Source organism: Pleurodeles waltl, chromosome 8, assembly GCF_031143425.1.
Source record: "Pleurodeles waltl isolate 20211129_DDA chromosome 8, aPleWal1.hap1.20221129, whole genome shotgun sequence".
NCBI classification, from domain to species: Eukaryota; Metazoa; Chordata; class Amphibia; order Caudata; family Salamandridae; genus Pleurodeles; species Pleurodeles waltl.
In genome coordinates, this window is record NC_090447.1 from 1,448,257,765 (window position 1) to 1,448,329,853 (window position 72,089).

Genomic DNA, 72,089 nt, shown 5'->3' on the forward strand with positions numbered 1-72,089 from the left:
CCATCAGTTTAGACTGTAAACTTCTTGAAGTAGTTTGGGCTTTTTAGGACAGGTGCAGTACACATAGCCTGCTTTAGCTCCTCAAAAGCTTTCTGACAGCTAGCTATCCACAATACCCTTTTAGGCATCCTATTTGAGTTGAGGTCATTAAGAGGGGCAACAATGGAGCCATAGTTCTTAATGAACCTCCTGTAATACCCAGTGAGACCAGGAAAGGCTCTGACCTGGGTCTGTGTTGTAGGGGTAGACCAGTCTGAAATAGTGTAGATCTTCCTCTGTAGTGGTTCAATCTGTTCTCCACCTACCAGGTGTCCCAGATAAACCACCTTCCCCTGCCCTATCTGGCACTTGAAAACCTTGATAGTGAGGCCTACCTTTTGCAGGGCCTCCAAAACTTTCCACAGGTAGACCAGGTGGTCGTCCCAGGTGGAGATGAAGACAGCAATATCATCTAGATGTGTTGCACTAAAAGCTTCCAGACCTTGGAAGACTGTGTTCACCAACCTCTGAAAAGCGGCAGGTGCATTCTTCAAACCAAAGGGCTTAACAGTAAACTGATAATGGCCTCCAATGGTAGAAAAAGCTGTTTTGTGTTTAGCATCTTCTGATAGTCTGATCTGCCAAAACCCTGCAGTCAAATCAAAAGTGCTGAGATACTTGCCAGATGCCAGTGTATCAATAAGCTCATCTGCCCTGGGTATAGGGTAAGCATCAGTCTTGATGATTGTATTGAACCCTCTGTAATCTACACAGAACCTCATCTCTCTTTTTCCATCCTGAGAATGAGGTTTGGGTAAAAGCACCACTGGGCTGGCCTAGGGGCTTTCAGAGTGCTTAATCACTCCTAGGTCAAGCATTTTCTGAACCTCCGATTTAATGCAGTTTCTGACATGGTCAGGTTGTCTATAAATCTTACATTTGAAAGGTAATCTGTATCTATGGTGTGTTTACACCAAGTGGTCTGACCAGGTGTCAGAGAAAAGAGGTCTGAAAATTGACCTAAGAGATTCCTGCAGTCCTCTTTCTGCTCTTCAGAAAGACAGTTTGCAAGAATAACTCCTTCCACTGAGCCATCAGCTGCAGTGTGGGAGAGGGTCACTCTCATCTTCCTGTCCCCTCATCAGTGGCCATGAGCAGGGTTAAGTCAGCCCTCTCATAATAGGGCTTCGGACAGTTCACATGAAGTACTCTAAGAGGACTTCTAGGAGTTCCTAGGTCCACTAAATAAGTGACCTCGCCCTTTTTTTCCACTATTATGTGTGGTCCACTCAATTTGTCCTGGAGTGCTCTGGGTGCCACAGGCTCTAATACCCATACCTTCTGTCCTAGTTGGTACACTGTCAGGACAGCCTTCTAATCATGCCATTGTTTCTGTAACTCCCGACTTGCCTGAAGGTTTTTAGTGGCCTTTTCCATGTATCACCCATTCTTGATCTTAAGCCAAGCACATAGTCCACTATATCTTGTTTAGGGGGCTTCAAGGGTTGCTCCCACCCCTCTTTCACAAGAGCTAATGGAACCCTAACAGGGTGATGAAAAAGGAGCTCAAAGGGGCTATAGCGCACTCCTTTCTGTGACCTCCCTGTAGGCAAAAAGGAGGCATGCTAACAGGACATCCCATCTCCTTCTGAGCTTTTCAGAGAGTCTCATAATCATATCTTTGAGAGTTTTATTAAAACCTCACAACCAACCCATTTGTTTGGGGATGATAAGGTGTGGTGAACTTGTAGGTTACACCACACTCTTTCCACATTGCTTTTAGGTATGCAGACATGAAGTTACTACCTCTGTCTGACACCACCTCTTTTGGAAAACCCACCCTGGAAAAGATTCCCAGGAGGCGTTTGCCACTGCAAGAGCTCTAGTGGTCCTCAGAGGTATTGCTTCTGGGTATCTTGTGGCATGGTCCACTACCACTTAAATGAACCTATTGCCAGAAGCAATGGGAAGGTCAAGGGGGCCAACTATGCCAACCTCTACCCTTTCAAAGGACACCTCAACCACTGGCAATGGGATCAAGGGGGCCTTTGGGGTGCCACCAGTCTTACCACTGGCTTGGCAAGTGACACATGAGCGACAAAACTCCTTTGTGTCCTCTAACATGTGAGGTACGTGAAAGTGAGGAACAAGTCTTTCCCAGATCTTGCTTTGCCCTGGATGTCCAGCAAGGGGAATGTCATGAGCTAAGGTCAAAAGAAACTCACTATACTGCAAGGGAATGACCAGTCTCCTGGTGGCACCATGTTTTGGGTCCCTTGCCTCTGTGTATAGGAGATTATTTTCACAATACACTCTATGGGTGTCACTGTCATCTCTTGTATCTTATTTGACAGCTTGCTGTCTTAAACCCTCAGAAGTGAGACATGTTTGCTGAGCCACACTTAAGTCCTTCCTGGCAGGCCCCCCCTGCACCCATGAGTTCAGCTTTGTCAGCCTGAAGCTCCTCTGGTGTAGGTTCTGCACAGGGAGTAGACTCCTCCTCCTTAAAAGGGGAATCTTCAGTGGAGGGATAGTGGATAACTTTTTACCTTTTCTACCCCTGCTTTTGTGAAGCCCTTGGTCCATTGTTCCAGGATCCAAGTTTCCCTGTCCTCTTTGCTTCTTGGCCTGAGTCCTTGTCAAAGCAAAGATATGCCCAGGAATGCCCAGCATTGCTGTGTGGCCTCCAACTCCACCTCAGCCCAAGCTGAAGTCTCCAAGGCATTGCCTAGTAGATACTCTACAGGTAGGTCTGTGGATACCACAACTCTCTTTGGACCAGTAACTCCCCTCCAGTGGAGATCAACAACAGCCTTGGGGTGGCTAACAGTGTTGTTATGGGCGTTTGTCACTTGGTACTGATGACCAAGTGGGTGTTGCTCAAGGGGCCACCAGTTTTTCAGTCGCCATTGTGACACTGGCACTTGTGTCCCTGTAGGCCTCAACCTGAACACCATTTATTAGGGGTTGTTGCTTGTACTTATCCATATTAAGGGGGCAAGCAACAAGGGTGGCAAGGTCAATGCCACCATCAGAGACTAAAACAGCCTCAGTGGGTTCCCTAACTAAGCCAACTCCCACTACATTTCCTTGAGTGAGCCCTGCTACACCCTTAGATTGGCTATTTGTAGTATTATTTTTTCCATCACCACTGCTATTACTAGGGGCACTAGTTGAAGCAGCGGGGGTTGTGGTGGTGGGTGCATGGTTTTTTTTCTTTGGACAAGTACTGTCACTTGGCCAATGGCCTTTGTTTTTACACATATAACACAAGGCTTTTTATTCTGATGGTTAGAGGAGGATTTATACCCACCCTAGAGGATTTTTGTGGGTCTGATGAAGACTCTTTGTTTTTATCTTTGTCCTCACCTTTGTCATTAGACTTACCACCCTTCTTCTTGTCTTTGTCACCCCCTATATGAGCTTTCCTGCTCACCCTTGTTCTGGCCCATTTGTCTGTCTTCTTTCCCAATTCTTGGGGAGAGCTCAGATCTGATTCTACCAAGTATTGGTGTAACAAATCAGACACACAGTTATTCAAAATATGCTCTCTCAGGATAAGATTGTACAGCCCCTGATAGTTTGACACTTTGTTGCCATGTAACCAGACTCCTAAAGCCTTAATAGAACAGTCCACAAAGTCTATCCAATCCTGTGAGGTCTCTTTTCTGGTCTCTCTGAAATTAATTCTGTATTGTTCCGTGGTTAAGCCAAATCCATCAAAGAGTGCAGTTTTAAGAATACCATGGTTGTCTGAATCTTCTTCTCTGACAGTGAGAAATCCATCCCACTCCTTGTCAGAAAAGGACAACTACAGAATAGCAGCCCACTGCCTTTGAGGGCCCAGGTGAACTTTTCAGGCCCTCTCAAGTGCAGCAAACCACTTGTAGATATTATCTCCCACCTAAATCCATAACTCCTGAAACTGCTGCTGCCACCATGGGGATCTAACCCCAACCCCTGCCTTTCCCTTTCCACACCGAAGGCCTCTAGGGCTAGCTGTTGCTGCTGCAGTCTCAGCCTGACCTCCTCCAGTCTCAGTTTCCTGAGCTCCCTATCTATGGAGTCATCACCTGGAGTTGAACCATGAGATCCCTCAGAAACTGAGGTGATATGGGAATGGGTAGAGGTAGATCTTTCCCAAGTGACCTGACCTCTAGGTGTGAAGGCAGCCCTACCTGAGTGACTACCCCACCCACTCCCCACTGCCAGCTCCACTAGTAGGTTTGCTAGGTAGAAGATCTTTGGAAGAGCCCTCCCCTGAATCTGAAGGACGATTCCCTGACTCTAAGGGTGCAGAATCTTCCTCCTCCTCCTCCTGGCCATCAGTATGTTCCTGGTCATCCTGAAGAAGGAGGCTCAGAAGAAAATTCTTGTTGGGGTTCTTCCCTACATCTAAGCTTCTCTCTGAGCAAAGCCCTTTCAATTCTTTGATGGTCATTCCCTCAGAGGGAGTACCCATGATCTCATAGCTAGGCCCACCAGTAGACATGATGTAGCGTGCGTGTCAGTGTAGAGTAAGGAAAACCTAACCTACCTAACCTCTAGTCTCTTGGAAATGAAGGTAAGAGACTAGAAGCCTGTACTAGATATATATATATATATATATATATCAATAAATATATATATATATATATATATATGTATAGCTCTAGGTATAGAGTATTCTTTCCTGTGGAAAGCACCAGTGACAGAGTGATAAGGCAATTGCAAGTACTTATCCCACCTCTGCACCACCAATGTAGGAGGATGGCCTGGTTTGTAGTGGGTACCTAGGTACTTAAACCTTACACCTGGTCCAGTTATCCCTTATTAGTGAAATCTAGACTGTGTCTAGAAGCCAGGCTCTCTAGAGGTAGTGTGGATGAGCAGCAAAGGTCTAACTAGGAGACATGCAAAGCGCATGAAATACAACTGTAGTCAGAGAGTAGTCACACACATGAAAGAAAATACTCAGTGTTACAAAAATAAAGGTACTTTATTTTGGTGACACAAATGCCAAAAATACCATAGAGACTATACTCCCATAGGAGGTAAGTTATACACAAATTATATACACTAGTATGCAGAAATAGTTGTAAAAACAGTTAAAAAACAACAGTGCAAATAGTGAAAATCACAATAGTTAGAAATGGGCCTGGGGGGACAAAAACCATATACTAAGAAAGTTGAATGTGAAATTCAGTTTCCCACCTAGGCAAGTGTAGTCTGTACAGGGGCACTGGGAGTATAAAAAAACACCAAAGGTAAGTAATAGAACCCACCCCAGAGCCCAAGAAAGCGGGAGTAAGGGCCAGATGTAGCAAGCCGTTTGCATGGTGCAAACTGCGAAAATCGCAGTTTGCGCCATGCAAACAGCCTAACGCGATGCTCATTCACAAATTACGAGTCGGTACCGACTCGCAATTTGTGAATGCGACTCGCAAATAGGAAGGGGTGTTCCCTTCCTATTTGCGACTCGCATCGCAATTCAGAATTGCTTTGTGACCGCGAATGCGGTCGCAAAGCAACTCGCACTCATTCGCAAAAGGGAAGGGGTCCCTATGGGACCCCTTCCCCTTTGTGAATGTCGCCCAAAAATTTTTTTCAGAGCAGGCAGTGGTCCTATGGACCACTGCCTACTCTGAAAAAACGAAACCAAATGGTTTCGGAAGTTTTTTAATTTTGCAACTTGTTTTCCTTTAAGGAAAACAGGCTGCAAAATGAAAAAAAAAAAAAACTGCTTTATTTAAAAAGCAGTCACAGACATGGAGGTCTGCTGACTTCAGCAGGCCACCATCCCTGTGAGTGCAGGGACTCACTATGGGGTCGCAAAATGCGACCCACCTCATTAATATTGATGAGGTGAGTCTTTGCGACCCCATAGCGAGTCGCAGACGGTGTCTGAGACACCGTTCTGTATCCGATATTGTGACTCGGAAATTGCGAGTCGAACCGACTCGCAATTTCCAAGTCGCAATATCGGACTTTGCTACATGTGGCCCTAAATCACAGTAACTTTTCTAGAACACACAAGAACATGAGAAAGAAGATTATGCAAGAACCAGAAGAGACTGCAAGCCATCAACGATGGATTCCTGGATGTGAAGACCTGTGGAAGAAGGGGACCAATTCCAAGAAGCACTGAAGAGTCCAGGGAGAACAAGAGCCCCTGCTAACCCGGATGAAAGCGCAAAAGAGGAACCACCGGTGAGGAACAACAGTCAGTGTTGCACCTAAGAAGACAGATGCCGGTTCCTGGTTGGTGCAGAAGATGTCCCACACCAGATGGATGAATGCAGTCTGATTTTTGTTGCTGGATTCCGCCAACAAGACTTGGCACACACAAAACATGCTTTTATGGGAAAATGGCACTGCCTGGGACCTGGAGGGACCTGGTGGACTCTACCCAGGAAGGGGAATCAGAGGGGGCTCTCAGCAACTCAAAGAGCCCTCACAAGACCAGGCAGCATGCACTGGAGTCCCACAACATGGGCCAAAGGAGGTGCAAAAGGAGGCCCACATAGCACTAAACAAAGGGATCCCATGCCGCCGGAGAACCACTCTGGAAGGAGTGCTGGGGGCCGGAGCTGCATGGTACATGAAGAACGTTGTGGAAGGATGCCAACAGGCCTTGGCAACTGCAAAATATGCAGTGCACGGGTACTGTCTTGCATGAGGAGGCAAGCTCTTAACTCCACCAAAGTTGGACAGTTTGACCTCAGGACCGTCGGGACCACATCAGTCCACCACCCGTGTTGCTGGATCCACGCACTTCATCAGGAGAGGGGAACCACGGCAACAGTCGTCGCTCGGGGGGGTTCCTGCTGAAGCAGGGAGGGGACTCCTTCACTTCAAGGGAGATTCCTTCATTTTTCAGGTGCATATTGCAGAAGTCATCTTTGCTTCTTTGTTGCAGTTTGTAGAGTTCCTGGAGGGTCCAGCTGCGGTTTCTTCAGTAAGAAGGTGAAGTAAAGGATGCAGAGGATTCCTGCTGGAGTCTTGCAATCAGAATCTGTGGAACCACCCAAGAGAGAGACCCTAAATAGCCCTGAACGGGGGATTGGTCAGCTAAACAGGTGAGCACCTTTCAGGGGAGGGCTCTGACGTCACCTGCTGGCCCTGGCCACTCAGATGCTCCCGGTGTGCCCTGCCAACTTGGAATCCTAGATGGCCAAACCCAGGGACCCTCTGGAGGAGCTCTGAGCACCACCCTGGGGTTGTGATGAACAGGAGAGTGGTCACTTCCCTTTCATGTGTCCAGTTTCACACCAGAGCAGGGGCTGGGGGGTCCCTGAACCGGTGTAGACTGGATTACACAAGGAGGGCACCATCTGTGCCCTTCAAAGTATTTCCAGAGGCTCTGGGAGGCTACCCTCCCAAGCCTGTAACACCTATTTCCAAAGGGAGAGGGTGTCACACCCCTCTCCCAAAGGAAATCCTTTGTTCTGCCTTCCTGGGCTCGATCTGTTTGAGCAAAAGGAGGGCAGAAACCTGTCTGAGAGGTGGCAGCAGCTGGGGCTGCCTGGAAAACCTCAGAAGGCTGTAATTACAGTACTAGGGCTCCTCTAAGGAGCCCCAGAGTGCACGGAATCATACAACCAATGCTTGCAAAAGCAGTGGGGTATGATTCCAACATGTTTGATACGAAACCTGGCCATATTCGGAGTTACCATTGTGGAGTTGGACATATGTAGTGACCTATGTCCAGTGCACGCGTAAAGTGGCGTCCCCACATTCACGAATTGTGGGAAAATGGTCCTGGAGGTCATGGGGGCATCTCTGCTATTTCAGGGGTGCCCTCACACACAGGTACTCTGCACCCTGCCTTCAGGGCTGGAAGGCCTGAAATAGGGGTGACTTATAAGTGACCTGGTGTAGTGTATATGGCAGTGAAAGGGTGCATGCACCTTTTCACACAGACTGCAAAGGCAAACCTGTAGAAACCATTGCATGGGCTCACTATGGGTGACAAAAGAAAAGCTGCAGCCCATAGGGATCCCCTGGAACCCCAATGTCCTGAATACCTAGGTACAATGTACTAGGGACTTATAAGGGGGGACCAGTAAGCCAATTTTGGGTGAAACACTGGGTTACCAGTATGCAGTGACAAAATCTAGAGGAGAGAGAGAGCATAATAACTGGGATTCTGGTTAGCAGGATCCCAGTGAACACAGTCAAAAACACTGACATCAGGCAGAAATTGGGGGTAACATGCCAAAAAGAGGGTACTTTCCTACAATAATGATTATTAGTTGGGGATGATGGTAGTCATACACAAGTAATAATGCCAACATTCCTATTAGGTACAGTAGAACAGCAAACAACAACAAAATGATGAAAATCCAATAAGAGGAACCCGGAGAAATGAATATGTGAAGTTTTAAATGTAAATAGAACCAAAACCTACAAAGCACCAACAGCGGGCAACTAGCTGTGCTTGACAAGAACAAGGGTAATGTTTGAGGCCAACCACAAAGGAACGTGGGCTGGATTTGAGGAGTTACATTCGGAATTAGAACATTTCAGAAAAGGAAGAGTCCTCTGTGGGGCCAGGCTGCAGGCTTGATCCGAAGACTGGCTCATCAATGATGGGTTGGCAAAGTACGACGTCTTGGTGAAGCAGTTAATGAAGGTCGGAATAGCTTGCTCAGAAAAATGTCAGAGTTCATACCCAGGAACCTGTTGATGCTCGGCGTCGAGCCCATTGAAGATTTCTACCTTCAGACTTAGGGGCAGATTTATGGAAAGTGCCGCTGCACCGAGTGCAGCGCCACTTTCCCTGCACCCCTTAGCACCCCCTACCATCACCATGTGTGCTGTACTTAAAATACGGTGCACCATGGTCCAGGGTAGAAGGCAATAGAGTCGTATTTAGTGACTCTATTGATCTACCCTGCAGGAGTAGCGCAAAATTGTTAGCGCTACTCCTGCAGAGTACATAGGGGCCCATTCTAAAGAATGGAAGCCCACTTTTAATGCCTGACTGGCGTTAAAAGTGCCATAACAAATGGTGCAAGAAAATCCCATAGATTTCCTTGCACCATTTTACCGGCTCCCCTAAAGAGGGAACGCCCCTTTTGCATACATTCTGGCAGGTGCAGGCATAATGTAGCGCAAAAGGGTTACAGGGTGGCGCAATGCATGCATTGCACCAATCTGTAAATACGGCGCGTGGATTTTGGCCTTGTTGGGCCACATTAACATCAAAATAAATTACGTTAATGTGGCGCAAGGTGGCACGAGGGACCTATAAATGTGCCCTTTATATTCTTTTCTGGAAGTCGGGTTTTCTCAGTGGGGCAGGCAATGACCAAAGAGGGCTCAATGTTATTGGATGTCTGTCAGCACTGGGCGTGCTGAATCATATTTGCTGCTGTGGAGAACAATATAGCCGGGGATGTGACAAAACTAGGCACACCAGCAGTGCACTGTCAGTGGATCAGCTTGACAGGTTGATACCAGTCTTCTGTTACTTCTCCAGGCAAAAACCCTTAAAAAGTTCCCAAGTCCCAGGTTTTTAGTGTTAGGCAGAAGGAGTGCACTCCAATACCAGCCAAGGGTTCCAGGACCTCTGAACAACACTTGGCAGTTAGGACTCACACCCCAAAATCCACCAGCAGGGTCCAGTGCAGGTCCAATTGAAACTAGACAGCTGAGCTCTCTCATGAATGTGGGTTCTTGCAAGTTTTGTGTCTGTGTAGGTAGCTGAACAGGAGGTCAGCTAACTGGCCTTTGGAGTTTTCTACTTTGGAGTATACTTCTTTGTCCTTTGCCCTTCTTTGTTACTTGTACCAGGTCCCTAGGATTCTGCTCACAGGTTTCAAGAGCAGGTGCAGTCCTTCTTCTGTCTTCCACAGGTACAGTAATGTTCTGAAGAAGGTACCAAGGGGTGCCACATTTATGTCTGGCACTAGTTGGTGCATGTGGGTGTCTCCTGGCCCCTCCCTTACCAATAGGAAAATAGTTCCTAGAGGCAACTATGCCCGCTTTTGCAGCAGTACTTGTTTGCCTGGTAGCAAATGATCCAACACTGTATTTTCTACTCAAAGTCAATATTGCATAACCTTTCTTCCTCTGTGTAGAGTCCCCTGTGACCACCCAGATGTGTGGCTATGGAAATGGGTAAACTGTTACTTCCGATCACTCTAAACAGTTTAGTGGCAGCTTTCCCTTCCTCTGGGTTCTAACCAGTATGACTATGAAAACAAAATATGTCAATTAGGTTCATGCCAGTCCAACATGTTTTTAGAAATCACAGCAGATGTCCTGGGCATTGGGCAGCAATGTGCTAGCGTGCTAGGTCCAAATACCTGCTGATAAATCCTAAAAATAAATGGGAATTACCATGCAAATAGGGGTATTTTCTTACATGTGTATCTCATTTTAATCATATGCACTAATCTACTAACCATCAACCAAGAAGCCCTCATTGTTCCTTTTCCACAATGTGGCAGACATTCTGGTTAGAAACTAAATTATCTAGAAAATATTGATGCCAAACAAAAAGTATATGTCCAACGCAAAAAATAAATTGAGTAATGAATGCTTGCTCAAGCTTTCTTTTTGTATTATTTGCTAGTGAATTACAGACAGCAGGGGGAATTTTGCATGACCTTGTTACTGAAAGTTTAATGCATGATCAAGTATTGATAGACATTACCAGGCTTGAATTAGATACAAATGGGTGAGAAAATGAATTTTGTTTTCGAATAGGGCTCCCCAAAATATGTTGTGCCATGGGGCCCAAACATCCTTAAAACAGGACTGTCCCCTTCTATTAAAATGAATATCGATCCTGCAATGGGAGCATAACTCTAGTTATTGCAGCTGGAACTCTAGCGTTAGGCACCAGGGTTGCCAATGGCCCAGTTTGACCCAGCCGTGGATGACTTTTATTACACAACTGAGTTTGAAGTGGAGCCAGTGTTATAGCTTACTGCTTTTATGAAATATCCTATCCCATACCCAGGGATAAAACCATGGTACAGTGCGAAGCCTGACGTATGCCTTACTGCCATACTGATTTTGAATTTCAGGCAGTGTGGTAGGCTCTTATCTCCAAGGCAGTTTCTGCTGGCCCTGAGTGGGTGTAGGGAGAAGGTGTGCTTCAAGAAAAAAAAATTAGTGATGAAAATTTCACCACATCTACCCAGCCTTGTGGATTTAGTATAACAAATGATAGAACGGGAAATATATAAATAAAGTGGAATTGTGTGCTCACATTTGAAATGTCCCTGTATTGTTGGCAGTTTTCTCCAATCTGACCTAAGTACCTCATTTTGTTTCAATGGTGGCAATTCCAATGGTGTAATTCCTGCATTATGGTATTCTCAGTGGTGAAGCCTGTATTCTAATCAGTGCAGGGGTAGATGTGCCGAAGGGACATTCAACATATTTTAGCACATGTCCTGTTACTGCCAACCTTTGAATCTGACACTAGGGCCCAGAATTACCAAACTGTCACACAATGCAGCACAGCAACCAAAGTTTCTGTGCTGCACTGCATGATAGGGAGAGAGCAAGGAAGTGCTATATTTACAGAGATATGGCAGTATCCTTCTCTCTCCCTAGCACTGGAGCACAATGAGGCTGCCAAGCACCATGCACACACCTTTGCACCATAGTGCAAAAGTATCTGAGTGAGCCTAGCTTAGGTTTTGTAGCAGAAGAGTGCTCTTCCAACACAAAATACTATGCTTAGAGTAACTTTTAAAAAACTCTCTTCAGATATGTGTTGTACAGTGCAGCACACATGCAAAATGGGAAAAGGTAGGACAAATAAAAAAATGTCACCTTTTTAACACCTGTTTTAGAGTGTCATTACTTTGTGGGTGCAAAATTCTGTGTTCTACTGTTAGTAGCTAGGGTTTCATATAAGGAAGCACCGGTGGTTAGATAGGAGCACCCATATGCCATCCATGGAATGCTCTCTTGAGTCAAAGTGATGCAACACAGCATTTTGCACTGATTTGCGTTCCTTTCAGGAAACTTTCCAGCGCAGAACATGTTTTGCGTTGGAAAGTAAATCCAACAAAAAACACTATGTGCAATTTTGCATCCCATTTGTGATACAAGCCTAGAGCAAAATGTTTTTTATTCTGACCCTAAATTGTCTTTCCTTTAAATGAACCTTGACGAGATATGCCTTTAGTTCAGTTTGGATGTCAGTGGCATAGCAAGTGTGCAAATGTGCAATGACCCTCCTTTCCACAGTATATTACTGAAAGATCCAGAGGGCCCTTCACATCCCTGGGTCCTGGTGCCACTGCACCTGCTGCACCATTTGTAGCTATGCCCCTGGGGTTGTGTGTGTGTCTACCGTGCCCCTTTCTATATTATTCTTCTGTACATGTATGTGTCACATCATTTTACTGCTTGCAAAAATCATGAATGTCCAGAAAGCAAGGAAATAATTTTTTCAAGATTTGCAGCTTTTATGTCTTTAAAATTTTGTTGGACTCTGTCAACAGACCACCTGACAATGTCATGCTGCCTCTCTAGGATGTCAGAAACTATCTACCCTCAAACCATTCTAAAATGTAAATACTCTTTATTCCTTTTGCAAATGCCTACATCTGGCTACTAGCGGTGTTGCCACTTAGGGGCCCTAATGCAAGTTGGTATTCGGGCCATTTAACTCAGTATAGTATAATAAAAATACCTAAAATTGTGGTGAATAGGGTCACTCGCAGTGGTGTGGGGAAATCTAAAGAAGTAAATACCCCAAAACGGATGTAAAGCAGGTGTTTAAAAGTATTATTAGCCTTCTAAGCTTGTCTATGCTCACACCATGTACTTGAGAGCATTCCCAAACTCGACCTGATGCTTTCTCACCATGGGAATGTTCAGAAATGTTTTCCACCAAGGGCTGTAGTAACTTTCCTTCCGGGATGGAAAGTGGAATATATAATCTACAGTTTTGGTGGGGTTTAGGGGAAGATTTTCTCCATTAAGAAACATTTATTTTCCTGCGCAGAGGGAAAAAAAAAGAGGAAAATTTGCATCCAACAAAGGCCCCCATTCTCCCATGCTTACATTTAAACTATGTAGAGATTCACACGGGTGGAATAGGAGCGTATATGCTATGTACATAGCATTCCCAGAAGTACGCAGGGAGACATTCAACATTCCATGTCTCATTCACTGGGGATGTTTGTGAATTGCAAAAAAAAAAAAAAACAGGAAATAAATCTTCATTTTGCTTGTACTTCTGTGTTTTATGTTTGAATCAGGCCCGAGTGTTTTGAGTGTTTTGATTAGGGATGACTTTTAATTATGCCAGCATAGTCCGGCAAGTTTAGGCATTTCTGAAATTTGTGGAAAAGTACCAAGATCCCATAGCGTGCCGATGCAGGAGTAAGTTTTACTTACACCGCTACCAATAGCATAGACAGACATCACTCTGCAAGGTGGTGAATCACAGCTGCTCGGCCCATGGGATTTAAACAGGTTCCTGTAGCCCCCGCGGTGCGAGGCCCACTGGGCCCAGGGACTATGAATGTAACATTTTCGGCAGGGGCATAATTTTCCATTACACCACTGATTTGGCCCTGTCAATCTCTCCTTTCCGAGAGCCCAAAAGTCTCACCGCTTGAATTCACGGCCTTAGCAGTCTGTTGTCAAAAGGTCTACTGTGAGCTGTACCAAAATTTACAGTGAGCTTTTAGTCAGCCATTGCTTATTATCGATTGGCTTTCTTGTGAATCTAAGGGGCATATTTATACTTGCTTTGCGCTGAACTTGTGTCATTTTTTTTACGCACATTCAGTGCAAACCTAACTCCATATTTATACTTTGGCTCTAAACCTGTCTAGCACCAAAGTTATGGAGATAAAGTCATTTTTTGGACATGGAAACCTACCTTGCGTCAATGAGATGCAAGGTAGGCGTTCCTGTGCAGAAAATGACTCTATGGCCTTAGCGCCATATTTATCCCCCTACGCACTGGGGTAGGAGGGGTCAAATAATGATGCAAAGCTTGCTTTGCACCATTATTTTAACGCCTGGGTCAGGGCAGGCATTAGGGGACCTGTGGGTCTATTTCCATGGTGGAACACAATGGAATAAGTCCACAGGTGCCCGCCCAGGGACACCCACACCAGAAGGTCAGCGGAGGATGGGGGGCCCATCCGAGGTAAGTGTAGCTAAGTACAGGTAAGTATTTAATTTTATTTTTTAAAGTGCCATTGGGGGCCTGAAATGGGCCCCCTACATGGCACTGGGAGCTATGATCATGCCCTGGGGACACTAGTCCCCTGTGCTGGGCATTGGGGTGGTAAGCATGACTCCTGTCTTTCCTAATACAGGAGTCATGTGGTATGGATGATTTTGTGTCAGAAAATGACACTAGCCTGGTTAGAGTCTAACTCTAACCTGCTTTAATGTCATTTTTCGGTGCAAAACCCCCTTCTCCCCTTCTCTCATACCACCTGCCCCCACCTGGCTGACGTAATTTTTTTTTACGCTAGCCCACCCTTTGCGCCGGCTTGCACCATTTCATAAATATGATGCCCGGCTGGCGCTCAGGAATGGTGCAAGCCAGTACAAAACTTTCTGATGCAAAACTGCGTTAGTGCAGTTTTGCACCAAAAAGTATAAATATGCCCCTTGATTTCTTGCTTCTTTATCAATGGCTGTTAGACCAGGCATACTTGATGTAGTTTTCCCCCAACTTTTTGCCTTTAGACCTCCAGTTTTTGCTGACTGCGGGACTTACTTAAAAGCCCTGTGTGCTGCTGATGCGTCACTTTTTTTAACTGCACTGTGTTGCCTTATACTGCATTAGGGAGGCGTACCATGGGCGTTGGATGTTCCCACACAACACCCATGGGGTATGACGCATTCCAGATTTACAGCAATCTGTAAACCTGGGGATATGTCATAACTGTACACCTGCCTAGGGCACATGCAATGAGGAAAAACATCCTTATTTCTCCTCGTTGTTTCCTCTTTTTATGTGTGCTGCATTCTGCAGTACACATACAGGGGGAAAAATGCCTCTCTGGATTGTTTTTCTACAAGTAGGTGTCCTGTTTACATTGTCTGTTTGATTCCACCTGGTAGCAGAGGTGTGAGCATTGATCTAAGTATTGGACCTGGAGACTGGATTGGCTTTGTGCGGAGCTGGCAAGGTAAAGCCCGCTTTCAAGAAATGTGGCCCTTCATTGTGGGCCCATGTTGCAAATAAGTGTTTGGTTGGTAGTGAACGGATTACTGGTGGTAGGACTCCATGTGGCCTGTTGTTGTCAAGTGTGCGCATTTCTCTTGTGCGAGCACCGACTGCACGCTCATTGCATGCACTGTTCGTGTCACTAGTTGCGACCTGTGGAGGTGGGGGCATACCCGGAGCAGTGCTGCATTCTACCTCGCTTGTGCCGCTGAACTGGCATCTCTGTGTGTGACTGGATTTGTCTGGTGTGACTCAAGTCACTGTGGACCAGACATTGTCCCTCAATCCCGAGAGGAATGGAACGGGAACTGATTGTGTGGTCAGAAGTGTCTGGTGCGACTCAAGTCATCGTGCACCAAGTGGGGTGTCTCATCCCTGGGAGATGCTACAATGGTAACTTTGTGTGCAGCACAATTGTCTGGTGCGACTCAAGTCATCACGTGCCAGACGTTGTGCCTCGTTCTAGGGACTCCCAGCAGTGGTAACTTTTGGTGTGCAGCGGGATTGCCTGGTGCAGCTCAAGTCATCGCATGCCAGACGTGGTGTCTCATTTTCAGAGTGGCACTACATTAGTATGCTGTCATGTGCAAGCTGAATTGTCTGGTGCAATTCAAGTCATCATGCACCAGCCATTGGGCCTCACCCTAGGGAGGTCTGGAATTGAGCACTTTGTGCTGGTGTTCGGAAGTGTCTGGTGTGACTCAGGTGATCGTGCACCAGATCTGGTGCCCATACCAGGAGGACACAGAACTTGGTAAACTCTTTGGGTGCAACTGGAATGCCTGGGGCCAAGTGATCGGGTCCCAGCCATGGTGCCTCCTGTCCTGGTAGGTGCCTGATTGGTAACTATCTTCAAAGTTGTGTGTCTGGCTTGGCTGGATACCAGTGGGAACAGTATGTCCCAAGGCTACCCTCCCCCTGTGCTTTGCAGACCGGGCCCAGCACCAGACGTTCAGTGTGGAGACCCCTGAGTGAACTTTTTCGAATAGGAACCAAAACCACCATTTGCCGACTGTTGACTGTTTAGCCAATCTCTTCTTCTTCCCACTTACCTTTCCTCCGGGATCTTGTTTAAGTTTAATCACCATCCGCTAGCAACCTAGTATCCAGGGAAAGGTTGCTGCATTTCTAACTCTGAGGGGAGGGGCAGAAAGTGGTAGGAGGGTGGAGGTGGGTTTGGGTCTAGGAGGGATCTGCAACTCACCTGCCAGTTGTCAGAGCACCCCATTAGGGTGCTGGAAGCGAGTGTATGCCAATGCGTTTAGACGAGCATGGCTGCCATCCATGGCACCGCATAGAGGTGCAGAGTGAGTGAGTGGGAGCTGATATCTGTGGTTGATTTCTTCGCACAGCCGCATAGCTGTGCACGTTCTTTACTACTGTGGTTGGCATTGGCGTTTAACCGTGCTATAGTTTTCTGGATGTATACATTGCTGCTATCATTGGGAACCGGGATGCATCCTCCAAAGTTTTTAGATTTAATTGGGGTCATTGTTGGGGTGTGTCTCATGCTCTCAATGCAGTACCACAGCATGTGGGTGCGGGGAGGCAAAGTATTTGTCTTCTCATGTGTACATGATGTTGATTTTGTATTAACACTGTTGGGCCTCAAACTATTAGTGATATTTCGAATGTGATTTATGCCCAGATTTACATGACCTTTATGTAGTGTTAACTTGATTAAATACACCTTGTGTGAAGTCTTGTTTGAGAGGTTCAGTGTACTTATTGAGTGGACACTCTATGCTTTACACATTGCCTTTGTGATAAGTCTGACTGATCTGTGCCAGGCTACCCAAGGGTGAGCACAGTTTATACAACGAGTGAAATCACCCACCCCTGGCACTAGTGGTAGGTTCTGCCTGGCGAGGGCCTTGCCTCTGCCAACCAGAATGTGCCACCTCCAACATTTGGTGGTTAAGTGGTGGGACAGGACTTGCATCTGCACAGCATCATGCAGTAACTGACTACAGGACAAATTTCACATTTACATAAGTGTTCACTTCTCCCTGAGGTGTGCCCAAAACAGACAGTTAGGTGGCTGGGGAGGGGTGACCTATTTTTCCTCCTAGATCTTGATTTTGACTTCTCCTAATCTATTAACACGCCTGAAGGCCTACCGGAGGTAGAATTTGACCTTGCTGACCTGGGCACCTACACTGTGACATAGCTCAAGGAGGTCTGCCAGGCAAGTGGGGTGGCTTGCAGGGGAAGAGCCAAAAAGGTAGAATTGTGGGAAGCCTTGAGGGCGTGGGCAGAGGGCCATCCCAACGGGGAAGCAGAGGAGGGGGAAGAACGGGAGCATCGGAAAGAGTCTGAGCAAGGCCTGGGGAGCCTTGATGGACAGCTTATGGAGAGGGAGGATCCTCTTTTCCCTGACCCAGGAGGCGCCTCTAGAACCAGCAGCAGTGCATCTTCAAGGAGCCTGTCCCCAGAGGAAATGAAGGACAGAAGGGAAGATAGAACACTAAAGTAGGAGTGGCAAGGACTGCCAAGGAGCAGAACGTAGCCCATGCCAAATTAAAAAAGGAGAAAGCCCTGGCCAGGCTAGACAAATAGCAAGCTCTAGCTGGGAGGAGACTAGCCATGGGGGAGAAAAAGATGGCCATTGTTAGACTTGGCATCCTTGGCATGGTCTCCCCTAACTTTTTGCCTCTGTTTCCCAAGTTGTTGATGTGTGTTGGACTCTGTTTTTGCTCTTTTTTGATACTCTGGGCACTTTACCACTGCTATCCAGTACTAAAGTGCTAGTGCTTCTATGTAAAATGTATGTGTAATTAGTTTTCCATGATTGGCATATTTGATTTACTAGTAAGTACCTAGTACACTGCACTAGAGGTGCCCAGGGCCTGTAAATCAAATGTTACTAGTGGGCCTGCAGCACTGGCTGTGCCACCCATATAGGTAGCCCTGTAAACATGGCTCAGACCTGCCACTGCAGTGTCTACAGTTTTAAACTGCCAATTCGACTTGGCAAGTGCACCCACTTGCCAGGCATAAACCTTCCCTTTTTATACATGTAAGGCACCCCTAAGGTAGGCCCTATGTAGCCCCATGGGCAGGGTGCAGTTAATGTTAAAGGTGGGACATGTACTTATGTGTTTTACCTGTCCTGACAGTGAAATATTGCCAAATTCGGTTTTCACTGTTGCAAGGCGTATCTCTCTCATAGGTTAACATGGGGGCTGCCTTTAAATTTGATTAAAGAGCGGATTCCCTTTGGGAGCAGATAGAAATCTGGTGTTTAGGGTCTCTGAACTCACAATTTAAGAATACATACTTTAGTGAAGCTGGTTTTTAGATTGTGTGTTTGAAAATGCCACTGTCATTTGTGTTTGTTTGCTTTTGTTGCCATGAGTGCGCCGGGTATGCCCAGACGTGGGCCTCGGGCTCACTGTGCCACTGGATTCAAGCTAGCCTGGCTGATGAAGGGTGATACCCTGAAACCAGCCCCAGGATACTTGTTTCCGGTCCAGGGAGGACCTGGCCTGACAGTTCAGGCTTGACTGTTCCCATAGGGAACAGGGTCAAGACTGATTTTTATATGGCTGGGTCCAAACAGGTGTGGCATGGTGAGCAAAAGAATTGATGGATTAAACCCATATCTGTGACTGGGGGTAAATGTTTGATTGGTTCCACATTCCTTCCATCATTTGTGCTTGTTTGCTTTTGTTGCCATAATTGCACCGGGGATGACTGGACGTGGGACCCGGGCTCACTGTGCCACTGAATTCAAGCTAGCCTGGCCGATGATGGGTGATACCCTGAAACCGGTCCCAGGATGCTTGTTTCAGGTCCAGGGAGGACCTGCCCTGGCAGTTCGGGCTGGACTGTTCCCATAGGGAACAGGATCAAGACTGATTTGAATATGGCTGGGTCCAAACTGGGGTGGCATGGTGGGCAAAAGAATTGATGGAATAAGCCCAGATCAGTGACTGGGGTAAATGTTTGATTAGTTCCACATTCTGTCCGTCATTTGTGTTTGTTTGCTTTTGTTGCCATAAGTGCACTGGTGATGAATAAACGTGGGTCCCGGGCTCACTGTGCCACTGGATTCAAGCTAGCCTGGCTGATGAAGGGTGATACCCTAAAACCGGTCCCAGGATGCTTGTTTCTGGGCCAGGGAGGACCTGGCCTGGCAGTTCGGGCTGGACTGTTCCCATAGGGTCAATTTGATAGTTAGGCTGTTTGCACCTTTCTCTACACAGTGACACAAAGGGAGCTGGGGTGTAGCCTGCATATCCTGATGAACCATCTGTGCTGGGAGGGAGGTGAGGAGTGGTCACTTACAGCTGAAAGGGCTGTGCCTGCCCTCAAACAATGCAGAGTCCAACCCCATTGTGTGTGTCTGAGGCCTGAGACATCTCTTTGAAGTAGGCCTACTTAAATTAGTGTAAGAAGACCCCCCAAAACCTCTGAAAATTAGATCACTTCTGGAATCAAGAGGAACCTCTGCCAAGGAGAAGAGCTGAAGTACTGAGGAGAAGTATTGCCCCTGCCTGTGACTGTGCTTTGGTGCGCTATCCTGCAGTTGCTGCTTCAACTTGTGAAAGGGGACAAAGACTGTACTTAGTTGTGCATTCCTGCTTGAGAAGAATCTCCAAGAGCTTGAACTGAGCTTGCCTCCTGTTGTTGAAGTCTCAGGGCCATCAAAGACTTCCACTGCCGGCACTTGCAGTCTCTGCTGAGACTCCTGCCCTGCCAAGTGGTGCCCTGTCCAGGTCCTGGGCCCTTGAAAGGTAAAGTTGGCAGACAAGGAATGAAAATCCACGCACAGACCGCTGTGCGGGGAAAGTTTCAACGCACCTTCCATGACGCAGCTGATAAACGAAGCGCCGCCAGCTTTGCGGCTGAAATCAATGCTCCACCTGCATCACAACTGGAAGATCGACGCAATGCAGCTGGAGAAACGACGCGCAACACCCGCTAACAGAGGCTGATAACAACGCAAACCCCATGCAGCGTGGTTTTGTGATACCGTGCAATCAGATTTTCGACGCAACATGGCTGGGTGCAGAAAATCAACGCAAAGCCTGCCTGGACCCAAGATGCCCGTCCGGATTGACGCATCGCTCTCTTGCGGGAGAGAAGAAATGATGCACGCCACCCCGACCGGAGGAGGAATGAAGCACATTCTCGCTTGTGGGTGAGAAATCGATCCATCACCCGTGCGGCTTTATTTTGGCTCTACCCAGGTACTTTTGTGAAATAACAGCATTCTCACTGTTTTCTAAGAAATAACAGTCCTATTCTTTTGAAAATTCATAACTTGACGTGTGTATGTTAGATTTTTGTCATTTTGGTTTTGTTTTGTTTAGATAAATATTACCTATTTTTCTAAACCTGTGTTGTGTCATGTTGTAGTGTTTTCCCTGAGTTACTGTGTGTGTTGGTACAAATACTTTACCCATTGCTTCTGAAGTTAAGCCTGCCTGCTCGTGCCAAGCTACCAAGGGGGTGAGCGGGGGTTAACTGAGGGTGATTCTCCTTTACCCTGACTAGAGTGAGGGTCCTTGCTTGGATAAGGGGTAACCTGACTGCCAACCAAAGACCCCATTTCTAACACCCATGAGCTTGGCCTCAGAGAGTTGGACATAACAGACCAAAAGCTGTGATGGTGGCAGTGCCCCTGCAGTGTCTAACAGTGAGAGTAGAGGCCTAATTCCCAAGAATACGGTACAGGATTACCAGATGGGGGTGACATCAATAAATGGTTGTCAGACTATGATGTGGCATTGAAGGTACACAGGGTTCCTAAAGAGAGCTGGGGAGGTAGCTTGTAGCAGTACATGCCCCCAGTGATGAGGGACACTCTCCTTACTAGATGAAGTAGGATACCAGACAAACTACCCTGCCCTGCGAACTGGCTACACAAAATTGAGCTGACTTCATGGACTATGCAAGTAAGCCACTGAAGGGTTCGATGTTGGTCAGTAAGATAAAGGATTATGAACGATTGTACAACTTATTCTTGAAGGAGCACTTCCTTGATACTTGGTCTACCGATCTATGCCAACACCTGGTAGACAGCAAGCTGATGGAGAAAGCGGACCTCTGGCCCAGTACCCAGGCATCCAAAAAGATTGCTAGGGGACTCCCAAAAGGGGTGCCTGGGTCTCCCCAAAAGAAAGAGTTGGTGGCTAAAAGAAGGAGACCTTGAGCAGTGCCCAAAAGTATCCACCGGGGAAAGGGCCTCACCTGAAATCCTAACCTGGTGCCCCAAAGATAACTTCTCATGACAAAAGCCTACCCCTACGGACCCCTAGGTGATACAAGTGTCACTGGTATGGACACTACAAGTGAGTGTCCCAAACAAGTGCCTCCTCCCACTGGAGGGAAGGCTCCAGGGGTGATGAACGTAGTAATGGGGGAAGAGGAAGACCCTATAATGAAGAGGGGGTTATGGGTGTTTCCCTAGTGTCCCTGGGTGACAGTGAGATGATGCCCAGGATCCAAGTGCCTGCTAACACAGCAAAATATAGGCAGAGGGTCACTGTCAATGGGCAGGGGTTAGAGAGTCTGCGGGATACAGTGGCCAGTGTGACTACAGCAAGGAGGCAACTGGTCTCCCCTGAGCAGGTCATCCCCCAAGCCACTTACCTAGTGGTGGATGTTGACAGCAGAAAGAGTTGCTTCGCAATAGCCCAGGTGCCATTTGAATGAGGAGGGGACTAAGGTCTGTTGAAGGTTGTCGTGAGCCCCACCATGTCAGTGGCTTGTCTGTTGGGTAATGACCTGGAGCACACTATATGGAGACAAGTGGAGTTCCAGGCTCATGTAGAGATTTTGGGGTTACCCAACTGGATCCAAACTACCACACGATCCATGGCTACCCGAGCAGGAAGCCAGAAGATGATGGAGTCTGGAACAAAGGCCCAGCTCACAGTTATGAGGGTGAGAGGACGAGGATGGGGGAAACCCACTTTGGAATGTACCTCCGGTGAGATTGAAGGGGTACTGACGGGGCTGCTCCTGCATCAACTGAAGAGGACCTTACTCCTCCAGGCACTTGGCCTGTGATTGCCATATAGCAAACACAAGGGGGTCTCAACAGGGAAGAGTCCAGTAGGGCACTGAGAGAGTGCCCACTCTATGGGGCCTGAGGTGGCAAGCTGAAGCCCAAACAGCCGGTGATGATGCCAGAACTCATCACCTGTACTTGGAGGACCATCTCCTGTACAGTGAGCCTAGGGCTCTTGGCTAGAGGGCCCAAAGTGCCCCAGTGGTCTCCCAGTGTTGTTGGGCCATCCTACTGAAAATGGTCTGTGACATCTTTCTGGCATGACAATCGGGCTGGGGCAAGACCTATTGGAGACTCACTCCTCTCTTCAATTGTCCGAGACTCAGGTTTTCCTGAGATGCAGGCTGTAGGACCTGGATGACCTGCCAGACGAAGGGAGGTATGGAGCTGAAGCTTAAAGCTCTTCTTTAACCCTTGTCTGTAGTTGACACCACCTTTGAAAGGGTGGGCATTGAGTTAGGAGGGCCTAGAAATCCCCAGACGGCTGCTGGGCCCAGGTTCATCCTGGCACTGGTGGATCATGCCACGTGGTACCCGGAGGCGACCCCTCTGAGGACCACGATTCCACAGGTGGTGGCTATGGCTCTGAGGGGGACTTTTGCTTAAGCGGAATTCCCCCAGGAGGTGGTGTCTGACAGATGCACTAACTTCAAGTCTGCTTGCCTGCAAGTCATTTGGAAGGAGTGTGGAGGGGCCTATAAGTTATCTGCCACCCTCAACCTAGGGGTCTTGGGAGAGACCCCCCCAAGACCTCAACAGGCATGATCAGAGGCCTACCAGAGGCCCATAGATAAAAAATGGATATCCTCTTACCATGCCTAATGGCCTACCTGGAGGTCCCTCAGAAGGGATTGGTTTTCATCCCCCCGAGCTTCTATTTGGGCACCCGGTCAGAGGACCTCTGACTTTGGTCAAGAAGGGCTGGGAGCAACCTCCTCAGAGGACTTCCAGAGATGTAGTAAGCTACATGCTGTCCTTCCAGAGTCAAGGGGCCAAGTTGGGGAAACCAGCCTCCCACAACTTTGAGCCCAGTCAGGATATCATGCCAGGGTGGTACGATGAGCATGCCCCTCTGGGGGAGTTGACACTTGGACAACATGTGCCCCCTCCAACACAAAGGTACATAACATGTGATTTGCATGTTCCTTCAAAGTTTTTGAAAGTATAGAGCTCCCAATTCATATCAGGACCAGAATGTCCCTTCTTGAGGGGTGACGGGAACCAAAACAAAAAAAAGGAAAAAAGGCAAAAAATAATGTAACAGAACCGTAATATATGACAAACGCATACTAGTAGAATTTCTGGTGGATACCAATATAATGTTCTGTGTTCATTACCATCAGCGTTGCACATTCAGAACTCCATGCTCAGAGAGTGCCGGCTGAGTGCAGTGCCATCCATGCAGAACTGCCTATATTGACACGTACTTCTGTGCTCACTACTCTAAAATCAGAATCTGCTAATCCATGTGCACCACACCTGCGAAATGTGAAAAAGAGAGCGACAAGACCCAGAATAGATGCTTGCAATTAGACCAAACTGTCTGATAAGCCAGCTGCTCAAAGGTGCTTGAAGTTCTGCCTAGGCAGTCACAATGGTGACCCCTTCATTGTTAATTGGCGTTTAAAAAACTAAGGTTTACAAACAAACACATAGCAGAAAGTAAAGTGGGTATTAATATTCCAGAAAATGAAGCCTTGATGTAACAGACATTTGAGCTGTAAATGCTGCACAGCACAAACCAGATAGTGAAGTCATCTGTTGTGTAGGGCAGTTCGGGAATTATAGTGACAGCACTGCAAAATAATCAGACTCACAGACAGTCACTTTCCGGCCATGAGTTGTAGGTTCCCAGGCCCTTTATTAACTACCCCACCGATGTCATGGTCATTACTATCATGTTCAGGCAAGGCAGAGCACACTGCAACAATCCCCCTGCCGTGGAGCGCCAGGTCGTCTAACCCATATCAAACATAATTTTTCTCCTATATCCATGAGAAAACTGAAACACAATGACACAGTTCTGTATGCCCCCCATGTAGACACATAGGAGGATCTCAAGGGAGAGCCTCCAAGTGCAAAATAAGAAGTAGCAGAGTCTTAGAATTGTTTCTCTTCATAAATTAAGCTTATATAATTTCAGGTTAGTACAAATTCCTTGAGTCTGATAGATGTCGCTGGTAGAGGACACCGGTTGTATCACTCCATGCCTTGTCTTGGATGCTTTGGGTTACCTTTTGCTGCTCCGCTCCCTTCTTGGACCATGGTATCCTGTTGCTCACTCCTTGTAGGTTCAGAGTCTGCCCCCGACTGGGACTGGTCAACAACTTCATCCTGTGACTAATAGAGTGCATAGAGATCCTGTCAGGCTGGTCTTCAGTTCAGTCACTGTCACTTGCTACCAAACTATCTCTTGTGACATCTTCAGTGTTCCTTATTTCGGACTCAGGCTGTCAGTACAGTTTGAAGAACGAGATGTTTCTCATGATTAATTATTTGCCCTTCTGGGCCGTGATCATTGTATCTTTGATAGCACACACTGTCCATGGTTCTTTTTCAAAGGGCAGCAAGAATTTCCTCCCCAAATGTCAATTCTTTATCAGGACTAGATCGCCTACTTGGACCTCCTGCTGTTTTGCACTTCTTCTCTTTGATATGCAGTCATGCAGGCCTCCTCGCCTTGGTAATGCCTTAGCTGCTTGATCTGCAAATCTGGAAGATTCTCTCACATGAAGGATCGTGTCTCCCACCATTCTGTTCATGCATAAGGTGCTTAACGGTATGCTGGTGGAGGCATGAGGAGTCAGGTGGCATTCACATAGAAAACCATTGATTGCACACTCCACACCCTGATTGCTAGCCACAACAATCCTTAGGACTTTGTTTAGGGCTCTCATGAAATGTTCTGCTTCGCTATTTGCCTGGGGCCAGCAAGGAGTGATCTTCCTGTGAGTGACACCTCGCACTGTAGATATTCAGCGAACTCTTGGCTGGAGAAAGGGGTTCTGAGTTCGTTTAGTAGCCCGTGGCGGTGATAGAGTTTATGATCTCCACTTCCAGATACTTTGAAAAGTCAATGATCACTACAAGCATATGTAGACCATCTGGCAAACTCCCAAAATCTGCATTGGCTCTAAACCAGGATATTGAAAGGATCAGCTCAGGCACATTAAGCACTGCTGCATGGCACATTCAACTTGGTCATCCAGTCCGGGGAACCCCACTTTACTTCTGAGCCTGGACTTTGTATTTACCACTGCTTGGTGTGATGAATGGACCAAATCCACAACCCGCTTCTGTAGTGATGTCGGAATGACTAATCGTGGGCCTCTTAGAATGCATTCCTCTGGAGAGATGGCTAACTCATGTCGGAATTTAAGCAATGAAGATAATGTCAACCATGCTTCTTCAGTCTTTCGAGCCACATTGTGGAGGAGTAGGTGCCAGTTACCTGAGGCAATAGCGGAGACGGCTAACTGAAGACACTCATCAGCCGAGGTCGCTGCTTTGATGTAATCTACTGAGAGTTCTTGATGGCTCCACCTCCAGGCGCACATCCTCTTCCACTTCTTCTGCATCAGAAGCTTCGCGAGGAGTGGCAGGTCTCACGTGTCAGGATAAGTAGACAGTTGGATTCTGGGACCCTGGTCAATACACTACTGAGAAACAATAGTCCTGAAGTTGTAAGATCCACTTCTCGATCCTGGGAAGTGGCTTAGATGAGGAGCCATTACAGAGGGACATGAGTGGCTTGTGTTCCGTGCAAACATCGAGTGACTGGCCATAGAGGTATAAATGGAAATGGCAACTGCCCCAATGTATAGCAATGGCTTCCTTTTCGATATGGGAGTATTGCTGGTCTGTGTTGGTTAGTGCCTGGTTTACATAGGCTACCGGGGCCCACTCCCCATCATCCTGCTTCTGAGATAGGACAGCTCCTAGGCCAGTGGGACTGGCATCTACTGACAGTTCTGATTCATTGTTTGGGTCAAAGTAGACCAGATTGGTGTTTTTGGATAATGCCATCTTGGTGGCTTGGAACGAAGCATCCTGATCAGGGCCCCATTCCCACATGGAATTGGCTTTTGTTAGTTCTCCCAATGGGGTGGTCAGAGTGGTGAGATTCCGGATAAAATACCCCCAGTAGGTTACCATCCCTAGGAAGCTACAGACACCTGATACGTTGGTAGGTGGTGAAGCTGATTGACTGTCCTGCACTTTTGCTGGGTCAGGAATGACCCCTTCTCTTGGGAATCGATAGGGAAAGAAAGCAACGTCTGTTTGTGAGATCGCATACTTTTCTCTGTGCAGAGTGAGCCTACTCTCTTGTGGTCACTTGAAGGTTGCTCTCAGCCAATCAAGGTGTAACTCAATGGTAGGTGCATGTACCGGGATGTTATCACTGACATTGATGACCCCTTGTAGTCCAACCAGCGCCCCACAAATGGTGTCCTGGAATATTTTTGCTGCACTTGATATACCAAAGCTGAGGTATTTTTATCTCCACAGGCTGACTTGAGTGGAAAAAGTTGTGATGGCCCTGGCACTAACAGCAGCTGATTATACCCAGCTCGCAGATCGATCTTAGAGAGCCATCTTGATCCGCTTACATCAGCAAGGATGTCATCCGCCGTGGGTGTTAGGTGTTGCTCTAGTTATATTGCTAGGTTGGGCTACCGCATGTCAACACATATCCTGACTTCAGCCTGTAGTTTTGGTTTGCAAGCAATGACGATTGGGGATACCCACAGTGTCGAGCCCTCCACCCGTTCAAAAATGTCGGCTTGCTCCAGCTTCCTCAATTCAGCTTCTACTTTTGGGCGTAAGGGAAATGCCACACAACAATGGATTGACTCATCGATGTGTAGATGTATTAGGCAATCCCTTAAATAGCTGATACCCTCAAACAGTAGTGAGAATTCAGCTAGTAGGTCATCTACGCTACCAAGGTGGACACTGAACAAAAAGGAAATGAGATTGAGTTTCTCCACCATCTTCCATGTCGGCAGCATCCCTGACCCTGTCTTGGTCACATACACTTTAGTGCATGTCGATTGTTCCTCATGAGTGATTTCGGTTGTGAACATTCCTGCCAAAGGCAATGGCGTGGATGATCCAAAAACAGACACCTCATTATCCATGTCATCCTCCTCTCTCATGCCCACTGGTGGTTGTACTAGATTAACTGGCTCGCGTTTCTGTTGTTTTTGACATGCCGGCAACCAGCACCCTTCGGCAAAATGGTTCAGTTTATTGCAATGAGAGCACTTTTTGCCTTGGGCAGGGCACGGCCCATGATGACGGCATAGTCCTGCAAACATGTAGCTTGTCTTGGTGCTTGCAGTGGGCTTTTGACGAGTCTTTTTCCTTTTCTGCAGCTGCACACAACACTGCATTCACTGGCTCCGGTTTGATCTGACTCTGTAGGACTGTTTCCATGTGCACAGTATGCGCTTTTGAGTGGTCTTTTGATCACCCCATCATAAGAATGTTGGCCATGGACATCCCTGGCACCTGCAGGTTGTTTTCTCTCAGCTTGACTGATGCACATCCTTATATAAACTGCGCACAAATTGTATCATCAACATCTGGCAATGTATATGTGCTGGTGTTGGACTTGGCTTTTTGACAGGGACATCCCCAAACTTTTTGCCTCCTTCCTCCTATTTTTTCTGACCTGTTGGTGTTGGCTTTTGACCTCTGGGCACTTTACCACTGCTAACCAGTGCTAAAGTGCATATGCTCTCTGTGTAAATTGTACTACTGATTGGTTTATCCATGATTGACTATTTAATGTACTTGTAAGTCCCTGGTAGAGTGCACTACATGTGCCTAGGGCAGGTAGATTAAATGCTACTAGTGGGCCTGCAGCACTGGTTGTGCCACCCACCTCAGTAGCCCCTTAACCTTGTCTCAGGCCTGCCATTGCAAGGCCTGTGTGTGCAGTTTCACTGCCACTTCGACTTGGCATCTAAAGGTATTTGCCAAGCCTAGAACTCCCCTTTTTTCTATACAGAAGTCACCCCTAATGTGTGCCCTAGGTAACCCCTAGAGCAGGGTGCTGTGTGGGTAAAAGGCAGGACATGTACTTGTGTGGTTATATGTCCTGGTAGTGTAAAACTCCTAAATTCGTTTTCACACTACTGTGAGGCCTGCTCCCTTCATAGGCTAACATTGGGGCTGCTCTCATACATTGTTGAAGTGGCAGCTGCTGATCTGAAAGGAGCAGGAAGGTCATATTTAGTATGGCCAGAATGGTAATATAAAATCCTGCTGAATGGTGAAGTCGGATTTAATATTACTATTCTAGAAATGCCACTTTTAGACAATGAGCATTTCTTTGCACTAAAATCTTGTTGTGCCCTTCAATCCACGTCTGGCTAGGTTTAGTTGACAGTTCCTTGTGCATTCACTCAGACACACCCCAAACACAGGGTACTCAGCCTCACTTGCATACATCTGCATTTTGAATGGGTCTTCCTGGGCTGGGAGGGTGGAGGGCCTGCCCTCACACAAAAGACTGCCACACCCCCTACTGGGACTCTGGCAGACAGGATTGAGCTGAAAGGGGGCTTGGTGCATTTCTTAGAGACTCTTTGAAGTCACCCCCACTTCAAAGGCACAACTTAGTATAAAACAGGGCCTCTGCCCTACCTCATCAGACACTTGCTGGAGAAGAAACCTGAACCAGAAACTACATCCTGCCAAGAAGAACTGCCTGGCTGCTCAAAGGACTCACCTGTCTGCTTTCTACAAAGGACTGCTGCCTTGCTGTTGCCCTGCTGCCTTGCTGAACTCTTGTCTGGCTGTGAAAGTGCTCTCCAAGGGCTTGGATAGAGCTTCCCTCCTGTTCCTTAGAAGTCTCAGGACCAAATAGACTTCTCTCTTCCTCTTGGACGCTCCGTGTGCCGAATTTTTCGACGCACAGCTTGTTCCGCGGCAAGAAAAACGGCGCACACCGACGCTGATCAACGCGACGTCTTCGGGACAACCGAAACTTTGACGCACGGCCTCGCAAGGACAACGCCGCCCGACTTCCCGGGAGAAATCGACCCGACGCCTGCCGTGAGATCAAAACTTTTACGCACGGCCTCGCAAGGACAACGCCGACCGACTTCGCAGGAGAAATTGACGCGACGCCTGCCGTGAGATCGAAACTTTGACGCACGGCCTCGCAAGGACAACGCCGCCCGACTCCGCAGGAGAAATGGACGCAATGCCTGCCGTGAGATCGAAACTTTGACGCACGGGCTCGCAAGGACAACGCCGCCCGACTTTCCAGGAGAATTCGTCGCAACGCCTGCCGTGAGATCAAAACTTTGACGCGCAGCCCCGCAGAACGACGCGCAGCAGGAAAACAAGCAGGAACATCCACGCACAGACCCGGGACATCTGGTACTCCCCGCAAACCCCAGTAAGAGACTGTCCGCGCGCTGGAAAACGACGCCCGACTCCCGGCGTGGAAAATAACGACGCAAGTCTGTGTGTGCTGAGGTGAACTCAACGCACACACCAGTTTTCCACGCACCTCTTCTCCTGTGGCCCTCTGAGGAGATTTTCCACCAGAAACCAGGTACTTTGTGTTTGAAAGAGACTTTGTTTACTTTCTAAAGACTTAAGACACTTTCTATCACTTCTCAGTGATAACCTTACAAATTCGTATTGCAACTTTGATCGTTTTGACCTGAAGATACCCAGATAAATATGATATATTTTTCTAAATACTGTGTGGTGTATTTTTGTGGTGTTATGCTATGGTGTTGTTTGATTTATTGCACAAATGCTTTACACATTGCCTTCTAAGTTAAGCCTAACTGCTCGTGCCAAGCTACCGGAGGGTGAGCACAGGCTGATTTTGGATTGTGTGTGACTTACCCTGACTAGAGTGAGGGTTCTTGCTTGGACAGAGGGCAACCTGACTGCCAACCAAAAACCCCATTTCTAACAGCTGGCAAGTTTGTTCAGCTGTGCATAAAAAGTGTCTATGGACTCTTTAGGGAGCTGCCTGGCTTGCCTTAGGAAGAACCTTTTGTATTTCGGGTTTGTGAGCAGTTTGAAGTGCGCTGTTAGGGAACTGGTATGTGAAAGGGGGGGCCTTCCTCTGCCACTGACTTTGCTAACTTATGAATGGTAGTAACCCCTAGGTGGAAGAGCATGGGACGACATCTATCATTGCCCAATGCCACTGCTCCACCCACTCTTTCCATCGAACCGTCTGTGCTGCTAGGGGACCCTCTACAACGAAGGGCTCAAGGGCGGAAATGCATGGTGGCTGCTGCTCAAATGTGGTGGTAACTGGTCTTCCCTTCGCACTGCCAGGGTGTCCTAGTAGAATGAACTTGGCGATGTCAGCACACATGTGCTGAGGATGGTGACAGGGTGACTTTAAAGAGTACTTGACATGTGAAAATGGTAGGGTTAACACATGTGGCCTACCGTGGTTTACTCCCCTTTTGTATATGTGGATTGTCTTTGCCTCAGTATCTGTGAAATACAGGTGCTACAGGTTTGTAGGGTTGGTGACATGTAGGATTTTACTTGTGTAAGCTACTGCTGCTTACATGCTTAAAGGCCCATGATGCCTCACCTCTTCGGTGGAGCCACTTGTCTGAGATGTCACCTTTGAGCCGGGGACTCGTCGTGTTTGTTGTGGTGCACAGATCAGAAATTATAGTGGCAGTGCTGCGCAATAATCAGACATGTAGATAGGTAGGTATTTTCTGGCCATGAGCCACAGGTCCCCAGGCCCTTTATGTACTACCACGCCTACATCCTAGTCATTACCATCATGTCCAGGTGAGGCAGGGCACACTGCAACATCTGCCCTGCCGTGGAGTGCCAGGTGTGATAACCCATATCAAACATAACAGTCATCCAAGACGCACTGAAGTAGCCAAGTGCAAAAAAGTGAAAAAAACTGAACAACGAAAACATGCAAGAATTCTTCACCCATATTTAACAGCAGGAGAGAACCTGCAGGGGAAAGATTGCCCTGGTAAATTACTCTTCCCAAACTGAAGCTGGGTACTGAGAAAACATCCTAACTGTGATCCAAACAAACATATGTGAACATCCTACATGTTCCAATAAATAAGCTACCCTGAATATACCCAAAGCTAGTATGCACCCGAATCATACCAGTAATTCAAAACTGAAGATCAAACATACTCGGTTTTTATTTTGGCCCAACAGGACAGGGACAACTGCTAGAGAAATTCATATGATATGAGATGCCGCTCCATGCTCACTTATCCTATTCAAAATCTGCTTGAATACTGGTGGAAAAACCAAAACTTACCACCACACACGCAACCGAGCTCGAGAGCCGATCAATAGCATTCTAATGGAGCCACCTCACAAACGAGCTACAGGTGCGTCCTTTTATGAACCGCTGAAACCTGATCCAGGCCACTACATGAACACGAATAGGAAAATGTAATTAAACATAAAAAGAAGATGTGAAGTGCAATAAGTGAGGAGTGAAACCACCCAAAAAAAACATAATTCTGAACACCTCAATAAAAAGATATTGAACCGATGAATTAAGAAAAGAAAAAATATTTGTGCACAGTAATCTAATCCCATTTATTGAGTCCACTATAAAATATCATCCAGGTGCCCTTATGTGCAGATCTTGAACATGTGCTCAAAAGAAATACAACGCTAATGACTGAAACAATCCCGGAAGGACAGGAAACGGAACCTGAGCTACAAACAAGTAAAACGAAAAATAACAAATATATCATAAAGGAACAATTGCATGCAACTATGAAGGAACAGACAAATCATGTTATATAGCTTTGTGTTTGTATCAATTTGACATGAATTGTGATGTTCTTGGAAATTTTATGTTGGCACTTTGGTATTGATGATCATTGTTTTGAGAAGTCGAAAACATGTTTGAAATATTATTTTACATTTTAGCATTTGTTAAATTTGGAGAAAATGCATTTACAGCTGTGCACACTGTATCCAAGTCACCGTTGTGGATTGGTTAGTTTTCATATTGGTTGTTGTGGGGTTGGCAGAGCACACTACAGTGCGGTAGGCAATATTTTGTGAATTGAGTTGTAGCATGATAAAAAGTTGTGATTGTTGATACTGGTGTACATTATACATTCATTTAAAATAAATAAACCTATTGCCAGGCCTAAACCTCTCTTTTTAGTACATATAAGTCACCCCTAGGTGAGGCCCCCCTGGACAGTGCAGAGGGCAAGGTGCAATGTATTAAAAAAGTATGACATGTATTTTTGAGTTTCACAGGCCCTGGTATTGAAAAGATTTTCAATTCGTTTTTTTACCACTGCAAGGACTATCTCTCCCTGAGGTTAACATTGGAATTGTCTTATTAAACTTTATGCGTGTATGCTCCAAATGTGAAGAGATCACCCTTTCAGGTTTGGTGTCTCTAGAATCACAATTTCAAATTCTAACTTATGTGAAGTTGGATTTTAAATTGCAATTCTGAAAATGCCACATTTAAAAATTGTTTTGCCTTAGCCATTTGGTGCCCGCAGCCTCTCTCTGGTCACATGACTGAGTGTAGTTGGCAGTTGTTCTTGTGTATTCCTCCTAGACAGCCATAAAAAATGGGAGCTTAGGTGTGACTTGATGGGCCACCCTGGACAGGGTGGGAGGGAGGAGCTGGACACAGCCTCACTTACATCTGAATAAGCTGTATCTTGTTCCCACTCAAAGGGCAGCACACCCCCTGTAGTTAGTCTGGAGCCAGGGCAAGAAGGACAGGAGATCTGTGCACTTAAAAGGCATCTCTTTGAAGCATCCCCCACATCAAAGGCACCACTGGGTATAAGAACTGGATCTCAGATACCACCACTTCAGTAAACGTCTAGACCTGTGGTACTCTGCCAGGAAGAAGGACTGCTGTGCTGCTGAAGGACTGCTACTCTGCTGGACTGCACTCTGCTGGACTCCTACTTTGCTGTGCTGACCTGTTGCCTGCTGCCTCTTGCCTGGGAGTGAGAAGGACTGGACCTGCATCTTTCAACCCAGAGTGAGTCCATGGGTTAGTTGGCTGGCCTCCAGATCTGAAGTCTGAGGGGTACAGAAGACTTCCAACTACTCTGCTTCTGCACCTGGACTCCATCATCTGTGAGTCTACTCTGTCAAGTGGTGCCACCCCAGTCCTGGAACCTTGGAAGTGGGCCTGAGAGGCTTCCCAGTGGAACAGACACATCCTCTCTGCTGAGCGGCACGTCCTCGAGTAGAACCAACGCATCTCCTAAGCGGAACAATGCATCCTCTAGAGAACTGATGCTTCACTGCCGCATGGATTGGAACTGACACAAATGACTTGCAAAGCCGCTGCATGCTGCATCTTGGGGTCAATCCATTTTCTTCACAACATCGGGTGCACGGGGATTCCCCAGAGTAGGCTCTCGTGTCTCTTCTGGACGGCAGCTTCGTTGACGACACTGAAGTGCAGCATCGCCGCCTCATCGCTCATAAGGCCGAACGCATTGCCTCGGCTGCGCAACACATCCCCAGCACCCGCCTTCACATTGCAAGCACCATTGAAGGGATCCTTGACATCAACACAACAGGACTTCCCACTGCAGCCTTGCCACGTCTCGAAACCGATGCATCACCTCAGCTGTTTGATACATCTTTAACTTTGATCCATGCAACGCTCCGTACCAAGGATTTAAGATACTTTGTTCCGCAAGCGTAACTGGGTTTCTGTAGCCGGCCTGTGCTCCATTGGTTTGGCCTAAACCTTTGACTTTATACCAGTCTGGTGCAACCAGATATGCCCAGCTGACACTTTTTGCTTTTAGGCAGATTTCCACAGTTTATTCATTACTAATTCATAACTCAAGTCCTACTGATTGAATTTTTGTTGTTTTGGTCTTGTTTGATTTATTAAATTAGGTTCTATTGTTCTAAACTTATGTGGGATCCTTTTTGTATAATGTTTTCACTGTGCCACTGTTTAAAGTGTTGCACAAACAGGGGAGGCTCCTCCACTAGGGCAGAGAGGTGTCTCGCCCCACCATAAGCAGCTGCTGCAAACCCTTTAATACAAAATAATAATAAACTTATTTTGTATTAAAAGGGGAGGGGCGGGGTGACGGACTATGACGAGCAGTGAGTGGAGTGTACTGTGCACTCCCCTCAGGACGCATGTGTGTTTGGCCAGTCGTCTCGGGCTGGCCAAACACACATGCGCAGTGTGCTCTCTCCAGGCACAGGCTCCCAGTCTGCCTGGGAGCACCTTGGCTAGGCGCTCGCAGCCAGTCCTAATGCTGCTCTGAGCAGCGTCACGATTGGCTGCAGAGCAGGCTGGGAGCCTGTGCCTGCACTCGATTCAAGGACGGAGGAGTGAGCAGTGAGCAGTGCGGCATTAAGGTAAGTTTTAAAAATTATTTATATTTTAGTTTATTTTTCCCCTGCCACGCGCTGCCCCACCCCTTTTCCATCCCACAAACCTCCACTGTGCACAAATACTTTACACATTACCTTCAAGTTAAGGCCTGAATCTACCCAAGGGTGAGCACAGGTTAATTTGGAGTTTGCTTGTGCCTTACCCTGACAAGAATTGTGGTTGCTGCTTAACCAGGGCTCACACCACAGTCAACCAACAACCCAATTTCTCACACCCTGTTTGCTCTTGTGTTTGTCCCTCACCTGAAGCATGGCTTCTTTGCCATCCATTTGATAGGGTGACTATCATTTCACTGCTTACATTCAGGAAACTACTTTTTTCTTTTGCTGTTAGCACTAATGGAAGTGCCTGGGTATTCTTATTCTCTCCTCTATCCACTCTGTGTTGTTTCCGCCTTCAGATTCTTCCTTCCGTTTTCCATTTTCCTATCCTATGCATCAGCTCACCCTGTCATGTTCAGCTTTTTTACTTATTACCTTCCCACCCCACAGGTTTGAATTTTTTTTCTCCCTGCACCTCCGTTAATCCACTGTCTCTCACTGTCCTATTTTTCTTTTACTTTTTTAGGAGGGCCCATCCGACGCAATTTGCTACTGGGATGCCCTTTCTGTAAATGTGCTTTTTGCTCTCTTTTTATAAATTTACTGTTCCAAGATGTGCATGTGGCATCTTGGAGCAGTAAGTAAAACAAAAGCCAAAACAGCCATTCATAAAGCATATTCATAAAGTTTGCACACACACACAATAGCATTTTAGTTTTGTTCTAAATTGTTTTTGAGTGTGTTCAGGCAAGTGGATAACTTTGCATTAGCTGGCAATTTGCTGGAACACTGCTTGTAGCTGGCATATATGTGTGCATATATATATTTATATATATATTCAATGAAAAATCCAACAGTTACAGGGATGGTATAGTTAGGTTGAATTATTACCCATACAAGAACATGGAAATTCAGCATTTATAGCTATACTTATAGGTATACTTTATGTTAAGAAACTATAACTTGTTCCCCAAAGTTACTTTCTGGCACAAGTTATAGTTTTTTTTAGATAAGTATAACTAGAACTCCTGAATTTCTATGGTTTTGTATGGGTAAAACGTCATCCTAACTATAGCGTCCCTGTAAACTTTGTTTTTTTCAGTGAATTTCTATGGTTTTTTTAACACACATTTTAATATTTCTGTCCTGCAACAGTTGCAGCCAGCCAATCAGGGCCTTGATGTTTTTCCAGATACAAGGAGGATTCGAGGAGGATCGTCAAATCCACAGATCAGATGGAAAAAAAGCATTTTTTTGCCCATGAGGGCTCCCTAAGGGACCCCTCCATCTGCCCTATGGGGTCAGGATAGCTGTATCCTGACCTCTTTTATGTTTTTACACAGCATTTTTCCCACCTCCCCAGGCAATGCGAGAAACAAACTGGCAGCTGCAACTTTTCTGTCAGCTTACGGCCAGCCAGTCAGGGCCTTGCTTTTCCTCTGAATCCGAGAAGGATCCCCGTCCCTATATATACAAATCTGGTTTTCATTTAATAACTGGAAAACTACTGAATGGATTTACACCAAATCATGAAAAGGGCACTTTCTAGACCAAGAGCTAGCTTTTGGACAAATTTGGTGTAACTCCGTCCAGCAGATCGGGCTGTAGTTGTGTTCAAAGTCCCTATGGAAATTAACATGGGGAAAACGCGTTTTGGGATGCCCCCTTTTTTTCAGCCCCCACTTGACGGATCACCCCAAAACTTTCCAGACAGCAGCTGAAATGAACATCATATTTTATTTAGGAAAGTTTGTGAAGATTTATCAACTGGTACCAAAGATATAGGCAAGTTAAAAAATGCTTTTTCAATAGAATCTAGGTCCTAACTATACCTACAGGTAACCGCCAGTAGGAAATAATGCAGCAACGTGAATGCTTTGTACACCACAATTGACTTTGAACCAAGGCCAAAAAATACAGCATGATCCAGTATCCTCATTATATAGCAAAAAGATTTGCCTGTTTGTTGTTTGTTTATGTATCATGTAACTGCTGACTTGTTTTATTAAATTATGTGGCTCACGCGAAAGAGACGCTACTTATGCACAGAAAATAAACTATATAGCAAACAGATCTGAGGATATAAAGGTGGCATAAACTTCTCAAACAGCAATCCATATTCTGAATTTGACCAAACAGATTGAATTCAGGCTACACTAAACCATGGCTCACAAGATGATCCATGTTCTTGCCCTGGCCCTTATTATAGGAGTCATCATGACTAATGTACAAGCTGCTGAGGGTAATGTATGATTCCTTTATCCATTTTCTATGGATCAGCTAACTTTGAAATCGATTAACTGAGCTGACAAACGTTTTGAAAATCAAGGTTGATTGATGTGGTTTTTGAATACCACTACATAATATTTTGTTTTTATTTTCACATACCTTTCAGAAAAGATATTGTCTTACATTATTATGTTGTGGTCTAAAGGAATCTTTTCATATATATTTGTAAACGCTCAGAACGCTGAAGACCCACTTACTTTTAGGTTGTAGTTTTTCAAGATAGGAGAGTGAAGGGATGTATTTGGCTTAAAATGTCACTGAAAGACAAAACAACATCTGAAATAAATATTAATGTCATGTTTTGAAACAATACAAACACATACGAATATTCGAATAAATGGTTTACCCCTAAAAGTTCTGTTATGTTCCAAAAGTGAAATCTATATCATAACTGTATAAACGTTTCATGGATTGAGATCAAAATACCTAAGTATGAATTTCACAATAGGCACTTGTGGTGACACAACAGATGCATGCCCACAAGTGTGATGAGATATGCGCTTGAATTTGTGCAGGCAGTGATCTGACTGCAGAGTAGAGTAGACAAATAGAAATAAATCTATATGTTAAACAGGAGCAGTTTGCTCCTGTTCTTTCCACGTAACCGGCATGCGTATTATTAATGATAAAATGTGTTAATTCAGGACTATTAAGTGAAACTCCATATCCAGTACAGAAAATCCTAGTTTTTCTTGTTATGTAGAAATGGTTGCAACAAATATCCACATTTTAAGCCCTTTTATACTCAGGGAAGCACTACAGCTTTGTTTGTACTTTTTTAGATGTGAGTATATCCGCTGGTCGTACATTGTACAAAATATTTATTTTCGACTTTCTCTGAATGACAGCCTTAATGTTCAAAGTAGTTGTACACTTCTTAAAAATATCTTGAACTTTCTCCTTTGTATGTTTACAATGGAACTATGTTTAATTCATCATTCACACTTTGAAGCTGAATGTCTTCTAGAACAGGAGATTAGGATGTTCTCTACTTGCTGCTTTCTTTCTTTCTTTCTTTCAGAATGCAAGGCTGAGACGAAAAACCGAATTCAATGCGGAAGTAGCCAAGATCTCAGTGAAGAGGACTGCTTGAGTGAAGATTGTTGCTATGATGAAAGCATTCCTGATGCAATTTCTTGCTTTAAAAAAACTGGTAATATATTCGGCCTTCCCACGTCTATGTCATCGTCTCAGACCGCAGTGTTTTGGGGAATGTTACAAAAAAATCTGGCTTTAAAGGTCACATAATAGACATGTACTTTTCGGATACTTTCATGAATGTGTTCCTCAAATGCGGTCATTCATACTAACTGTGGTGTTATTTCACAATACAGTTTGCATACCTAAATCCAAGTGAAGTTTGCTAAAACGCTATCTACAAGAGTAAAAAAAAAATCCTGCAACCCTATGTTCTATGCATATTTGTGGTCACAAGTTGCTATTCAAATGATTATAGGTGTTACAACTCCAGATATGCAAGTTGCAATGCACAAATGGCACAATGTGAGTTGGAAATCACTTTCCAACTCACCAAATGCCCTTTGCACTGATTGCAATTAGGTAAGGGGAAGGGGGGTGGTGAAAAGGACATGTCACACATACTGAACTGCAATGGAACGCATAAATGATTCACAACCACAATATGAACCTTATACCAACTGCATAAAGGAGAAGGTGCCCCACTCATAAAGTGGAAGCTATAAATGTGCACGGTTGCCACTTATAAAAGCATACAGTGCAAAAGGGAACAACAGTTTCTCGCCAGTGCCATTCACTAAATGCCACCTTTTATTTTTGAAAGCCATTCCTTTCCCTTTAAGTAGCCCCAAGGGCTATTTAAAAAACAAGCCTGTGTAATTCCATTGGTTCTGGCTTTAATGTAGTATCATATGCAAACCCAAGCGTGCACAAATGCTATTTAAAGGCATTACTATATTAAAGCTATTCTTAATGGCTTTGCTAATGCTAGGTCTCTGAGAGTGACAAGGATTTTCAGTGTCAAAATCTAAATTATATTCTGAATTCTAAGTCACCCCATTCCACTAGCAGCAAGGTCTTTTAGGGCTTTGCTGCAGTATGGCACCATCTTTGGGCCCTTGGTTGTGGAACCAGTAAATACCTGCCTGCAATATCCTGAATACGGCACCAGTCCTGCCTGGCTCTTTTCAGATTCAGTGCAGGCCAGAACTCCCTTAAGGGAAAAATTCACATGCATCAGAATTAGTAGGTGTATGTGTGGCCACAACAACCTTCGAGGATCACACACATTTTGGAGCCTCATATAAGCACAAGCCATCTGCCCACCAGAAGGGTTCCGTATTGTTTTACTTTCATTAATACGTTGGACTATTGTGATGGAAATGTCTATTTGGGTGTGGAGTGTCTGTGTTGATTGTAACCTTGTGATTCACATGTGCTATTACTTGCACTCTGGTTGTGCTATACAGTATGTGTTTTGTGTTTGCATGTATGTGAGGTTGTGTGTGTGTGTGTGTGTGTGTGAACGACACCTACAATGCTGTTGCATGCACTGTACTAATGCTGTCCCAAATAAGGAAACCCTTCTGTATGCAATGAATATATGAAATTAAGTTCTTGGGGTGTGATATACAACGTGACAGGCCATAAACATTGTTTGCAAATTGTGCGACTATTTGTGACCTGTTCCTTATTTTATGATACAACGTATGTTCTAATATGTCGTATTGCAAAATCTACAGTTGTTGGGGGTCACAAAAGGACATGCGTAATGAATATTAATCAGGCAGGTTGCTGTTATCAACACCCTGTGATTTTCTATAAACACAGTGATAATAACCTGCAAGGAACAATAGACCACCATCCCGGTGTTTGAATTCTCAAATAGGATTTTTTTTTTTAAAGCAGCCTGTTTTCATTCAAGGTGCTGCTTTAAAAAAAGTTTCCTGTTTGGGAAAACATTAAGAAAGGGTCAGGTGATCGTATATGTGTTGGTAAACCCAAATGAGTTTCTGACACACTAAAAAGCCACATTAAGGCCAGCCCAGACCAAGCTGCCACAGAATTATGAGGCCAACAATGTGCACCACACACATATTGCAACCCTTATGTTCAGCTTTATCATTTCAACTTCTAACTCTTGCCTTTGATTATTTATCAGGGTCTGGGATCAAAAATGTAAAAATATATAAAGCTGAAATACTCCTTTATTTTCCTGCAAGCTACAAATCCTAAAGCTAAAGGGCTGGAAAGCCAAAAGGAAATGAAGAAGAGTTTACTCAAACTTAGATAACGAGGCATATCACCAGTGGTGGCTGCCGTGGATATCGCAAGACGGGTGGCCAAATGGACATGCACATTTTAAACATAGTGCACAGCTCCCTGCTGCCACTCAGCCAAAATTGCCCTGCCCCGTCATGACACTCGGTTCAGGAAAGGTTGCTGACGGGTTGCTCAAAAATAAAATACATTTTATTGCCATTTTATTTTTCAGCTGCTCTGAGGCATTTTTTCAGCGGAGTGACGCCACTCCTGCATATCAGTGTGTAATGCTGTCATTCAAGGAAAATGTTAAAGCTGAGAAAATGTCCTCTTGGCTGAAAGAATTCGTAATTCCACCAAGCTTGTGAACATTCTGCTGTAGTGCATTTTCAACTTTAATATCACGGGCCATAAATTCATAACACCATCATCACAAGTCTATTAGTGACCCAATTCTTATGCCCAGCTCATCACTGAAATCTATCTTTGAAAGAGTCACCATGGCTCCCTCCCACACATTAAACAGGAGGAATACTTGCAGACCATACCTAACAGCCACCCAACAGGTTTGCCAAATGATCCTATTCCAACATGACACTTAGATCCATTCCTTGTAGCCACACATGATATCCTCTTGACTCCTTTTAACATTTCCATAAAGAATGGCATTTTCCATAACTCTGGAATGCAGCCATTGTGATGCGTCTGCTAAGGAAGCCCGCCCTGGGAGTCAGCATTAACAATCTTAGACCCATGTCATTCCACCTGTACATTGGCATGCTTCTAGAAAAAGTAGCCCTGCATCAGCTTCAGGTTTTTGCAGAATCTAGCAATGTAATGGATGAGCAACAGCCAAGCTTTCATCCAGGTCAAAGCACCAAGATGGATGTTGTGTTGGCCCTCGATCTTCATCAGCATATTGATTAAAGGAGAAACTGCATGCTAGTCCTCTTAAAGTTGTTGGCTGGTTTTGATTCCACTGACCACAACATCCTGCTTAAGAATCTGAAAGCAGAGGGTAACACCAGTACAGTCCTGAAGTGGATACAATCTTTCATTTCAGGGAGCTCACAAGTGGTGAATCCTCAAGCAGCTCTTTGCCCAATTGCAGGAATACAAATGCAAAAAGAACAGTTGATGGGCAGAATGCAGAACAAATCAAACATTCCGCCCCAGTTACAGATCTAGGTTTAATCCATCAGTTTTTTTGTTTGCCATGCCATTCCCGTTTGGACACAGCCATTTGCAAATCAGTCTTCCCCCTGCTCCCCATGGGAACAGTCCAGCCAGAACTGCCATGCCAGGTCCTTCCTGGACCAGAAACAAGCATCCTGGGACCGGTTTCAGGGTATCACCTGCCCTGGCACTTCGGGCTGGACTGTTCTCAAGGGGAACAGGGTCAAGACTGATTTGCATATGGCTGGGTCCAAACTGAGGTGGCGTGGTGAGCAAAACAACAATGGATTAAACCCATATCTGTGACTGGGGGTCAATGTTTGCATGAAAACTATGAGGTTGTGATAATTATTACACAACTCATAATTACAAACAAACCCTGTGCAAACTCTTGTTTGTAAAGGGATCAGAATTCACCCCATCACTTGTAATGAGAATAGGTAACTTAAAGTTGGGTGCATTATCATCAGATCCCTGCTTTCCCAGAAGGGATATCATTGCTATCAAAGCAAACATCAATGCAGCAGTTACTCTGAAAGAAGACAACAATAGTTTGTTGAGCAGATGCCATGTTGCATTGGCCAGTTGTGCAAACTCTTTCATTCTCAAAGACAAACACCCAAAGTGGGGGCTTGTTTTTGAAACTTTCTGTAAGTTGTGTACATTGTTAGATTTCCTTGAGTGGGACTCCTTTGCTGTGTACTGTTGCCTGGTTACAATTAGGCCCTCATGATAAACCCACTCTGCAGAATCCTTTGTGTGTTTGTGATTCAACAAGACAGAAGATTTCTGGCCTGATGTATGACGTGATTAAGTGGTCGCAAAAGGCGAATTTCACCTTTGGGCCTCCAAAATGGCCTCTCCCAATGTACTATCCCTGTTTTGCAAGTTGGCATGCAAATATCAACTCGCAAAATAGGGATTGTGGTTCGCAATTAGGAAGGGGCATTCCAAGGGCGTACCTTCCTAATTGAGAGTCACAGGGGGATGTATGATTGTTTTGTGACCCCAATTGCAGTCAAAACAATCTCCATTACCACCTCTTTCAAACTGGTGGTAACCCATTTGGAAACTGTAAAGGGTCCCCAGGGGACCCCTTCCCTTTTGTGAAACTATGCAAAATTTGTTTTCAGAGAAGGCAGTGGTCCCAGGGACCGCTGCCTGCTCTGAAAAAATGAAAACAAAACGAAATGACTTTTCATTTTTTTGTTTGAAATGCACCTGTTATCCTTAAAGGAAAACGGACAGCCTTTCCTAAAAAAAACTGCTTTATTTACAAGCAGTCACAGGCATGGTAGTCTGCTGTCCCCAGCAGGCCACCATACTTGTGAGTGCAGCCATTAACAATGGGGTAGCACATTGCTTCCTACCTCATGAATATTGAAGAGGTAGTTAATTTGCGATACCATTGGGAATCACAAACAGTGTGAGTTACACTGTTGTACATTTGGTTTTGCGACTCGCAATTTGCAACTTGCAAATGAGTCACACATTGTGAGTTGTAAAACTCACGGTGGTTCATCTGGCCCTTCATTCTGAGTTCCACGTCAACATTAAAATTAGGTGCAAACAGCATTTCTGTGAAACTTTAAATCAAATGTTTTGTGTAAATTGCACGTTTCCATAGATTTTTCCCCATGGCATACATTTCCGGAGATTCTAATTAAATTAAGGGGATTAACAAGTGTGGTAATGGACATACTATGTGAAAATACAGGTCACATTTTTCGCAAGTTATTTTTCATTACACTGTAGAAAACTTGTAATTGGACACAAAAAACCAACCCAGTATCATTTGCAAATGGAATTATGCTATCTGGTTTTGCAGTTAACCCCGTCATGACACTCAGAAAGAAATGGTTAGTAATATTTTAGAGGCCCTGAACAAAACAATACAAGAAATCATCATATTGCATTAAAGTAGGATCTTTTGAAAGGGTGATTTGACCTGATCGCTACAATCAGAGGCAAAAGCAGCCTGTGCAAATTGAACTTGTGGAGAGTGCTCCCAGAGTTTTTAAATCTGATTTACAGACCAGGACATAAACTTGGGAGGCAGTATTTCTGCTAGTTTTACATTCAGTATAAGCAGCAAGGCCCTCACTTTGGGGCTGATAGCAGTATTTCCCAGCCCCATCGGAATTATGAGCTCTGAGGGAACAACTCAGGAGAATTTGGCTGCAAAAAGCAACCAAAGTGTGTGGATGAAAGTGTTTTCCAAAATGAGGCATTACTGGGAGAGTCTGGGCCATAATTATTGACTGACCTGATATTTCCTCACTTCTAGTTCAGCCTTCATGATCCCACTAGTAATCCATCCACCCCCAACTCCAGCCCTCCGGACTTACAAGCACCTCTAGTATAGGTAACTCTGGAAGATCAAGTTACTGGGATAACCAACAGGCTGGCCATGATGAGAGCCTAAGCAGCATTTGATGCTCAAACACGTGCAAAAGTGCAATTTGTTCTTATCTCCTAGGAACTATTTTGAACAGGGATGTAAGCATGCACTGCACCTGATTTTTATTTATACTAGTGTGTGACTGGGTCTAATTGCCCCAGTCAGTAATGAAATATTTTGTTTCACTGCATGCCTCATTTTTCAGTTGTTTCAATAAATCAATCATTATTTGTATAGCACGACTTATCACCCCAGGGGTTCTCCAGGCGCTGAGGTCTAGTGAGCCTTAGTGAAGGAGACAGATCTTGAGTCCCTTCCTGAAGTCAGAGAGTGAAAGAGAGGTTCGGAGGTGGAGTGGGAGGTCATTCCAGAACTTGGCGGTGAGGTAGGAGAGAGAACAACCTTGAATGCGGCTCTGCTGAATACGGGTGACGCGTGCAAGGGCGAGGGAACGAGATCAGAGTTGTCTGGCCGGATGGTGGGTGGTGTTTCCTGTTGCCTAAGGCGCACCCTCAACATACGCCCATTGACCTTTACAATGGGTTTCCTGTGGTGTTCTGAATAAAGGGTTCATGGAAGTTTGGAAAGGGAGCTGCCTGGAATGTTGCAACAGGATGGGAGATGGGACTTCTATTATACCATTTGCTGCGGCTGTACGGAAGAAACATCTTCTGTGCATAGTAAAGCAGCTCACCTCCCACCTGTATGTCTTCATCTCTACAGGCTTAGTTTGTTCAATCTTACTTTCTCAGTTTTCAGAATAGATTGAAAGACAATATTGTTAAATATCCCCTCCTTCTCTGATACCATTGAATATGCCAGGGTCTGTTTTAAGACTGAATCTTTTCCCGTCTCAGCAATTCTACTTGATATTCCTATGATTTAGTTTCACTCGATCTGCTTTTTATAAGAGCCTCAAAATATGAGATAACCTATTCAAAGCTCTTATTTCTGTGTATATAAATAGGTTCTCCAAGCCGTCGCACTACTACAAAGAGGAGAACAACCACCAGGAGAAGGAGGCCTGGCTAAATGTGTGGCTTCTTGGATCACTCTTTTCAGCCTGGTAAGAATGGGTTAACTCAATAAAGCATTAGGTAGGCATATGTGATTATACTGAATATACAGTATCAAGCCATATACTTCTCTCTATGCGGTGTTATATTCACATTTCTAGAGAATTACATTGTAAAAATGATTTTAGTGTTAATGAAGCTGTAAGGCTAGGATTACTCTTGTGTGATTTAATATTTCTAACTTTGGCACGATTTACAAAAAAAAACAGCAATAAATAGGACAATTTGTAAAAGTCATTAATGCAGATTTTATTGGTTGCTCTATTCTTAGGGACTGCACGGGTAATTCTGTACCTGAAACTAAAGATACATTGGTTTTTGGCAGTGCTTAATTCGTAAATAAAAAGGTGCCGTTGCCCAAAGCCCTCCTCTTAAACACGTGGCTGCTGCAGTTAAATGAGTGAGCGTGGAATACTGAGGCGGCGTAATCCTGATGCCATCTTGGGCCTCTTCAATCCATATAAAGCCACTCCCTGACCCTTCAGCTCACTCTTGAAGCTTTCTAACGTCTTCCTTTGTGATGCTTTTTAGTTTTTTCTTCCTCCGTATTTCCCATATGTGTCTTTTGCTCACAGCAAATGTTTGAGGCAGAAGAATAAGCCCGGGCCCTCAAAAATAAGTGCTGGTGCTCAGCAATGGAAACAACAAGCACAAATTAAGCACTGGTTTTTGGATGTTCTTGGTTGCAGAATTACCACACTCTTACTTGTTTTCCGCTGATGAATCTGAAACTATTGCAGAAAATGGTGTTTCTTTGGTAAAGTAGACATGCAGTTTCAAAGCTGTGGGTTGCTGTGTTACTCTACATCTGGTGAAATGGTTTCACAGAAAACTGTGAGGGTGTGGTTTTGCCACACATTCCGGAATCGCGATTCAGGTGAACATTTCTCTTGCTTTTCCAATGATAAATTATCAAAAGGATCATAATGGCGGCAGAAATGGGAAATCTGCAGGAATGAGTCATGCAGAATTGTGACTTTGCACAATTAACCTTTTTCAAACATAGAAATGTTTTTTTTACACCTCGAAACACATTCTCCATTGTCCCCTTTGATTATGGAGCGTTTTCTTCAGTTTCAAACACTAGAGAGGCATGTACTCCTGCTTTTCTCAAGGTGGGAAATTGCTTGACTTGTACAAGATGGCCCACTCTAAAACAGCTCTATCCATAACTTCACAACAATTAAACATCCTCTTTGAAGATTACTGTTGAAATATACGTTTCAAACACCTGTTTTGCAACCCAACATATACCTTGGCCAGATAATGCACTGATCACACACAACAAAAGCTGTCACTCTCCTTACCTGTGGTATCAGGGATGGGCGGCACCGTCCCCGACCCGGTAGCATGATGTGCGCGCGGTGTAAGAAATTTGAGCCGACACGGTTTTATTATAGGACTGCGTGGTCAGGTGCGGCTTAATCGCTTTGCCTCGAGCGATTCAGCGCGTCCTTGCTCCGGTCGCAGCACTCCCTGTGTTGCCCCGACCACGCCTTCTTTATTTTATACCCTCGGGCCTGAGCCCGAGGGGTAAACCACTACAAACATAAATAGAGGGGAGGCGAGGAACCCCTCCAACATCCGGGCATTGCCTGAGTTGGGCACACTCAGGCAACCCCGTACACTCCTGCGTGTCGACTGACCAGTTTCGTCACTGGTCAGTGACACTACATTCCTCCAAAAATGTATAAACAACAAACAAGACATTATGATGTGGCAAATAGTTACACTTCGCAGAGATGGACACGCAGACGTGTGGAAGGGCGGGGATTGCTACGTAAATTGTACTTGGTTGCATCCATCCGGCCCTGGGTCGAACATGATTCAAGAACCGTGACCGGAGGGCCACTCTGCTTCTGACCAGGCAACTCATCTCGGTGAACACTTGGCAAGAGATTAGAATCACACTCATCAGCTGGCAACGATGGGGACTCATCATCCTCGCCACACACCTTGCCTTGGGGATCATTGCCTTTAGGGTGGTATCTCCGGAATGGGGACACAGTCCGGGTGACAGTTTCCTGCCCTCGCTGAGCCACGACGGCAGTTCCCTTTCGGTGAATGATGGTCCATGGGATAGTGTCAAAAGGCATGCGGAACTTGCTTCCTGGTAAAACGTGCTTCAACAACACCTGATCACCTACCGTGAGGTCAGACGAAACAGCCTTCCGCCTTAAGCTGGCCCGCTGGTTGGTTGCACACCTTCGGTCCTGAACGTGATTGCGGTCTAGTGCAGGTGGACCCCACGAGGGGTGATGAGGAATAGTGTCAGTAAAAACCCTCCCAAACGCAACATGACTCGGCGCTCTGGTTGTGGTAGATTGAGGCGTTTGTCGGTAATTGCGTAGAAAAGAGAATACAGCATAATCCACAGCTTGACCACCCGCAACGGCGATGCGGATTACTTTGTTGAGAGTCCGCATGAATCTCTCCACCTCACCGTTGGCTTGGGGCCAGCGGGGAGTGATTCGTCGATGACGAGTGCCAATACTGCCCATGTAGTCCGCTAGTTCACGGCTCTGGAATGGTAGACCATTGTCTGTCTTGATTTCAGTTATCAAACCATGGGTGGCCATGGCTTTTTCTAGACCCGATATCACAACATCCTCCGTGAGGGCTGGAATGATCTCCACTTCGGGGTATTTGGAGAAGTCATCTATTAGGACCATGGTATGGCAGCCATCAGGTAGGCTCCCGAAATCGAGGCTAGCGGACATCCAGGGTCTGTCCGGGGAGGGTTCGGTCTCAATGGGGGCAGGCCTGCTTGGTTCCCCGTGGCTTGACACCATATGCAGGACCTCACCAACTTCTCAACGTGTTCGCCCATGAGGGGGAACCACACCTTAGATCGCAGTCGCCCTTTGGTTTTGACCATACCCTGGTGGCCGTTGTGGGCCAAATCAACGGCTCGAGCTGTGAGGGCTGACGGGATGACTAGGCGAGTACCCCTCAGTACACACCCTTCGGCATCTGTGGTGAGCTCATCCCTGACGCTGTACAGACTCCCTATGACCGTTGAGACTCTCTGGTCAACAGCAGCAATTGTTTCTTCAAAACGTGCCATTGATTATTTCTCATGGCTGCAATGACCTTTTGGAGGCAGTCGTCACTTTGAGTTGCTTGCACAACTTCACCCACTGACATGGGCATTGGCCGGGACCGATCCATGATGTACCTCACGTATTGCTCGGTCTCCCGGGCCTCCTCAACTTCAGCAGCCGACGCTGCTCGGGGATGCCTCGACAGGTAATTAGCGGGATTCTCGGATCCCGGACGGTATTCTAACTGGCAGTGATAGTCTTGCAACTGCAACATCCATTTCTCTATTCTTGGCGGAGGTTTGGAGGCGGTGCCATTGAAGAGGGGGAGTAAGGGCTTATGGTCTGTGGTCACAATGAATGGACGGCCGTAGATATAGATGTGATAGTGGTTGCAGCCCCAATACACTGCGATGGCTTACTTCTCTATCTGCGAATATCGCTGCTCAGTCTCCGTGAGCGACCAACTGGCGTGTGCGACTGGGGCCCACATCCCCTCCATTTGTTCCTGTAGCAAAACTGCACCTAATCCCTTCGGCCCTGCGTCGACAGCGATTTTTATGTTTCTTTTAGGATCTAAATACACCAATGTGGTTTCGCTGGATAGGGCCTCCTTAATAGCTTCAAAAGCTGCCTGCTCTTCGGCCTCCCATTGCCAGGGCTCAGCGGCTTTCTTAAATCTCCGTAGGGGCTGGGTGACGTTAGACAAGTCTTTAATGAATCGGCCGCAATAATTGACCATGCCGAGGAAGCTTCAGACCTCTGTTATATTCGTGGGGGGAGACGCGTTCTTGATGTCCTCTACATTGGCTGGATCTGTAGCAACACCATCGGCAGAGAAGGTGTAGCAAAAATTTTTTATCTTGTCCTTGAGAAACTCGCACTTGCGGCGGTGCAGGGTGAGTCCGGACTCTTGGATGCGCTGCAGGACACTTTTGAGGCGAGAGTGGTGTTCTGCAATAGTGGGTGCTTGAACAAGAATATCATCGCTGACATTGATGGTTCCGAGTAGATCAGCCAGCAGTTCTTGGATGACGTTCTGGAACACTTCCGTGGCACTCGATATCCCAAAGTTCAGCCGTTTGTACCTCCGCAGCCCTACGTGCGTGGAAAAAGTTGTGATGTGCCTGGAGTCTTTTGCTAGTACCAGCTGGTGGTTCCCCGACCTGAGGTCAAGCTTCGATAACCAATGTGATTCGCTAAGCTCTCCCAGAATGTCATCAATGGTAGGGGTCAGGTGTCTTTCTTGCTTGATGGCGGCATTGGGGAGACACATGTCCACACAGATGCGGACTTCCCCTGGTTGCTTGAGTTTACGGGCTACCACAATGGGTGAGACCCACGGGGTGGGTCCTGTGACCTTTTCGATGATGCCGGCCTTTTCGAGGTGATCTAGTTCTTTTTCCACTTGTGGCTGGAGGTGAAATGCGACTCGTCGATGCCGGAGGGCTATTGGCTGCACCGTCTTGTCGATGTGGAGCTTGATATCACGATCACGGAGACAGCCGATTCCTTGGAATATTCCTGTGTACTTCGCCAGTAGGTCGGTTATGGATTCATGATGGATGCTGAACGCAAACATGACTATTTCCAGCTCTTCAGCAGCCTTACAGCCCAGTAGCATTCCTTGTCCCTCCTCGGTCACGTAGACTTTTGCTGGGATGGATCGGGAACCGTGGGTGAGGGTGGTTTGAAACATGCCCTTCAGGGCCAGTGGGGTGTTTTGTCCATATGCATAGACTTTCACACTTGCCTTCGTTAGCGTTGGGGTTGGTATCATCCGGCAGTGTTCCTCCGCTGCTAGGAGGTTGATGGACGCTCCTGTGTCTACTGCTGCAATTGTCTCATGGTGCCCATTCAAATCTGGCATCTTGGCAGTTTGGCCTTCCGCGAGTGGGTGTGTTTAACCATGAAAAGGGCATGAACTACGTGTAACATGTCCATGTCACTTCCCGGCTCTAACTTATTGGACGTTGTACTTTCGGTTGCAACGTTGACTGATGCGTTCCCCGGTCTGCTCCTTTTGGACCTGCAGACCTTTGCAAAATGGTTTGTTTTCCCACAGCTGGAGCATATCTTGCCTCTCGCAGGGCACTCTGAGGGTTTGTGTGGGATCCCCCGCAGTACCCACATTGCCTGGTCTGAGTCTCGTTTGGCCGTTGTTTGGGCCGGTTCGCGGGCGCCATGATTGCGTTGGCTACCTCTTCTTTTATGGGTCGCTGTAGGGCTGCTTCTATGTGTGATGCGCAAGTCTGTGATAGTTCTTTGGTACGCCCCATTTGCAGGATGTCCGGCAGGGGCTTTCCCGACTCTTCTAGAATGCGTTCTCTGAGTTTCAAAGAAGCACACCCTTGTATGAGTTGTCCCCTCACCTCCTCCGTCTCGTCGGTGAACCGGCAGGTGCTGGGTAATTCCCTCAGTCTCATGTGGAACGCGTCCAGTGACTCTTCTGTTTGTTGTCTAGCCTGCCTGAATATGAACCTCTCATAGTCGGTGTTGACCATTGGCTCGAAGTGCCTGTTTAATACAGCTATCAGCGTTGCATGCGTTTTTGGTGCATCTTCTATGAGGTTTTTTGATATTTTGTATATGCCTCTCGCTCCTATGTGGATGAGCAAGACGCATTTCTGATAATTTGCTACTTTGGTGGCTTCGAAGAAAAGTTGTACTCTTTCTACCCACTCTTTCCATCTAGGTGCTTGAGTAGACGGGGCCCTTTCTACGATGAATGGCTCAACTGGGGGGATAGCCGACACGTTAGCTGGGTGGGCTCGGGTGCTGTTGCAGTGTCAGACAGGTGGTTACTCCCTTTTATTATATATATATGTATATATATATATATTTTTTTTAAACTGCTATTCTTGCAGGATTTAGGTGTTCCAGAGTACTCACAGTTCCTTGCTTTGTGTTTCCTTCAGGGTGGGGAGCCAGAAAGGAGGGGCCGGTGGGAGGGATGTGATTTTGGAGCTGGGGCCCACAGGAGACCGCACGAGCACCGCGTAGAGTGCGGCCGCCGCTCTGCAGTACCTGTATCAGGTGTCCAGATCACGGCCGCTGCACGAGCACTGTGTTAATTGAGGCCACAGCAGGCGATTTGCAGGGTGGAGCAGCCACCCTCGTCGCCAATGTGGTGTCAGGGATGGGCGGCACCGTCCCCGACCCGATAGCGCGATGTGCGCGCGCTGTAAGAAATTAGAGCCGACACGGTTTTATTATAGGACTGCGTGGTCGGCTGTGGCTTAATTGCTTTGCCTCGAGCGATCTGGCGCGTCCTTGCTCCTGTCGCGGCACTCCCTGTGCTGCCCGGACCACACCCTCTTTATTTTATACCCTCGGGCCGGAGCATTGGCATTGCCTGAGTTGGGCACACTCAGGCAACCCCGTACACTCCTGCGTGTCGGCTGACCGGTTTCGTCACTGGTCAGCAACACTACATTACCCACTCTTAAAAAACCTGAACTCCAAAGCCCCAGTGTCATAGACACAATCCACAGAAGCTATCACAACTCTCGCTCAGGGAGTCCTTTGCACAATTCTGCTTTTAGGTTCCAACAGAAAGAAGTGTCGATCAGCTGTTAAAGACTGTGTGCACCACCGTTACGAGAACACTTGGCACAGCAGTTTCACAGAAAAAAGTAACATTTCTTGGCACATCTAATAGGTGATAACACTTCGATTTTAGAACAGGAAAAGGTGAGGAATGCTCCTGGAGTGCATATAGAGGATATTCTGGAATATCAGAGGCAACCTCAAGTTCTATAAAAGGAGCTACATATTTTTTTATGAAATCCATACCAGCCAACATGCCACTTCTTTTAATGGGCAAATAATGCATTCAGCGGGCAATACAATTTTGCATGGGGATGATGTAACTGAGAGAAATAGGTACTATCTAGAAGCCGCCACTTCATTTATTTCTCAAAACTTACCATGTCCCAAGTAATATACTGAGAAAATTAAAACATCTAATCTCGTGGTTGCACTAAGCGTGGCAGAAACCATTAAAGACCTCCACATTACATTAGCATCTGACATATTGGAAATAAATGCTGCATTTTTTAGTAGGCCATAGCACCTTAGGAGCAAATTTATGCCATGCTGAAGAAACAAAAACTGGTTACAAAATGTTTAGCAAAAAAAGATCATATCCATAATGCTGTTCTTGAGAGCAATTAGGCAAGGAAAGGTCATATAGCAGCTCTGACACTAAGTGGAACCCTGGGCTGGGACTGCCAGACAAATGTCTGGCCCCTTATATGAACCAATTCTGCTTTTTCTGACCTTAAAGATAATCTCTTGGTGTCTCTTGCTATTGGACAATCTGATGTTTTACTCTTTCTTGACCAATTGGCCGCATTTGACAGTAGACAATGCGCTTCTTTTGAAGCTGCATTCAAAATGCTTTTGAATTTCAGAGACTGCCCTAAGATGGATTCGATCATTCCTGTCACACCCCTGTCAACTACCAATTGCCATGGCCAACTCATTGATCAAATACACTCTATGTCGTCCTAATTTGTGGTTGCGTCATTCCCAAAAAGTGAAAAATGGAGCAATCTACATTGATCTGCACCTCATCTGCCTCAAAGCAAATTGCAGCTGCCTTGATTAGTACCAACTTTCAAATCATGTTGCCAAGAATGGTGCTCTCAAGCCTGCAAATGGACAAGAATGTGAACTTTAATAATACTCTTGTATACCCCTGACAGGAATATTGCAACACAGTTTACAGGGGGGAACGAAAAAATGAAATACAAACCTACATGATTAGGGAGATTTTTTTTAGAGCTGAGGTGATATGACCTCAATACTTTAGTGCAAATTGAGCCTAGACGCTTATTTCTGGAATCTCTGGAGTTTAGATTTTTTTTCCACACCATGTAAAGGCTATGGTGCAATATTCTAACCTAGGTAACACAAGATCCTTATTACATGGCAGTATGTTCTTGAATGATGACAGGTTGTGTAATGTTCTCATGAAAGTGGACTTGCTTCCCACTACATTTTCAGCAATATTCATGGTTTATAAATTCTGAACTAGCACTCAATTCAGAGAGTGCAAGCAATATAGAGGTGAAATTCTAATGGAGGCAATGCCCACATTTATTGAATATACAGATCTTCCGCCTGAAACACACCTCTGTTTCTTTCACCCCTATGTGGAGTAGGTCCCCCCTGCCAACTTTCCCATTCCTCTTACCAGAACATTTTGCCTGCAGCTGCCCCCGATTTCCATATTTCACTATCTCTTTTGAATCAACCCAACCCTCTCTTGTTGTAGTGCTCTTTTTTCATCACAGATCTCTCTGTCTCCATTGGTTTGTTGCTAGCTTCGTGCCGTGCCATGTAATTCTAGTTACATACATACTTACATACATTCAACAATCCCCAGAAGACTGCCACTCACACCAAAGACTTGGACACCCTTTTAGACTTCACCAACCTCACCTCTCCTCTCCTCTTCTGCAGCCTGAGCCCTACTAATTGCACAATACGGAGATGGAGGGGATTCGCCCTCTCCATGCGGAGTTATTGGGAGTGGCACAATGGCAGGGTGCAAGATGTGCAACACGGCAACCTCGTGGTCACTGCATCATAGCTTGAATTGTACACCTTTCAAGGGACCTTATCAATCCCTTCAAAGTGTGCAGTGAGAAGACCAACACCCACCCTGGTACAGGAAGTTGATGGAGGCATATTTTGGAGCAGGCAGGACGCGGTCTGAGCTGTTAACAGATACTATTAGAGTTAGATTAGTGCCTGGGGGCAGGCAGAAAGAAAGAGCTCAGAATAAAGAGGTGGAGAGATGGGAAGGTTAAGGTAAGAGCAGTACAGACAATGACATTATTGAAGATGGAGATGAGGCAGTCTGGCTCTGATGCGGGCACCCGTGAAAGAAGGGAAGGACAGTCAAATGTTGAATTGTTGAAGCTAAAGTGGGTAGCAGGACATGCTTTAAGAAAATGGACATTAATAAAAGGAGGTGGGGGTCTGGAGTTCCTGTAGGGGCAGGAACTGTTTAGTGCAGTGGTTCCCAATTTGTGTTCCGGGGACCCATGGGGGTCCATAAAGCACCCTCAGGGAGTCAGAAACTGCTTAGTAAATTAAATATTAACAGATTAATAAAGGGTATATAAGTGTTTATGAATAAAGTGGCTCAATATCCAAATGAAAATTTTAAAACACACTACAAATGTCAAGGAATTAAAAATTGAAAGCTAAAAATTAAATTAGTATCCTCAGATTAAGTCATGGGAGCAGTGTACTTGCATCAAACACAACATGGCATGGATTAGTTGTGGCTCCAATTAAATTTAGAAAAGCTCCAACCTTCCTATTAAATGTACATTTTTGTAATTTATATTTGCAAATTAAATAAACTGTGTTATCATTTGTGTATGTTTGATGAATGTTTGTTTCTGTATTTTTTGTGTATTGTTTTGCGTTTTACCAACAGTGTTTAGGCTGGGGTACCTGGCTTCCAGTAATAACTCAGTGGGGAGTCCCCAGATTCCAATAATGAGTCGGGGGTCGCTAGGTTCCAGTAATGATAAAGTGGGGGTCCACAGAAGTCAAAAGGTTGGGAACCACTGGATTAGTGGAAGGTGAGATAAGAAATCTTTTTAGGGGATTAGAATGCGCTGCTAAACTGAAGGTTTGTAGAAATTGTGGGTGCTGCTTGCTTCCAATAAAGCAGCTTTTTCCACATAAGACTAGCAGGTATCTCAAAGACTCCAACAAGACTGATTGTTGATAAAATGAATAGTTGCAGACCTTTGCCTCATTAGCGTCCTTAACATTGCCTGGCATCGCACTTATGGTCCGGAAATCAATCAGAGCAATAGAGCTGCAACTCACTTTAGAAGTATTTTACATATTTAAAATCAGACGTCAGTGACACTATGTTTAAGTCCAATTGTCCGCTGATTGCACTAATACAGCAGTTAAACCGCATCTACACAGCTATCACTACTCTCCAATAGGTTGTGCACAAACTAAAATACCTAATATGTTTTGTTCTCAAGAAAGGTTCCATAGGATGGTCTATTGGTACCAGCTAATTATTTTCCTTTTTATTTTTTTCGCAGATTTCCTTGATGTATATCGGAAACGAGACGAGGCTGTTAATGTCTACCAGCTTTTCCCGATTTTATTGGCTGGCTTATTAAATAAAATCGCAAATTGAGTTCTAGTCTGAGTGTGTTTTATTGGAATGCTTCTCATCCACATGGATGTAAGCCCAAGACCAACTATTCGTTGTTCCTCGATTACTTAATCTTAATTGTGACTTTGATTTCTTTGTGCCTCACTCGCTTTCTTTTGTTTTTGGTTGGCGACATCAACCAAGCATTTAAAGTGAGGCTGGTATGCTGTGTATATTATGCAAGCCACCACAACGACCCATGACTACATTTCCAAGGTCATGGTACTGAATTGATCTTCTAGCAGTTGCACAATGGAACATCTATTTATCCAAAAAACCAGTTACCTATTATAATCTAATGGTGTGCACATGTTTTCACAGTGGAATTCTTGTAACACACCAGGTAGTGCACGTGCAAAAGTAGAGCAATGTAAAAGTTAAGAAGACCCCGAATCTTGCTAAACTATCAACTCAGCTTTATTTTTGAGTGCCATACTGTAGGAAAGTACCATCTTCCCTGGAATGTTACCCCCATTTTTACTTGTGTTTATATTTGTTTTTGCCTGTGTCACTGGGATCCTGCTAGCCAGGACCCCAGTGCTCATAAATTGTGCCCTGTATGTGTTCCCTGTGTGGTGCCTAACTGTATCACTGAGGCTCTGCTAACCAGAACCTCAGTGTTTATGCAGTCTCTGCTTTTAAAATTGTCACTGCAGGCTAGTGACTAATTTTACCAATTCTGATTGGCACACTTGAACACCCTTATAATTCCCTAGTATATGGTACATAGGTACCCAGGGTATTGGGGTTCCAGGAGATCCCTATGGGCTGCAGCATTTCGTTTGCCACCCATAGGGAGCTCAGACAATTCTTACACAGGACTGCCACTGCAGCCTGAGTGAAATAACGTCCACGTTATTTCACAGCCATTTTACACTGCACTTAAGTAACTTATAAGTCACCTATATGCCTAACCCTCACTTAGTGAAGGTTGGGTGCAAAGTTACTAAGTGTGAGGACTCCCGGGCACTAGCCGAGGTGCCCCCACATTGTTCAGGGCAATTCCCCCGGACTTTGTGAGTGTGGGGACACCATTACACGTGTGCACTACATATAGGTCAATACCTATATGTAGCGTCACCATGGTAACTCTGAACATGGCCATGTAACATGTCTAGGATCATGGAATTGTCATCCCAATACCATTCTGATATGGGGGGACAATTCCATGCATCCCCGGGGCTCCAGCTTAGAGCCCGGGTACTGCCAAACTAGGTCTACGGGATTTTCTCTGCAGCTACCGCTGCTGCCAACCCTCAGACAGGTTTCTGCCCCCCTGGGGCCGGAGCAGCCCAGTTCCAGGAAGGCAGAACAAAGGATTTCCTCTGAGAGAGGGTGTTACACCCTCTCTCTTTGGAAATAGGTGATAAGGGCCTGAGAGGAGTAGCCGCTGCTGGCCTCTGGAAATGCTTTGAAGGGCACAGACGGTTCAGGGATCCCCCAGCTCCTGCTCTGGCTTGAAACTGGACAAAGGAAAGGGGAGTGGCCACTCCCCTGTCCATCACCACCCCAGGGGTGGTTCCCAGAGCTCCTCCAGTGTGTCCTGGACCTCTGCCATCTTGAAAGCAGAGGTGTGAAGGCACAATGGAGAACTCTGAGTGGCCAGTGTCAGCAGGTGACGTTAGAGACCCCTCCTAATAGGCTCTTACCTGGTTAGGTAGCCAATCCTCCTCTGAGGGCTATTTAGGGTCTCTCCTGTTGGTTTCTCTTCAGATAACGAATGCAAGAGCTCACCACAGTTCCTCTGCACTTCTCTCTTCGACTTCTGCCAAGGATCGACCGCTGACTGCTCCAGGACGTCTGCAAAACTGCAACAAAGTAGCAAGAAGAATACCAGCAACATTGTAGCGACTAATCCTGCTGGCTTTCTCGACTTTTTCCTGGTGGTGCATGCTCTGAGGGCTGTCTGCCTTCACCCTGCACTGGAAGCCAAGAAGAAATCTCCTGTGGGTCGACGGAATCTTCCCCCTGCCAACACAGGCACCAAACTTCTGCATCACCGGTCCTCTGGGTCCTCTCTCATCCTGACGAGCGTGGTCCCTGGAGCACAGGAGCCAGATCCAAGTGACTCCGACAGACCAGTGGTCCTTCTGTCCAAATTTGGTTAAGGTAAGTCCTTGTCTCCCCACGTCAGACAGTAATCCTGTGTACTATGTGATCTGCAGCTGCTAGGGCTTCTGTGCACTTTTGCAAGACTTACTTCATGCACAGCACAGCCCAGTTCCCCAGCACTCTGTCCTGCATTGCCCAACTCGCTGAGTTGACCTCCGACTTCGTGGGACCCTCTTTTGTTGTGCTGAGACAACTGCTGTGCTCAAATTACCTGAATGCCTGTTCAGGTGCTTCTGCGGATGCTGCCTGCTTCTGCGTGGGCTCTCTGTATTGCTGAGCGCCCCCTCTGTCTCTTCCTCCAAGCAGCAACCTCCTGGTGCTTCCTGGGCCCTGCCAGCACCCATAATCTTTAACCACGACTCTTGCAGCTAGCAAGGTTTGTTTGCGGTCTTTCTGTATGGAAACAACTCTGCATCCTTCAGCACGCCATGGGACATCTTCTGGCCAAAGGAAAAGTTCCTGGCACCTTCCGTTGTTGCAGAATCTTTGGCTTCTTCCACCCAGAGGCAGCCCTTTTGCACCTTCATCCGGGGTTTAGTGGGCTCCTAGCCCCCCTGGACACTTGCGTGACTCTTGGACTTGATCCCCTTCCTTTGCAGGTCCTCAGGTCCAGGAATACGTTTTCAGTGCTTTGCAGTCAGTTGTTGTCTTTGCAGAATCCCCTATATCAACTTTACTATCTTATTGGGGTAGTAGGGTAACTTTACTCCTACTTTTCAGGGTCTTGGGGTGGGGTATCTTGGACACCCTTAGTATTGTCTTACACTCCCAGCAACCCTCTACACACTACACTAGGCCTGGGCTCCATTTGTTGTTCACATTCCACTTTTGGAGTATGTGGTTTGTGTTGCCCCTAGGCCTATTGTCTCCTATTGCATTCTATTGTGTTCCACAGTGTTTGCACTACTTTTCTAGGTGTTTTACTTACCTGATTTTTGGTTTGTGTGTATATTTTGTGTATTTTACTTACCTCCTAAGGGAGTGTATCCTCTGAGATACTTTTGGCATATTGTCACTAAAATAAAGTACCTTTATTTTTAGTAACTTTGAGTATTGTGATTCTTGTGATATAGAGCTATATGATATAAGTGGTATAGTAGGAGCTTTGCATGTCTCCTAGTTCAGCCTAAGCTACTCTGCTATAGCTACCTCTATCAGCCTAAGCTGCTAGAACACTACTAATCTACTAATAAGGGATAACTGGACCTGGCACAAGGTGTAAGTACCATCAGGCACTCAATATAAGCCAGGCCAGCCTCCTACACATATGAGCTGCATTCATGAACACTCATGTTAATAGAGTGTCTGGGCTCGTTTTCAACATGTTCAGTGATGAGTCAACTTCCAATTTTATATCAAAACTGTGTCATTTTTATCTTATAGTTCAGTATTACTTTCGTCAGTGTTTCACTACTATCCAGAACACATCACTATAAAATGGAAAATAAACAAATTTGTGATAATTAGCTGAACAAGAACAAGGTCTTGCAGGTTGCTGTTGCCTGATTGACATTTCAAACCCTCATTGCTCCTCCCTTATTGCATGTGATAATCTGGAAAGAAACATACAAACTGCTCACTACCAGATAGTGTACGAAAAACTCATATTGTCCAGTATTAAACTAAACATATCCCACAGATGAAGCAAATGTGTTAAAATGTGACAAGATAAAAAACAGCTTCTTGAACTATTAAACATACATTTGAAGCATCCATACAAGAGAGAAATCTAAGGCCCTCATTACGACCCTGGCAGTCGGTTATAAAGTGGCGGTAATACCAGCAACAGGCTGGCGGTAACTACCGCCAAATTATGACGATGGTGGTGATATCACTGATAAACAGCCAATGTACCACACCGACCCCCTGGGCGGAAACAACAGGCACCACGGAGGTAGCCGCCTACAGCCAGACGGAAGACAAAGTACCGCCCACCATAATATGACCCCGCAAACCTCCACCTTTTCCAAGGTGGTACCAACACCATCAAAAGCCTGGCGGAAACATAGCACAAAATCAAAGGAACCAGAACTGCAAGTATTCCCGAAGATCTTCTACGTTAAGCTCCACCTGGAACACCAACGCCGGCGAAGACGATGACAGTGAGTACAGCCGCCTAGCACAAAAGGGAGGAAGGGAGGAAAAAGAGAGTGACACACACACGCACAACACACACCCGACACACACACACCATACACACAACCATATGCATTACAAAAACAAATTGATCACGAAAATCTGCAGAATAATGTGAAGGCAACAGGAGTCTATGAAAATGATTGTAATCAGTCCAGCAATGAATTCAGCAATCCCATTTACACATCAAACAGATCTGTACAAGTGTATAAAAAAGGGACACTGCCCAGTCCATGGTTCACAGGGCCCACATGGCCACAGGGCAAAGTCCAAGACCCCACTTGAATCCAGCCCCAATACAGAGAGAACACTGCAGGGGTATCAGTTGGCAAATAGGCAGGCACCTCAGGGGGTGGGGGGGACCTCAGCCGGATGCGGAAACAAGCCCACTGGTTCTGGAGGGGGCAACATGCTCTGTGCTTGGTCCTGGGGAGTGCAAGGCCCCAGTCTCTCGAGTGGGTGACTTGCCCACTGGTTCCGGAGGGGGCAGTATGCACTGTGCTTGGTCCTGGGGAGTGCAAGGCCACAGTCTCTCAAGTGAGTGAATACCCCACTGGTTCTGGAGGAGACAACATTCCCATTGCTTTGTCCTGGGGAGTGCAAGGCCACAAGTCTCTCAGGTCGGTGACTTCCCCACTGGTTCTGGAGGGGGCAACATGCCCTGTGCTTGGTCCTGGGAACTGCAAGGCCACAGTTTCTCGTGGGTGGGTGACTTGCCCACTGGTCCTGGAGGGGGCAACATGCCATGTTCTTGGTCCAGGGGAGTGCAAGGCCACAGTCTCTCGAGTGGGTGAATACCCCACTGGTTCTGGAGGGGGCGACATGCCCTGTGCTTGGTCCTGGGGAATGCAAGGCCACGGTCTCTCAGGTGGGTGACTTGCCCACTGGTTCTGGAGGGGGCAACATGCCCTATGCTTGGTTCTGGGGAGTGCAAGGCCACAGTCTCTCGAGTAGATGAATACCCCACTGGTTCTGGAGGGGGCAACATGCCCTGTGCTTGGCCCTGGAGTGTGCAAGGCCACAGTCTCTCAGGTGGGTGACGGATGCTGTGGTGGTGGTTGTGGGAGACTCCTGCTCAGCCCCTGAACCCTCCGATGGCTGCACTGTGGTGGTGGTTGTGGGAGGCTCCTGCTCAGCCCCCGAAACTCTCCGATGGCTGCACTGTGGTGGTGGTTGTGGGAGGCTCCTGCTCAGCCCCTTCACTCTCTGATGGCTGCACAACCATGGCTGGCAGTGGGGGCTCCGTGACACCTTCCCGTTCCCCTTCTTTGTGGCTGGTGCAGGCTCCTTCCCTTTCCTTGTGTCTGGTACAGGCTCCTTCCCCTTCCTTGTGGCTGGTGCAGGCTCCTTCCCCTTCCTTGTGGCTGGTGCAGGCTCCTTCCCCTTCTTTGTGGCTGGTGCAGGCTCCTCCCCCTTCCTTGTGGCTGGTGCAGGCTCCTTCCCCTTCTTTGTGGTTGGTGCAGTCTCCTTCCCCTTCAGTGTTTGTGGCCTGGAATCCATTCCACCACAAGTAGGTGCTGCTACCACTGGGCCCGTGGACTGTCTGGCTCAGTTGCTTGGCTGGGTCCTTGCTACCTTGCCCATACAGTTAGGGGGGGGTGGAGGGGTATGGAAGAGCTCAAATTGGGAAAGGAAAAGCTTTTTTAGGGACATTGGGGCAGAAAGAGGGAGGAGTAATTGGAGTGGAGGATGAGGGAGTGGTTGTTGGAGGTGTTTGTCTGCTGGATTTGGGTGCAGGTGCATGGGCTATATGCTGTTGTGAGGTGGATGGCTGTTGGTTGTCTGAGTGCTTGCCTTTGTGTACTTTAGGAGGGCAGGGACAGACACGGTGAGAGAGGACACAGGGGATGTGTGCATGGATGTTGTGGAGGTGTCTGCCAGTGAGATGTGTGTTCTGCCTGGTGTAGTGATGATGCTGGTAGTGAATGATGATGTAGTACATGCAGGTGTGAGTGTGGATGTAACTGGGTGGAAGGTGGAGAAGGAGGGGGAGAGGGAAACAGTGGAAATAGTTGATGTTGTTGTGTCTGCAAATAAATGGTATTTGTGTGAGTGCCTGTGGGATGAAGTGGTTGACTGCCCTACGGAGATGGATCGCAGGAGGTCAATAGCCTCCTCATTCAGGGCAGCAGGGCTCACTGGGGCAGGGCCTGAGGTGCCTTGGGCAAAGGAGATGCCCACCCTCCTGGGTGAGAGGGGACCAGCAACTCGCTGAAGGGCTACTGGGAGGGCGGTGCTGGTACGGGGGTGGTGGCTGTACCTGCAGCTGAGGTGGTCACAGAGGTGTCCGCCACCACTAGGGAGAACCCAGAGGAGGAGGTATCAGAGTCTGTGTTGTCCCCTCCAGTCTCCGTTGTGGTGTTCCCCTCACCCTCCATCCCACTGGTGCCCTCAGCATCAGCGGACTCTGCCTCCAAGGTCCTGTGGGATGCAACTCCCTCTGTTACAGTTGCCTCTGCTCCTCCGCCAGATGATGCTTATGCACATAAGGACAGGATGACAAAACAAAAAAGGGGAGAAAGAGACAAAGGATACACTGGATCAATGACTGCAACAACACCACCGTTGGCATACACAGCACCCTCACACACAGTGAACAGGTCTACACACTATGCATTGCACTACCAGTGAAATGGCTACTCAACAAGGAATGAGGAGGGGTACCTACCGCCAACTGCAGCACACCTGGGACCCACGCAGCCCTGGACAGTAGTAAATACTAACAAGCTAGGTAAGCAGTATTTCCCCTTCAGACCCTTAGCCACCTAGGCCTAGGGACACCCACTGACCCACAACCACCACACAGATACCACCCCTCCATCCGTGATCTTCAATGATGGCCACTGTACTCACTCCCTTGTGGCTGCTGTGATGCCCTCAAATGCCCATCCAGCTCAGGAGAAGCCACCGCCAGTATATGGGCCATCAGGGGGGTCAGGGTCCGACGGGCACCCCTTCCTTGTCAGGAGGCCATCCCCAGCTGGTCCTCTGCGTTCTTCCATGCTTAGCATCTCAGGTCCTCCCACTGTTTCCAACAGTGGGTGCTCCGTCTGCCATAGACTCCCAGGGTCTGCACGTCCTTGACGATGGCACACCACATACCCTTCTTTTGATGGGCGCTGACCTGCAGAGGCAATACAGACAGGAGAACACCATTAGACAAACAGTCCAGCCAGTAACACAAATGGCCCACCATACCCGTTTCCATCACCATTGGCACACACATAGCCCAACACACAACGTACACCGCCAAGAGGACATCCACCCACCACCCTTACACAAGGCCTTCACACACACAATTCCATGCATTCATGCCACATGTATTGTGCCCACAGTGTACTCACCTGTTGGTCTGGAGGCCAATACAGTAGTCCACCAGTCGCTCCAACTTCTCTGAAGTGAAGGCTGGGGCCCTTTCCCCGGTCACACAGGCCATAGTAGGTTCCAGACACAGGTCACAGCAGCACATGCAGTGTAGGTCTTCTCCTATGGAAGGTCAGGAAACAAGTGAGGAATATGATAGAAAATGGCGGTCATGTCCACGGCAGTGCATACCGTCACCGCCGGCGTAAATCACCATTGGCCACTGTACCCCATAGGGCCCAATTATAACCAAGGAGGGATTGCACAGCCGTTTCCGGCCGCCTTCTGCCACGGTATACAACGGCAGCGGCATCACCTCACTTTTACCTGTCCCTCCACACAGGACAGGCGGACTCCATTTGAGGGGGGAGAACAGGCCTATGGATTAATGCTGCATCACAGCATAAATTGGCACATACTTCACAAATTGCACTGTCCCATAACATGTTTGCAGATTGCGGACTGCAGTTGTGGCTCCATTGTTCAGTTTGTGACAGCCTCCTCACTATTTTGTCCCTTAGATACCTTCGGCTGTGGATGAATAGGAGATGGAGACATACCCCCGTGTACAAACCCCTGGTGGACTTGGCTACACTGGAGGACAGGCACATTATCCTCACCTATAGACTGGATGGGGCCACAATCACAGAGTTGTGTGCACAATTGGAGCCTGACCTGATATCTGCTATATGTCACCCCACTGGGATCCCCCTTCTTGTGCAAGTGCTATTAGTGCTCCATTTCCTGGCAACTGATTCTTTCCAAGTGACAGTGGGCTTGGCAGAAGGAATGTCACAGCCAATGTTCTCAATAGTGCTGACATGAGTGTTGTCTGCCCTGATAAAACACATATGCAGCTACATAGCATTCCCTCAGGTTGAGGATCTGACCACTGTGAAGGCTGGATTCTATGCAATGGGACATATCCCCAATATAATTGGTGCGATTGACGGAACACCTATTGCATTTGTCCCCCCGCTAGAATTAACAGGTTTTCAGGAATCGTAAGAGTTTCCACTCCATGAATGTGCAGATGGTGTGCTTGGCGGACCAGTACATTTCCCACGTCAATGCTAAGTATCCTGCTGGCTTTGTCCTGAGGAATACTAGCATCCCAAATGTGATGGCCCAACTACAGAGGGACAGGGTGTGGTAATAGGTGACCCCTGATTCCCACCCTGTATATGTTGTTGTATGCCCATGGTGTTGGCCATTTAGGATAGTGTGTGGCTAAAGGTAGTCCCTCAACAATCACAGGTGACTCTGGTTACCCAAACCAGAGTTGGCTACTGACCCCTGAGAGAAATGCCAGGACAAGGGCAGAAGAAGATTATAATGAGGCACATGAGCGACCCAGAAGGATCATTGAAAGGACCTTTGGCCTCCTGAAGGCCAGGTTCTGGTGCCTCTATCTGACAGGTGGATCCCTATGCTACTCGCCCAAGAAGGTCTGTCAAATAGTAGTGGCATGCTCCATGTTGCACAACCTGACCCTCAGATGCCATGTGCCTTTTCTGCAGGATGAGGAAACTGGAGATGCCCCTGTGGCAGCAGTGGACCCTGTGGACAGTGAGGATGAGGCAGAGGATGAGGATGTGGACAACAGAACATCTGTCAGTACGTCGAATGACACACAGGTCAGACAGTGCAACTTTACATTTCAATGACTTTGGTTGTATTCTGTGTGGCATTGGCTGGTATTTCCCACTTCTTTGTCCACTTCTGGATATTCATTTTACAGAAGTTGGTGATTTGACAAATACTCCTGGTGTGATCACAACAGCCAGCTACAGGTCATTAATTCAATGCTCATTTTACGTACAGTTCATTTGCAATGGTTGTAGCTGTTTCAATCAATACAAATTTGAAATACATGACATACTCAAAGTCGTTTTTTATCCAAGTGTGTTTATTGTAGTGCTAATATATAGAGGGGAAAGTGTAACGGGATGGGGTGATGATGGAGGCCAGTCCAGGGTATTGTTCCAGTCTGTTCGTAGTACAGGTGCATTGTCCAAGGGGCCATAGGAAGGGGAGCAATGGTAGTTCAAGATGGACAAGGTGACTGAGTGGGACACAAGAGGGACAATCAGGAGAGTCTCATTTCCTGGCGGTGGTCTTGGCAAGTGTCTCTGGCTTCTGTCTGGGTCGCAGGAAACGTTTGTGGGGTGGTTCTCCTTCTGCATGGGGAGGGGTGCTGACGGCCTGTTGGTCCTGTGGCAAGGCCTCCTGGCCACTAGTGGCAGCAGAAGTGGAGGGCTGTTCAGATGACTGGTTAGAGGTAGGGGCCCGCTGGTGTGACACTGCCTCCCTCATAATGTTGGCCATGTCTGCCAGCGCCCCTGCTATGGAGATCAGGGTGTTGTTGATGGCCTGCAAGTCCTCCCTGATCCCCTGATACTGTCCCTTCTTCAGCCGCCTGTTCTCCTGCACGTTGTCTAGGATCTGGCCCATCATGTCCTGGGAATGTTGGTAGGCTCCCATGATCTCGGAGAGTGCCTCCTGGAGAGTTGGTTCCCTGCTCCTGTGCTCCCCCTGGCATACAGCAGTCCTCCCAATGTCCCTGGTGGCCTGTGACTCTGTCCCCTGAACCATGTGCCCACTGCCACTGACCCCAGGTCCCTGATTGTCTTGTGTATGAGGTGTAGCCTGGGGTCCATGTACAGGTGGGCATACTGCTGATTGACGTGTCCTGGGGACAGAGGTTTGGGGATGCTGGGTGGGTGATGTGATGTTGATTCCTGATGGGGTGGCTCTATTATGGTCTGTGACTGGGCTTGAGTGACCAGCTGTCCAGTGGTCCCTGATGGGTCAGGTAGATCATCCAGATCCTGAAGACCAGAGTTACTGTAATCACTGTGGGCCTCTTCTGTTGGGGGACTGGGTAGTGATGGCACCTCCTCTCCAGTGACATTGGCAGGGGTACCTGTGGGGATGTAAAAGATGCATTATGCTTAATGTGTATGACGTATTGTACATCCCTGGCTTCCCCTCTATGTTTGGTGTTTTCCTGCCAGCTTTTACTTGTCTATGTTGGTGTATGGTGAGATTGTTAGTTTCCCTATGCTGTGCATGCTTTAGTGATGAGTGTCCATGAAGGGCTGTGAAGGGTGTCCATGCATTGGTACAGCATGCAGGGCTTGGCATTGGGATCAGTGCGATGTGATGGTGGAGTGTGTGGGATGGAGTGGAGTGAGGGTATGTTCTGGCATGCAGGTATGAGGGGTGATAATTGTTGAAAATTGACTCACCAGAGTCTAGTCCTCCTCTGACTCCGGCCAGGCCCTCAGGATGCAGTATTGCCAAGACTTGCTCCTCCCATGCTGTGAGTTGTGGGGGAGTAAGTGGGGGTCCATTGCCAGTCCTCTGTATAGTGAGCCTTGATGCTATGTAACGCACCTTCCCCCATAGGTTGTTCCACCTCTTCCTGATGTCGTCCCTTGTTCTGGGGTGCTGTCCCACGGCGTTGACCCTGTCCACGATTCTCCGCCATAGCTCCATCTTTCTAGCTATTGATGTCTGCTGCACCTGTGCTCCAAATAGCTATGGCTCTACCCTGACGATTTCCTCGACCATGACCCTCAAATCCTCGTCAGTGAAACCGAGGTGCCTTTGTGGTGCCTTTGTGTGCCATAGGTGTTGTGTGATATGTGTTGCTGCGGGTATGTTGGGTAATGTGAATGGGGTGTGTGATGTGGAGTGTGGGAAGGGTGTATGGGTGTGAGTGGTGTGTGGCTCTAGTTGTGTCAGTGGTCTTGGTGTCAGTCTCGTGCCAATGATTTGTATTCGTAAGGGGTTGTGGGTAATGTGGGTGTGTGTTTTATAGTGGTGTGGGGGTGTGGGTGTGGAGTGTGTATGGGTGTCAGGTGTGTGTTGTTTGAATTGTCCAATGTGGTGTTAATTTGTCTGTGAGTATCCATTCAGTGTGTAGCGGTATGTACCGCCAATGGTATACCGCCGTTGAATGTCCGCAGTGGTGACTCGTGGGTCATAATGTGATGGGTTTTCTGTTGGCGTAATGGTGTTTACAAATGGTGTTTGGGTTTTTGGGACTGGCAGTTTATCACTGACCTTTGGTCTGGCAGATTTGTGTATGTGGCTGTATTCTGTCTGATTGGTGTGTGTGTGTCATTATATGGTGGATGGAAATTCGCCCTGCGGCATTAAATTGTCAGACATCAGCATGGCGGTAAGCAGAATTTACCGCCAGTGTCATAATGAGGGCCTAAATGTGTAAGCTTACTCTTCCACATTTGGGTAAGTTTACCCCTGGCGATTCACCATTTACGAGTTAAATATTAATCTAAAGTGTACACCTACTCGTCTACACCCCTGGACACAGAGATGGATCCTAATTTAGTGTAAAGTTACTACACCCAAAAAGGAGCATTAGTAATTCCAGCAATAAACATGGCCACTAATACTATAACACCCTCTGATAGAAAACAACACGGTTGCAGGACTTAAATAACCTATTTTGGGGAAAAAACATAAATATATATTAAATTATGTTTAGGACCTAATTCCGAGAGCATTGTGTGTTTTATTAATGACTTTGGTGCCGTTTGATGAACCTTTGTGAAATTTTCAATAGTAGTATGCTACTCACTTCAGCTGCTGTTTGGTATGATCTGTCAAACAGGGGTAGAAAAAGTGTGGGTCCCAAAACGCTTTTTTCCCATGCAGTTTCCAAAGGGATTTGGAACACAATTGGAGTCTGAACCACTGAATGAGATGACACTAAATTTGTCAGAAAGCTAGATCTTGGTCCAGAAAGATCTCTTTTTGTTACTTGGGGCAAACCCGCTTGATAGTTTTGGAGTTCATAAAGGAAAAATAAAATTGTATATCTATGGACGTGTATCCTTCTCAGATCCTCCGTGGTGGACATTCAGATCTTCTAACCATAGTAAAGCCATGATTGCCAGGTCACAAACTGAAGGAAAAGTTGTGGCTGCCATTTTGTTTACTGGCTTGTAGCAGGAGAAAAAAAAGTGAAAAGTGGCATAAGGAGTCAGGAAGTCAGGATACAAGTATCTTGAACTTATAGGACAGATGGATGGGCAAAAATGTGCCCAAAATTGCTTTTTGGCCAAACCGTGTACCCACTGCAGGGCTTAGCGTGACCCCCGTTGTAAATCCGCTGATCCACATGGAAACTCGAGCTTCGATCTGATAGACAATCAGATTTTTGCATCATTCTGGGAAGACCGTGGCTACAACTGCAAAGTAGTAAGATTGGTTGCACCCACCAAAAAGTAACTTTATATTCAGAGGTTTGTTTAAAGAACTGCTTCAAATTAGCAACTGACTGGTCTGCCCTGGTATTCTGTGCCAATATTTCTAAAGTAGTCAAATATATGCTTCCAAAAGATTCAGATTTTCAGGACACTTTTGACAAAGATAAGACAACAACCCTGCCACATCATCGACGTTTCCATTGTCAAATTGGCCTGAAAGCCGGAGCCACCTTGCTGTGCAGTCTAACATGTGCCTCATAGGAGCCCAAGACCCAGCATCTAAAGGGATACCTGGGTGAGCGTTTGGCATGTGGATTTATTCATCATTCCATGTCACCTGATTCTTTACCCCTGTTTTTTATGCCCCCAAAAAATGAGCAGCTTAGAGCTTATATAGACTTGTGTGCCTTAAATAAGGTGACAGTAAAGAACAGGTAACCTTTAGTGCTCATACCTGTCCTCTTGGATCAGGTAAAGGATTCTACCACTTATACCAAATTGGCCTTGCATGGGGCACACCATTAAATCTGTATTCATGAGGAAGATGAATGGAAGACTGCCTTCCGCGCAAAATGTGGGTTATATCAGTACTGTGTCATGCCCTTTGACTTGTGAAATGCTCAGGCAGCATTCCAATTCTTTATTAATGAGGTCCTTAGAGAATTTCTTGATGTTTATATAACTCTACATAATGATGATGTAATAGCCTACTGTAAGACCTAACAAGATAATGTGCAGCAAAAACTGTGGGAGAATCGCTTATTGGCGAAGTCGGAAAAATGCATCGTTCATAGTACATGTTAGAAATGGGGTTTTTGGTTGGCAGTTAGGTTGCCCTCTGTCCAAGCAAGAACCCTCACTCTAGTCAGGGTAAGTCACACACAATCCAAAATCAGCCTGTGCTCACCCCCCGGTAGCTTGGCACGAGCAGTCAGGCTTAACTTAGAAGGCCATGTGTAAAGCATTTGTGCAATAAATCATACAACACCATAGCATAACACCACACAAATACACCACACAGTATTAGGAAAAAAATATATAATATTTATCTGGGTATCTTCAGGTCAAAACGATCAAAGTTGCAATATGAATTTGTAAAGATATCACTGAAAAGTGATATAAAGTGTCTTAAGTCTTTAGAAAGTAAACAGAGTCTCTTTCAAACACAAAGTACCTGGTTTCTGGTGGAAAATCTCCTCAGAGGGCCACAAAGGAAGAGGTGAGTGGAAAAAGGGTGTGTGCGTCGATTTCTCCCCAGCACACACGGACTTGCGTCGTTATTTTCCACGCGGGGAAGTCGGGTGTCGTTTTCCGGCGCGCGGACAGTCTCTTTCTGTGGGTCGCGGGGATTACCAGATGTCCCGGGTCGGTGCGTGGATTTTCCTGCTTGTTTTCCGGCTGCGCGTCGTTCTGCGGGGCTGCGCGTCGAAGTTTCGATCTCACGGCAGGCGTAGCGTCGATTTCTCCTGCGGAGTCGGGCGGCGTTGTCCTTGCGAGACCGTGCGTCAAAGTTTTGATCTCACGGCAGGCGTCGCGTCGATTTCTCCTGCGGAGTCGGGCGGCGTTGTCCTTGCGAGGCCGTGCGTCAAAGTTTTGATCTCACGGCAGGCGTCGCGTCGATTTCTCCCGGGAAGTCGGGCGGCATTGTCCTTGCGAGGCCGTGCGTCAAAGTTTCGGTCGTCCCGAAGGCGTCGCGTTGATCAGCGTCGGTGTGCGGCGTTTTTCTTGCCGCGGAACAAGCTGTGCGTCGAAAAGTTCGGCGCACGGAGCGTCCAAGAGGAAGAGTGAAGTCTTTTTGGTCCTGAGACTTCAGGGAACAGGAGGCAAGCTCTATCCAAGCCCTTGGAGAGCACTTTTACAGCCAGGCAAGAGTTCAGCAAGGCAGCAGGCCAACAGCAAGGCAGCAGTCCTTTGTAGAAAAGCAGACAGGTGAGTCCTTTGAGCAGCCAGGCAGTTCTTCTTGGCAGGATGTAGTTTCTGGTTCAGGTTTCTTCTCCAGCAAGTGTCTGATGAGGTAGGGCAGAGGCCCTGTTTTATACTAAGTTGTGCCTTTGAAGTGGGGGTGACTTCAAAGAGTCTCTAAGAAATGCACCAAGTTCCCTTTCAGCTCAATCCTGTCTGCCAGAGTCCCAGTAGGGGGTGTGGCAGTCCTTTGTGTGAGGGCAGGCCCTCCACCCTCCCAGCCCAGCAAGACCCATTCAAAATGCAGATGTATGCAAGTGAGGCTGAGTACCCTGTGTTTGGGGTGTGTCTGAGTGAATGCACATGGAGCTGTCAACTAAACCTAGCCAGACGTGGATTGAAGGGCACAACAAGATTTTAGTGCAAAGAAATGCTCACTTTCTAAAAGTGGCATTTCTAGAATAGTAATATTAAATCCGACTTCACCAGTCAGCAGGATTTTGTATTACCATTCTGGCCATACTAAATATGACCTTCCTGCTCCTTTCAGATCAGCAGCTGCCACTTCAACAGTGTATGAGGGCAGCTCCAATGTTAGCCTATGAAAGGAGCAGGCCTCACAGTAGTGTAAAAACGAATTTAGGAGTTTCACACTACCAGGACATATAACTACACAGGTACATGTCCTGCCTTTTACCTACACAGCACCCTGCTCTAGGGGTTACCTAAGGCACACATTAGGGATGACTTATATGTAGTAAAAGGGGAGTTCTAGGCTTGGCAAGTACTTTTAAATGCCAAGTCGAAGTGGCAGTGAAACTGCACACACAGGCCTTGCAATGGCAGGCCTGAGACAGGGTTAAGGGGCTACTGAGGTGGGTGGCACAACCAGTGCTGCAGGCCCACTAGTAGCATTTAATCTACCTGCCCTAGGCACATGTAGTGCACTCTACCAGGGTCTTACAAGTAAATTAAATAGTCAATCATGGATAAACCAATCAGTAGTACAATTTACCCAGAGAGCATATGCACTTTAGCACTGGTTAGCAGTGGTAAAGTGCCCAGAGGTCAAAAGCCAACAACAACAGGTCAGACAAAATAGGAGGAAGGAGGCAAAAAGTTTGGGAATGTCCCTGTCAAAAAGCCAGGTCCAACATGACCCCCTACCAGCCTAAAGCCAGGGGAGAACAATCACTATCCTGATGTACTTCCCTGTTTGAGGCGACAGCACAAGGACCCAGGCCCACAGCAGCAGGGGCATGCTCCAGTTCTTCGCCTTCCTGACTCCAATTGGATCACTCTGTCCATACTCTCAGGGCCCACTAAGCCAACCCATGGGGAACCTTTCTCCTTACCTGCGGATCCCATCTGTGCAGCACCTAACCTTACTTTGCTCACAGATGTATCCCAGGAGCAGGATAGTACCACCATGACCAACACAGTGGTGTTGCCCACTCTACCCCTGGGGTGTGACACTTGTCCCCTCCCCAGGGATAACTCTGTCCACCCGAACAGCAAGCCACAGTGATTACTGACAGCTGCCAGGGATGAGAGCCAGGCCCCAGGCCTCTCAAAGCTCTCCAACCACTGTGGCTGTGGAGAGTGGGGGGCGGTAGCCCCAGGTGCTGGGCACCCTTTAACCACTCTCCCTTCCACCAGGTCAGGGATGACAGCCTGAACCTGGTCCTCCCCTCTGGGGCTTTGTACCCTCCCTCCTGGAGCGGTACCCCCAGAGTCCAACATGGTCAGGGTGCTTACAGAAGTCACCCTGTACCATTCCTCCACCAGTGCAGGGCTGTTAACCTGCAACTGGCCCTCCAACCTGGGGCCTGTACCTTCAGGTTGGACTAGGGCCCGGGGTGAGGCTTCCCTCCCCCTGCCTTCCCTTCTGGGGTCCAGCACCCTCCAACTAGGAGTGGCCTCCTCAGAAGACAACATGGTAGGGGCACTGTTATCAGTAGCCCCTCCCTCCAGGTCCGGGGGGACACCCTGGACCTGGTCTTCCAGCCCAGGGTCTGTACCCTCAGACTGGATCACTGCCTGGCAAACCAGGACTTCCTGGGAGGCACACCTACCCCCCACCAGGTCAGAGTTTAACCTCTGCACCTGACCATTCAACTCAGAGTCACCACCCTGAAGTTGAACAATTGCCTGGCACGCCAGGACTTCCTGGAGGGCACACTGACCCTCCACCAGGTCAGAGTTTAACCTCTGCACCTGGCCATTCAACTCAGAGTCACCACCCTGAAGTTGAACAATTGCCTGGCACGCCAGGACTTCCTGGAGGGCACACTGACCCTCCACCAGG

The 72,089-nt window shown here is 46.8% G+C and overlaps 1 protein-coding gene across 1 annotated transcript; it reads left to right on the forward strand.

The window, feature by feature from the left end:
* The first annotated feature begins 36,699 nt into the window (after positions 1-36,699).
* On the forward strand, positions 36,700-55,010 carry LOC138249251 (putative gastrointestinal growth factor xP1). The gene is made up of 4 exons (XM_069203221.1): positions 36,700-36,843; positions 37,912-38,043; positions 44,675-44,773; positions 54,913-55,010. The coding sequence occupies exons 1-3, from the start codon at positions 36,765-36,767 to the stop codon at positions 44,737-44,739; spliced, it is 276 nt and encodes a 91-aa protein (XP_069059322.1). The 5' UTR covers positions 36,700-36,764; the 3' UTR covers positions 44,740-44,773; positions 54,913-55,010.
* Positions 55,011-72,089: the final 17,079 nt, after the last annotated feature.

What these genes read in the sequence shown, in the direction of transcription:
- LOC138249251 (XM_069203221.1), top strand. Translation starts at nt 36,765, where the DNA reads ATGGCTCACAAGATGATCCATGTTCTTGCCCTGGCCCTTATTATAGGA. An exon ending in TAATGTACAAGCTGCTGAGG is followed by an intron (nt 36,844 to 37,911) that starts GTAATGTATGAT and finishes TCTTTCTTTCAG; the next exon opens with AATGCAAGGCTGAGACGAAA. An exon ending in TTCTTGCTTTAAAAAAACTG is followed by an intron (nt 38,044 to 44,674) that starts GTAATATATTCG and finishes GTATATAAATAG; the next exon opens with GTTCTCCAAGCCGTCGCACT.